Source organism: Onychostruthus taczanowskii, unplaced genomic scaffold, assembly GCF_017590055.1.
Source record: "Onychostruthus taczanowskii isolate IOZ18803 unplaced genomic scaffold, ASM1759005v1 scaffold10, whole genome shotgun sequence".
Taxonomy (NCBI): Eukaryota; Metazoa; Chordata; class Aves; order Passeriformes; family Passeridae; genus Onychostruthus; species Onychostruthus taczanowskii.
This window is the reverse complement of record NW_024496526.1, coordinates 3,876,384-3,939,037: the sequence shown is the minus strand read 5'-3', so window position 1 is coordinate 3,939,037 and position 62,654 is coordinate 3,876,384. Positions and strand designations below refer to the sequence as shown.

Genomic DNA, 62,654 nt, shown 5'->3' with positions numbered 1-62,654 from the left:
CTCCTAATCTCATGTCATTACACGGTAGCTGAAGTCTGTCAGAATGCATTAAAATACAGAGAATGCCTGAGTCAGACCAACAATGCATTTTTCCCTGTGTTAAAAAACATGCCCTTGCTTTTCGTGTGCTAAAACATAAAACCTTATTCCCAGAGTACAGCAGCTAAAATCCATTGTGGTTTGTATCCATGGAAATTAGATATGCCATGGATGAATTTGACCTGGAGCCCCTTAAGATACAAATCTTAGATGTGATCTCCTTGTCTTAGGGCTCCTTTTCCCAGCCGTTTCTTCCATGTGCAAACTTAGCTTTACAAGATAAAAAAGGATAACTACTGATTTTGACAGTATGTTCTGCCTGCAAATAGGATAAACCCCCCACCTCTCAGGCAATATGTTCCCCAGAGCATGGTTTACTACAAGTTCCTCCAGCAGTAATGTATATTAAGACAAATATATTTGAAGGTGCCTTAGACTATCTTCATATATATGCCAAATTCTTTCTGCTCCTACAGTGATAAGGTAAGAGAATAAGATAATCAATTATTTCTACTACAAAATACCAGCAAAAGAGCTCATTAGGATGTAACACAAATATAGCTTAATTTATTCTAGCCTGATTATCTGAATAACCTGAAGTTGTGATCTGAACACCCCAAATATCATAAATAAACAGAATGGCTTTTATAGTGTCGGTGCTGGGCACGAATCCAACAGCTCCTGGTGTAGTCAGCCTAAGGAGAGCATGTATTTTATTCAGTCTTTCTTTCTAAAATACATTCTTGTCCTGAAGTATGGAAGTGTCAGTTTCTGATGATGTACTTAAATGTATTTGTAGTGAGATGCCCTTATAATTACAGGCAAGTACTAGAATATCCTTCCATGACAATGGAGATTTTCCTTAACACTTTATCCATGGAAAAATGGCATGCAGAATTAATAAACACAAACAATTTTAACCTTCATTAATTTATTCAAATGAGCTCCTCTGCGACCTAAGAAAGGGGCAGAAATAATTTGTAGTATCTTCATGTAGTAAAGAAAAAAGTGAAATATTTAATGTAATGAGCAGTATGATCCCAAGGCACACACAGTGTCATTGCTAAATGGTGTCTCAGTTCTCTCTAAATATGTGTTGGTGGAGCTGCCTTCAGTGACTCAGTGATTATAGCACTGGCTTGTCTCTAATGCGATTAAACACCGCTGGGGCGATGGACTCTAATATCGAAACAGGCTCCAAGGCAAAAGTTTCATGCCATGGTGGTGACTTCAGCCAGCCCCATGATTACAGCAGGATTGCTCTGAGGCTCCAGTTCTACCCTAAAACCAAGTCTGTTTTGATGGCTAAATTTGCCATTTATTTCAATAGAAAGTTATAAAAAATTAAATGTCTGCCTTGAATGTGAAGTACAAAAAAACCTGCAGAAATCATTGTCATCTTGATGACTTCCTTCCAAGGAATTTCTGTGAAACAATAAAATAACTGACAGGGAAAACTTGAAATTATTCTTCCTCTGCCTCTACACTGTCACATATCTGCTAGTGTAATGGGTTAGCATCAATTTACACAAATAGAAACCAAACCTAATCCCTTCTTTCCTCTCAAATATAAGCTCCCTCCTTCACATTGCTGCTCCATCCCTCAAAGCTGTACGAACAGGAAACTCACGAGAATTAAAACATGACGTCCCCTCCTCAATGCTGCAATGCTCCTTTTCAAAAGTGCAATTAAAGCAAATATTTTTCAAAAGATCTGAAATTTCATCCTTTCAGTCTGATTTAATCTGCTTCCAGGTGCAGAAAAACGGATAGAAATTTAAAATGGGATCCTCTCAGCTCAGAAAGAGCCTTGTTTGGCAGCTGAAGACTCCTCATCCCTTCCCACAGCTGAATGGATAAGGAAGGAAATCCTGTGCTGCGAGGATTAAATTAGATTATTAGCCAGCGCGTGTGCGTGTGTGCATGCAAACACGCACGATGCTGGTGAGGGCAGGATGAAACCAAAGGGGAGGATACTAAAGGCTTATCCTTGTGCATCTGCTAAGCAAATCCTTCATGCAGAGAGTTATCCCAGCTAGCTTGTCCTGAACAATCCGCTGCATGAAAGCGCTTTCCAGAGACCCTGCAAACACAGCTGCATTGCTAATGGCTGCCAACAAAGGCACTGCACAGGCAGCGGTGTGGTACACACTGCCAAACAAAGGGCACGTGGAGAGCAAGATGGATGAAATTCTGCTTCTGCTACAACCCCATCTGAAACGGCAGCAACCACTGGATACTTGCTACCTCTTAATAAAACACTGGGTTTAACTTTTTTCCAAACACTGATACTCTTTTGCTGGGCTGCTGCTTTCCCCAAAGTACATACACCTGACATGATCTCATTGGTCTTCTCCAGGAACCCAGGTGCTCTGGAGCTCAGTTGAGCCCAACTATTTCTATTTGTTTGAAAGAAAACCAGACCTTACATAGGCAGATAGTTCTATAAAATGTAATAAACAAATAATTTGTTGTAACAAATTTGACAACTAATCCAGAAAAGTCTGCCAGAGTTGTTTCCATTGCAGACACATGTCTGGGGCTTTTCAGTTACTTAGCAGTGGGAAATATTTCGCCTCTCGTGATACCAGGCTGAATGGCCCTTGCATCACTGCCTGCAGAGATCCTTTGGCTAATCCGCGGATTTAGAACTCGTGAAGCAATCCTAAACAGAAACACAGATTTTAGATGCAGGAAGAAATTTTTAAATCTACCTCCCCAGAAGGTGAACTGTAAGAGCATATGGGGTTTCGCGGATGTTATTGCCTATTTTCTGCCAGATTCGTGCAGAAATTCCTCTGCAGTTCTGCAGTCCTTGCTGGGTGACGCTCCCTACTCCTGCGGGCTGCACAGCTGCCTCTGCCGGTGTCTGGGATCACGTTGCCCTCCAGTGGCTGAACTGAAAAATAGGGATAAAAGGCCACTGCAGTACTTCTCTCTGCTTTAGAAATGCATCCAGAAAGGTCCAAACGCCATGAAACTGCAATGGAAATACTAAGAATTTATGTCAAGCTAATTTTTAATATATGAATATAAAACGAATCCTGTCTTCCCGTCCTGTTCCTTGTAGGTATGCAATCTGGAACAATCTTCATCCTCAGGACTTCATGCTGCTCTTTCTCTGGTTTGCTAGGCTTATATAGTGAACCATGGGAGAATGTTTAATGAGAAGCAAATATAGCATTTTGGTTTGTCCGTATATTTGAGTGTGTGGTCAAACTCCATTTTCACAGATTGTGCAAAGAAAGCTCTCAATAATGCATGCCACTCAAAAATACTTTTGTGGTTTTGTGTTTTTTTTTTCCCAGTAACATGTGACATAAATGCTGATAAACTAATATGTGGCAACAAAGGCATAATATTGTAAAAGACATAAAAGTCTAAAAAAGCTCAGTGCCCCTCTGAGCTGCCCCTTGCAGATGATTTTTTGAATATTTAACATAATGAGGCATTTTCTGTTTCGAAAGTGAAAACTTCACTCACAAATGCCTGTGAGTGTTCAACATTTATGCACATCTGACATATCTCAAACTGAGCACTAAGAAAATGCAATTCACACAACCAGTGCTTCCTGGTTCAAGTGATACCTAAATCAAATTACAGGCAACCTGCTAAACAAAACCAGAGTTTAATTTTTTAAGTGCCATTTAGTTACCATAATCATAAGAATTTCCTCCTTCACTCTCTGTCTCCCAATTTTTGTAACAAACGAGGCAAGAGTCTCGTGACTCCTTGAGTGCACAGCCCTAACTTTCTCCCAATATGCATTGAAATAGACTATGACATTGTCAGACAAGAAGTACCTGGTCCTCTCATTGAATCTGTATCACAGTCTAGAGAAATACTGGGTTAAGGGTGGAAAAGAAACTTTAATGTCAGAAATTCCTGTTATTTTGGAGCTGGACTTGCAACTTTAATTTTCTCTTTACTTACAGAAAAACAAATAAATAGAGAAAATGAAATTACATTAACTAGTCTCCTCCTGACAGTTACATGAGATTCAGTTGGGATGAAACCTTTGGACCCACAGCATATGCTTCTGCCTTTTGAGCTAATTAAATAATTGACAGCTGTGGAAGACTGTCCATTTACAGAGGTCATCTGCAATCAGGCAGCAACACAATTAACATCAGCAGCAAAGAGTGATTAGAGATAAAACAGGAACTGTCAGAGCTTTGCAGTGGAGATGCTTTCAAATCAGCTGAGCCAGGTGAATTCCATCCAAGGCAAATATAAAACTGGCCAAAGCAAGCTTTAATGATTTCCCTTGAAAGTCATGTGTGGGATTACAAATATAGCATCTACTTTGAAAAGGGATGAGAGAGTGCAAAGGTGTCAGGGAGTTAGGGGCTCTCTGGGTTCTAGAGAGTGGAAAGTAGTGTAGCAAATAATTAAGCTTTTAGTAGGTACTCAGAACATAATAAGTAAAAGGAAAACCACAGGGATTTAAGGACAAATGTTGTTAAATCATCCTCCCACCATCCTTATTTTCTTTAGTGAGGCTTGGATGCTGTTTGAAATTAAATTCTCCTGAGCAGGCTGGGAAGTGTTGTGCATTTTAGTGCATGACAAAACAGCTGCAAAAGCAGGTAGAGTGATGTACCTTCAGCTGTGCCTAGTGGTTATTCCCAGGACCGGCCACCTTGTGCTGTGCAGTGTCCTTTTGTGACCTGGCTGAAGACAAAATAGTTTGTATAAAATCTGGAAATGTCACCAGAATAAGGGGGATGGCAAGCACCATGGCTGAGAAGATAAGAGCTAAAAAAAAAACTATTGCAGCTTCATAAATGGATTGAAAGAGGAAAGAAACCAGGATTCAACTTGTTAGACATATGTGCAGTTTAGTTCATTGGGAATAAAAACCAGCAGGTGGAAGAACTACTGGATGGGCAGCAATTCTGCAGGACAGAACGTGCAGGCTACAGAAGAGTGTGATTCTCAAGTGTGACTCCATGACAGTGTGGAAAAGGTAAAAAACCACATAGGGGCAAAATGGGTTGAAAACACTGTTGGCCTGTGATTTCATGCTTTCCCTCCCTGTGACATCTCTGGATAAGGCCTCTGCTGGTGTACAACAGGTGTTTTTTCTGCCTGAGAAATGTGTAATCACTTCATAATCTGGAGAAGGGAAAGAGGAAGCTGTAAATTCAGCAGCTGGGGCGGGAGCAGTGCACAAGGAAAAGCAACAGTGACACCCACCCCTGTGAGAGATGAACTGCAAACATTGGAGCCTGGGAGGAAGCTGTAAATTCAGCAGCTGGGGCGGGAGCAGTGCACAAGGAAAAGCAACAGTGACACCCCTGTGAGAGACGAACTGCAAACATGGAGCCTGTGTCTCTCAGCTTCATGCTGAAGAATTTGAAGAGCTGTTTCTCCTCTGCAGTGCTATGGGATTAGGTATTCTGGGTGTGCTGCTTTGAAGTAGTTTATCAACTGTGATCCACCCATTTGCCACCATTCAGGAGCCCCTGAACTGGAATGTGCTGGGCAGAACACACCCCGAGTCAATATACTCTCCTTACTCATAACCTCTCCTTCCTATGTTTTTGTTTTGTGTTTTCAGGCAAGGTTGCATGGTGTGGTGTAATCTTACTATTTTGCTTATTTTCCTACTGCAGTAATGTCTTTGTTTCCTAAGTTCATGCATTGCATGAACTAAACTGAAAATGGACAAAGCAGGTAGACCAAGAGATGAAAACTGTTAAATCTCTCAAAGGATTTTCAGATGTTATTTTCCAGTTTATTAAAGGCACAGTTTTTAATGTGCCAAATGTTGTTGAGACATGGACAGAGAACAAGCCCTGTGGACTTAGAGCTGAACCTCAAAGTCAAAGACCAGTTTTGCTTTAGAGAGTGGATCTTTTGAAACCTTCTCCCTGCAGGTGTAGTCCACAGAAGCAACTAAGCAAACACTGTGAGCTAGGCTTGCATCCCTTGGGAAAGGCCATCAGAAATCACTAAACACATAATAAATACTTGTGTTAGTCTGCACCACAGTTTTGGCATGTGCTTTCAGGCAGGTGTTTGGAAAGACCTCTTGGGAGAAGATAACTATACACCTCACAAAGCCCAACACGGGAGGATGCTATCACATGTGCTTCCAAGCTCTGCTTTGTTTTGGGTGCCAATTTCCCATCTACTTTGTCTTCCAGGCTGCTGCCAAGCTTGCACTCATGGAAATACAAAGCTGATTGGTGACACAGTGTGTTTGCCCTGCTTTGTTTATATGTAGAAAATTCAGTTCATAATTCCTCAGTTTGCAGTTAGCACCCACTTTTATGTATCATCCCAGGCAAAGAATAGGTAATGACTGCAAAGTTAATTCTATTTTTCTGTAGAAAATTCTGCTTCATGTATCCATTTCAATAAAACTATTGGGCTAGATCCCAGATGGCTGTGGTATTCATCTTTCCACCAGGCATTTATCCAAAGTTTTACCCTGTGGGTAAAGAGGGAGAAAGGCCAAGTCATCTTGCTACTTTTACATTTAAGTCATTTACATTTGCTCAGAGATGCCATAAGCAGCTGGGTCTCAGCTATAACTCTCTGGGTAATACATTCCTTCTTGTAAAAAAACAGGGAAGCCATTTTCCTTGCTGCCTTGTAAATGCATTGAGTGAAGTTAAGCACAAAGCAGACCATTCATTGCTGCTTCCCAAGAGTGTGTTTACTAATCCAGGCTCGGTCTGGGGGGAGAATTAACCAAAGAAGGAATGAGCAGAGCAATGAGTGAGACCCTCACTGACACTGAGGTGGGGCACACTTTGGTGTGAATGAGATTACAGCTGATCACCCTGGATCCTGAGTCCTCTGAGATGTCACATATTTATTATTTATACCCAGAGACTGGCATTCTATATAATAGAAATAGACCATTAATCACAGACCTTTTTTTCCATGCTTTTACAAGCAAAGTTCCTCAAATCCTCATCCAGGCTAACAAAGCCCCAGTGTATTAGATGGAGTTGATTAGTCAGATTTGATGATTAGCAATAAGGGAGCTCTGTTCAGACCTGCAAAGGAAAAAGGAAACGTGGATTAAGGTTTGTTTCAGGAATGATTAGTCAGTTTTCCTTTGAATGGTGGAAACAGCTCTGAAGAAATCTGGCAGCATGAAGGTGCGACGTGGAAATGTTTGGGTTTATTGTTTGTGTGTTTTGCCAGAGAGCTAAAAGCCCCCATTTATGTCAGACTGAGAGCTAAAGAACAGAAATATCACAGATGGAGTTTCATGATTATAGGTGTCTTTAGTTTTACTCAGACTTTGTGAGGAAATAGGATGCTGGTACCTGAGCTGGGCACACAAACCTCCTGCAATAAGAGGTTCTCAGTTCTGGATCAAATTGGGTTTCCCTAAGTAATGTTTGTAATTACAGCTCTAGCTGCAAAAGCTTGGACTGAAGCGTGGGATTCAGCTTTCATGTCAAATCTAGGATTCAGAGAGAAGTGCTTTATGTCAATATTCTGTTCCAGCAGTCAGGGCTGAGGTTTTACTTTCCAACCCCAGCATAAAAATAAGATGTACATTGATCATGACACCTTGCAAAATGCTTTTCTGCTGGTGTGTGAAAAGCTATTGCTGATGAAATTGATGAGTTCTTGTTTCTCTATTCTTTCCTCGTGTATGTGCACATCTCCTGTCTTGTGCCTAGAATTCCAGCTATGCTGGAAATCAGCTGGAGTGGGGTTTGCCTGGTTGTGAGCCCAAGGGAGGGCTTTTGGACTAAGACAACATCAGGAATAATAATAATGATAGCAAGCAGCCGGATTTCCTTGGCTGATTAATCTGAAATCTCCTTAGAGACATTCAGGAAGACAATGCAAGATTTTCTCTGGCAGTAGCTGACTGGGGTTTTTTGTCTACCGGTTTCCCCTAAAATGTTTGTCACATTGCCAAGCTGCTCTGTTCCTTTGATATGCAAAGCGCTTTGAAGAGAGAATCCCTCAATTACCTCTATTCCCAAAGCATGACAATGTAGTAAGGAGGGAAAGGGGATTTTTGTCTTCAGACATCAGTCAGTATAAAAAAGAAGCACTTGTGTTTGTAGGGTCGTCTTCAGGTACAAGATTTTTGAAGTGTTCGTGTAAGATTTACTCTTTTGTAGCTATATATCAATCCCCACGTCGAGCTGTGTTTTGAGAATAGTTATAGGTATGTGGGTTTTGAGATATGCCTAGAAGTGCAAGACACTGGTAATGATATCCTCAAAGGATACATGGAAGGTAATGCAGAACACGTACTAAATACATGTGATGAAATACTTGCCATTCTTGTATATCTCTAATGATTTAATAGCCAGTGGCACCAAGATATAGCATACAGCACCAAGATATACCTGATATAGCATCTATTTTACTAGGGCTTCTTAAAATCAGTGGGTTTCAGTTTGATCAAACAGCCTGGATGTAGCGTGGTTCAGAAATTCTCTCTGTTGTTAATGGTGGGAGAAAGCTAGTGTTGTGCCAGTGTTTAATGGAACAATCCTGACCCACTGGCAGTATGCAACTTTTGGGATGCTTCAGACAGCTGAAATCCCTGTCCCAGTGGTGAAGGGGAATGGCTGCTCCCCAGCAGGCTGTGTCCTGTGGGACTCTGGGGTGCCATGAAGAGGAGGCTGGGGAGCCCTGGAGCCAGCCCCTTTGGGGTGATGTGCTGGCTTTGGCTGGGATAGAGCTCATTTTCTTCACACTGTTGGTATGGGGATGTGTTTGGGGTTTGTGCTGAATGGGGTTGATAATACAGAGGTGTTTTTGTTATTGCTGAGCAGAGCTTACAGAGCCAAGGCCTTTTCTGCTTTTTGTATGGCCACGCTGGCAAGAGAATTGGGGTGACACAGTTGGGACAGGTGACTGCAGCTGACCAAAGGGGTATTCTACACCATATAACATGATAGTATATAAAGGGGAGAGGAGGAAGAGGGGCTATTGGGAGTGATGGAGTGTGGATATTTGGAGCCTTCCCAAGCCACCATTACACGTGCTGGGGCCCTGCTCTCCTGGAGATGGCTGAGCACCTGCCTGCCCTGGGGAAGCAGTGAATTCACGCCTTGGTTTGCTTTGCTGGTGTGCATGGCTCTTGCTTTTCTTACTACACTGTCATTACCTCAACCCATGAGTTTTCTAGCTTTAACCCTTCGGATCGTCTCTGCAGTGCTGCTGTGGGGGACAAGTGAGTGCCTGTGGGGCTGGGCTGACAGCCGGGGTTACATCGGGATGGGCGAGGGGTGGGGGGACCGGCAGATGCTCCAGGGCAGGGCAGAAGAGCCCCTGACACCTGCCCTGCCCCCGCCTCTCCTCAGGGACCCCATCCACCTACCTCGGGCTTGTCCTGGGCTGCGCTCCTCTCGAACCACGGCCAAAATGACAGCCACGCCTGCGAGATGCGGCACTTGGACGGAGGGCTGAGGCGAACCCTGAGGAAGAAGATGCGGGGGGCACCCGACATCTCCTTTCCCTCTCCCACAGCCCGGCCGTGCCCACCTCAGCTTCCCCTCAGCCGGCACCGGCAGCGGCCCCGCCCGAGCCCCCGTCCGCCGCTAGGCGGCGCTGCCCGCGCCGCGGAACGCGAGGCGACGCCGCCGTGTTCCCGGGGGGACGCGGAGCAGGCGGTGCGCGGCGGCGGGCGGAGCGCTGAGCGCGGCGCACCGCGTCCCGGCGCGAGCGCGATGGCGGCGAGCGGCAAGGTGAGGGCGGGGGCCGGGGCTCCCCGTGCGGCCTGTGCCGGGACACCCACACGCGCCCGTCCCTGGCACCGGGTGCCTCCTCCCCGTGCTGGCCGCCCAGCCGCTGCCGGTGCAAAGCTGAATAGCTGAGAGGGAGTCAATGTTCCTGCTTTAGAGCAGCAGCAGTGACTGGCATTGCTCTTCCTAGAGTAATGATAGAACTGGTTTTGCTCTGTTGGAAGTGCAGTCTGTGTGCGTGGTGCGTTTAAGGGAACTTAGTGGTGAAAGCTGTGTTCAGGTCTCTTGTGATACCGGGGAGTTGAGTAAAGCTGTTAAACGCAGCTTTATGTGTGCTGCTGTAGCCATCTCTGTCTGTGCTTTATTGTAGCTGCTTCAGCACCGAGAGGTCGGAGATAAAGGCAGGCTTGTTCCGTATCGCCCTTGTCAGTCCTTGAGCAGACAGGCTGGTGTAGCTCAGGTGCTGTCCTGCGGTCGCAGGTCACAGCTTCGGGCCAGTGTCGCTCAGGACCCTGCACCTGCTCCTCTGCTGTCATCCTGCTGTCTGTGAGGAGAATTTTACCCCTTTTGGACATCGGGATGGATTTGGCTGCCAGCCACTGTGTGTTTTCGGGGAGCACATCACCAAGCCAGGGAGGGTGTGCAGCTGCTGCTGTGGGTAGCTACAGTAATTCCTCAGGCTGGAGGTGGGCACTGACAGGGCTCTTGTGAGGGCGCCGTGCAGCCTCTGGAGCTGCCTCTGCTCCTCTGAGCTTCTGCAGACCTGGCTGACTCAGGCACTTATTCCCAGCTCCCAGGCAAGCCTGGTGAAGGCAGGGTGAGGAGTAGAGTGCTGAGACTGAGTGTGACCTGCTGGAGAGCTCGTGGAGCTCTGCTGCTCAGCAGGTATTTGGAGTTGCCTGCAAGTCCTTATTCAGGGCTTAGACCAACATCTTTTCTCACTGTTCATCCGTTTTGCTTTGTAGACTCTACATCTTGTGTCACTTGACAGACTTAGGATCATTGCCCACATCCTTTTGCCAGCTTCATTTCTTCTGGAAGTGGATATATTTTGTGTTTTAAAACAAGTTAGCTGGCTCTAGCCTAGGTAATACCTGTGTTCTGGCAAATAATTTTTTTCAGGCAGTGTAACTTAATGTACTGGCAGCCCATCAAACAAGGTTTTGATGTATATTTAGGGAACTTTGGTTTAATCCATGAGAATAAATTTGAGCTGGCCTTGGACATGCAGGGCCTCATTTTGCTGAATGCCTCTTATAACTACCTTCATCTGGATGATTCATCAAGATAAGGGGAGTTTGTGAAAGAACTTTAGAGGACCTTAGAGTCAAATGAGAAATTGCAAAAAGTGATTTTATTTAATTCTAGTGTATAAAGCAATTCACGGGCAGACTTGGGCATTGTTTTGTATAGATCAGCTAAAGAGGTGATCAGAAATGCAAATGCATAGACTTAATGTGAGGGATTTAAGCCCCTAAATTGAAATTGGAATTCATCCTTCCAATTGTCAACTAAAATATCTGTTTAATTTTCTGGTGCAGAAGAGCCCTTAGATCCCTAATACATTCATTGGACTGTATAGAAATTACATGCCCTTTACAGGTTATTGTGTAACATAGGATTTTTTTTTATTTTCCACTGAAATGTCTGGAACATGGTACAGGATGAAATTGTTTTCTTTTCAGGGCAGTTATACCAGTTCTGTCTTCCACCATTGTCTCTTCTTAACAGTTAGTGTAAAAGAAAACACTTGTAATGGAGTTTGATTTTTAGGTTTTGTATGTACCCTTTTAAGTAATTATGCTTGGATTTTATTTTTTATTCTCACTCATTCTTTGCAGGTGGCAACAGTGCTGTGCCTGGATGTAGGCCCTACAATGAGCAGCTCTTCCCCTGGTGAAGAGTCTTCACTTGAGCAAGCCAAGAAGATTATGACAAAGTTTGTGCAGCGACAGGTGTGTGTGACTTCATAAGTGTTAAAAACATCTGTGAAACATTTTCCTCATTTACTGATAATTGAAATAAATGAGGAATGAGTGAGAATTAGTCTCTGTGTATGCAGGAGTGACAGGGCTCTCTGTTTCAGCTGTATTTTTTGTGCATGAGATGTGCCAGTTGGGTCGGTCACCCTTTTTCTTTAGGGCAGTAGAAACTTTTAGGGAAAAGAATTGCTTTTCTCTTTCTGTAAAATATTTCAACAGTTATTAATTGCCACACAGAAGACTCATTTTGAGGACTGAATCAACCAATTTTATTTGTTTTATCCCAGATAGCCTCTTGTAAATTTGTTAGTTTAATCATGTCTAACTTTGTGATCTCACTGTAAGTTGACATTCTGAGTGGATAGCACCGAATAAATAAAAACCAGTAAATCTGTTGCAATTGAAGCTTCAGAATTAATTCAGCTTGCTCTAATCTGCCTAACATAGTTGTGTGTGAATCTACCTGTGTTTTTATACCTGTTTTGTGTTCTCTGTATCTGCAGGTTTTTGCTGAGAGTAAAGATGAAGTCGCTGTAGTTCTGTTTGGCACTAATGGCACTAGAAATGGCCTTGCCAGTGAGGATCAATACCAAAACATTACTGTGCATAGATCACTAATGCTGCCAGATTTTGATCTGCTGGAAGACATTCAAAGTGTGATTAAAGCAGGCTCTAAACAAGCAGACTGTATCCTTTTACTGAAGAGCACTTCTTGAGCTGATTCAGCTACGTAGGAGACAGGAAGTCAGTGTTGCAAATTTGGGCTCAGCCTCCCAAGTTTTAACTACTATCAGAGTTGAGCTAATTTGTGGTTGTAAGTTTGTCCAAAAGCAGACTGAGCTGCTTTTTGACGTTCTTTTAGGCTAACAGATGTAGCCTTGGCCTTAAAAGGAATCATTGCTTTTATGAAGCGTTCTGTTAATTAGAGAGAACAAAGATAGTAATATAATTTTAGGCTTCAAATAAGGCATGTATTTTTAAAATAGCATTACAGAACTTGGTTTATGCTTTTTAATAAAAATGTTGTTTATGAAGTAAGTCAGCAGAAGTTCCAGAAACCAGGCTGTCGTGGTTTCAACCCAGCTGGCAACTCAGCTTCACACAGCTACTTGCTCATTCCCCCACCAGTTGGATGGGGGGAGAACTGGAATGGTAAAAGGGAGAAAACTCGTGGGTTGAGATAAAGACAAGTTAATAGGGAAGTTAAAAGCTGTGCACACAACCAGAGCAAAACAAAGAATTGTTCAAGGGAAGTTAAAAGCTGTGCACACAAGCAGAGCAAAACAAAGAATTATTCGCTGCTTCCCCAGGGCAGGAAGGTGTTCAGTTATCTCCAGGAAAGCAGGGCTCCATCAGACTGAACAGTTACCTGGGAAGACCAACACAGGAACTCTGAATATCCCCCCTTCCTCCTTCTTCCTGCCAGCTTTACATATTGAATGTGATGCCAGGCTGTGGGATATCCCATAGGTCAGTTGGGACCAGCTGTCACTGCTGTGTCTCCTCCCAACTTCTTGTGCCCCCCCAGCCTCCTCACTGGCAGGGTGGTACAAGAACCAGAAAAAGCCTTGGCTCTTGCAAGCACTGCTCACCAACAACTACAACATCCCTATATTAATATCACTGTTTCCAGCACAATTTCAAGACACAGCCTCATGTCAGTTCCTGTGAAGAAAACTATCTCTACTTCAGAGGAAGCAGAATAGCAGTTTCAGATTGATTTATTTATAAAGTATTTCTAACATTGCCAAATATTACTCCCTGGTTTGAATGCCATTCATGTTTGAATGTGTTCTGCTCTTAGTTACATGTAAGGTGAAGAGTTTTAAAGGGTGATGTATATAGTGTTTGTTTCATTTACACATTTACGTTCAGGTCAATTTCCTATGTTGTCTCTCTCTGGCCATGAAACGATTCCTGTGAGCTCTGTCCAGACAGTCAGAGATGTTTCAGAGAAGTGTGCAGTCACTCAGCTGGCTCACACATTCGCAATGGACATTGTGATGAGGAAGAAATGAAAAGCTTGTCAGATGCAGGTGGTTCAAAGAAAAACTTGCATGAGAAAATGATATGTATTGAAATTTTGTTGGTGGATTCAGAGTAACATTCTAAAAGTTAGATTGCCTCTTCATGGACTTCAGCCTCTCATTGTCAGTTGAGAGGCTGGGATGTGAAGTAGTCTTTTTAGTGTTCCATTGGGTAAGTGGGGCAGAGACAAGATCACAATACACACAAGTTATACAGGAACCTCTTGCACATCAGTTATTTGAAAAGTCTTTTTCTCAAAAGAGTATTTCTTAAATAAAATGCATGTTTGTCAGTCTTTGAGAGGGAGTGAAAATGTAAAATTGTTTTATGCAAGAAACTCTATTCATTATTTGATTCATATTCTGAGATTTTTCTTAATTTTGCCTAGTTTTGGATGCTATTATTGTGTGTATGGACTTGCTTCAGAAGCAAACAATGTGAGTATGTAACCCAAGGGCTTATACAAAAGTCTGACTTTGCACTGGTGTTTTCTTGTCAGTCTTATATTTACTGTATGTACAAACATAGGAAGTGCTTTCTGAAAAAAAAACCCAAGCAAACATTAAAGTTCAACAGGACACTACAGAAGTTAGTCTCCAAAGAATCCTGATGAGACATCTGACTTGTCCAGACAACTGGAGAGCTTTCTGAGGCAACTGGCATCTCTGTAGTGGAGCCATGAGAGTGTTAGTGCCATTATAGAAGGCACAAAGCCTTCCCTTTCTGTCACATTCTTTGTGTTCTGCTTTCAAAAACTGTTAACCTGGATGTTAAAATGCTTAGGAAAGGCTTAATAAATGCTACTGAATTTAAATATGATGGCACATTTTACAAAGAAAAAAAGAAAACAGAACTGGAAAGGTGAATTTGTTAAGCCAAAAATTTAAAGACTGTTGGAGATGAAGTGGCTGTTCGTAAATATGCAGGCTCTGGGAAATAAAGGTGTAATAGGAAAAAAACACTCTTTAAGCTGAGAAAAAATGTTGACATCGGTGTTACAAAGTTATCAGTGAATGTTCTTACGCTGGCAAGGTGTTTCTAACACATTGAACTAGTGGTGCAGGGAAAGGAAGGTAACTGCATTTCCTTTCAAACCAGAGTTTGATCATGTTTCTGAAAAGGTTATATGATCTAACTGTGAGTGCAGAAGACTGGACTTGGTGATGCAATTTATATTTTTATGAATAAACTAATCAATGTGGAAAGCTGTATCCCTTTAATGGTTAAAACTGTGTTGTGGATGAAAATTACTGTATTTATGGCATTGTAGTCCTGAATAGTTGTGGAACACTGGGTTTTGTTGTAGCCTGTATACACCAACCCCTTTGATATGGAGTTTGCCTTATTTGAGAAAATACTATAGGGTAAAAACCTCAAGAAAATCACTCTTATGTTTGATTATCCAGATCAAAACTGTACCAGTTCAACTGAACTTTATTCTGTCATTGGCCAGCCTTCCTGATCTGTACTGTTACTGCTTCTTAGTATATTAAGTAGTCTTGAAAGTCCATCTTCTCCAATGAATCTACTGAATTAGATTACTAAAATGGAACCCCCACCAGCAACAGTAATTTAAAATGCATTTTCACAAGAACAGACGTACAGCTGCAAAGGAAATAACCAGTGTAATCCATAAACAGCCTAACATATTTTATTAGCATTTTATCCACATTGATGAAAATTGGCAGACTTCCATTCATTTAGGTGTAGTTAGTGATTTATACAGTCACAGGGCTAGAATCCTCAATTTTAGGGTAGGAGGGAGAAAGGGGAATCATATAAAGATAAACACTTAGGATGAATAGTATAACCTATGATAGAACAACTTCTACCAAATAGGTTTATTTGCTTTATTTAATTTTACAAGGATATTTCTTTGGTAAAAGTAATTACAAATATATTATTTTTGTTATTATGTTTAAGGAAATAATTTTAAAATGACCTTATAATATTTTTAATATGTGTAAATGTTTTTCTCTATTTTAAGAGGAAAGAAATATGAGAAGAGACACATTGAACTGTTTACAGACCTTAATAGTCCTGTCAGTGAGGATCAGCTGGGAATTATCATTGCTAACTTGAAGAAAACAGGAACTTCACTTCAGTTTTTGTAAGTATGAAAATGGCTGTTATGTACTACGCTATCTTTTAAAGGAAAATTATTCTTTCTTAATAATTATCTTGAAATAGCTGGTGATCTGCTGATGTGTGGTCTCTTCAGAGGTGTACAATGTAATATGATTATTGTAAGTATTTCTGTCTGTTGTATATACTTTGAATTCCACTGATGAGCCAAGTCCCCTTGGTTAAATAATGTGCAAATAAATTAAGATGATAGCTTCTTCTCCACTTAAGCTTATAGCTTAGAGCCAAAGTGTAAAATGGGAGACAAAATAAAAATATAAGCAGAGAATTAGGAAACAATAAGCCAAAAATAGCCTCAGAACAGTGGTTTTGTCACAGCAACAGCCTCGATCCTTTTAGGTAAGGACATTACTGGGAAGAAATAATGAGGTAGTGTTGCAGATATTAATAGCTTGATTCTGGTGTCAATAGAGGAGCAGGTCTGAAGAGAAGGGTTGTATTCATAATGATGGGCTTGGAAGAGTGAAGCAATGGCTTAAGTGTTCAAACAGGAATCCCTTGATTGTCATGCTGTAGATATAGGCAATGATCCAAATATCAATGGTGGTGTTAAGGTCTGTATGTGATGGCCACTGGAAGCTGTTGGCCTTCTAGAGGAGTTTATTTAAAAGCAAACTTTGTGGCTGTCTGTAATAAATACTTTCACAGGAGAAAGTTAAAGCCCTAGTTTTACCTCTGACCATGTACTTTTACCTAGATCCAGCATTCTGTAAGGAACAATGTTGTGAACTTAATAATGAATTCATTTAAGTCATTAGCCAACCCATCTGGAAGATAAAAGAGGGGTTAGGTAGGAAAATATGACTGAAAATCATGGTCTGATCCTTCACAAAACATCTTTGCTTTTGCTTAGGGGAGGCTGGGTGCAAAACTGTCAGGTTCTGTCTACACAGGAAAAACAGGTACACTTCCAATGTGACGTGCCCCTCCTGGCTTATTTGAGCTGTTGTTGGCACTGGAGGCAGTAGAGGTGCATCACCATGAATCTGAGTACCTCTGCCAGTCAGAATGCATCTTTTGGAGCCCTGGTATTCAGCTGCTGCTTCCCTGTCTGTGAAGCTGAAATGAAATGTTGCTGTTACAGCATTGGCTTCAGGTTTGCGCCCTGTCTCCCAGCCACAGGAGCAAAAGATTATTTGATTTTTACTTGCACAAATGTAAAACACTTGTTTAAAAAAAATTTCTTGCTAAACCTTTTGTTATAACCTATGCTTCTATGTCATATGTCCTGATCATAGACTAGGTTGTAACTTGCAGCAGAGAGTTGGTTTTCCTCCCTGTTTGCAGGTGCTGAGCACTGTGTAGTGCTGGGTATTATGTACTTCTCATCACAGTAGTCTCTGGGTATTGTATAGTGAATGTAGCCTAACTTTACCTAGGTTTGAAGCTTTTTGATATTGCCATGTCAGCTTAAAAATACACTTTCTATATTTTGTCAGTGGAATCTGCTTCCTAAAAAGGTACCGAACACTTTGTTGAAGCTTGATCTTTAATTTTACTGTATGTGACACTATTGTGCATAATGTAAACTCTGCTTATTATCAGTTGCTCCATGGATAAGTTTACACTATTGTGCATAATGTAAACTCTGCTTATTATCAGTTGCTCCATGGATAAGTTTAGTGAGGATTAATGAGGTAGAATATGATAGAGATGTGTAGGCTGCTTTTTAAAAAACATAATACAGTGCTAAAGTTATTTCACTTTGTAGAAATGCTGTAAAAGGTATCATGTGGTTCATTCAGAATTGGATCAGATGAAAAATCTGCAGGTGTTTTCTGAGGCAAAGAGTTGAGGATCTTACACATCTTTCTCTACTGTGTTTGTTATACTTGGTTAACATTCCTGTATTTTGAAGAGCAGCAAAATCATTTTATCTATAACCCCTGGCTAAATTTTAAAATCTGAATCATGAAGTGCAGGAAAAATGTGTCATCTTCAGTCAGAAATTCACCCAGTGTTGTAAGCTATTAAAATCTCAAAGAATAACATTTGTTCCAGAAATACCTAATAGCTCCATGCAGAGAATGTCCTGCTTGCTGGCATTTGGAGCTGATAGAGAGTCACAGGCCTGGAACGGCCTTTAACAAGTCATGTGGAGCAATCCTCTGCTTCAGACTGGGTCAGGTGTGTGTCTGTCATTGCTGAGCAGTGTTTGTCTAACCTTCTGATAAAGATTTGCAGTGATGGAGACTCTTCTCTCTCCTCAGGCAGTTGGTTTTAGAGATTATGGTTTGAAATGCCTTTATCAGGTTTTTGACTATCTGACCCAACTCCATTATGTGATTGGAATGCAGGTAGAATACAAAGAACTGATTGTTTCCTTCTTTTCTGCAACAGCTTTTTATATTTAAGGCTGTCTTGCCCTCTAATTCCCTTCTCTACGAGCTTTATTTTGTTCAATCTCTTTTAATGGATCTTGCTTTCTAATCAGCGTTGCCTTTACTGTCTAATCTATTCCTGTATGTAGATGTCTTTATTGATGCACAATACCCAGAACTGGTGCATTGCTCTGGCCAAGATGTTACCAGTGCCAAGTAGACTTGAAATACTGCTTAATTTGTTTTGCAAGTCCTGTGGCTCTTTATACATATGTCTTCAGCTAGATAGAAATCGTTGATCTTAAGAACATTTTTGTTTTGTTTTTCTTGGTTATTTTAATAAGAAAGAAAGTCAAATTAACTGCTTCTTCTTTTGTTCTTAGTCTGCCATTCCCAGTGAGTGTTGATGATGGAAGTGGAGATACAAGTGCCAGTGTATGTGCTCCTATGCACAGAAACTCTTTTCCAGTAAAGGGTTTAACTCAACAACAAAAGCAAGGTGTTGACGTGGTGAAGAAGCTCATGTATACTTTGGATGAAGAAGGAGGCCTGGAAGAAATTTATACTTTCAGGTAAATTTGGCTAATCCTAGTTATTGTACTATAGCTGTACTTCCTGATTTCTTCTCCAAAAGATGAAGTTAAGTAATCAGTTGAAGTCAGTGGGTTTTATGACTTACTGTACCCTCAGTCCCCTTCATACAGCTTCTTCAGTGGCTTTAGAATAAGTAAAAGAGTGTAGAGATTTCAGGGGAAAATTAATTTTCTATATCTATATTTAAATTTTAAAAAAAAACCCAGTTTCCTTCCATCTTTAGTGTTGGAGGATTTTTGAGGGAACATTTCTGTAAATGTAATTTCAAAAACGTTTTACAAAGAGATGTAATTTGTGGCATAGTTCAGCTTGAATATCTGCATTTAATGGTAGCCTTTGTTCCTTGGTTGCAGACTACTTTTAGCTCACTAGTTTGATAAACTCCCACGAATTCTTTGAGTAAATGTTGTTTGTTGAATCCTGCTCCTTAATCACAGTCTACTGTGCCACTGTGACAAACAATACACTTTTTTATTTTTCATTTTTCTTGCATTAGGAATGCAAGAATTTAAAGATGATTTTTCACTTCTTGTTTTCCCTATGAAAGAATAAAAGTTTGTGTATCTCTGAAAAACTGTAGCTAATGATATATCCAAGACTTTTCTACATAGGTGTTGTCTTGGCTGGGAAACAGGCAAAATGCACCTGCGTGCCTTATCATAGACTGAAGTTACTGTCTCAGTAGTTCTGTTCTACAGTCAGGAAAAGTGATCTTTTAGACAATGTGATTTTCAGGAAGTTTAGCAGACTACAGCTGTAATGTTATTATCAAATGTGATTTTTAGATGAGGGTCATCCCTGTAGGTTTGTATGCTGTAATTCATCAGTTTATTTGTGGGATTTCCTTCCTTCCTTCCTTCCCCCAGCTCAGCTGGTCAGCTTTGCACCTCAGCAGCCAGAGGAGCTGCTCCTTGAGCATTACTGTGCATTAGTGAAAAGACATGTGTCACTGTGTCTGTGTTGTGTACTAGTCAGCAGAGCAGTCTGAGTCGCTAGAAAAAAGCAGACTTTGTCCCTGCTTCAAAGACTGCACAGAAAAGCAGAATCTTTCCTGGCCCATTTATCCTTTAGGATAATCCATATGCATGAACCTACCATGTGGCTTGTCCTCTTTATACTTTCTTTATCACAGACTCTTGCTACTTTACAAGCTGTCTTTGTGCCATACTTTCAGGGGAAATCCAAAATCTCTGGATAAATAGGCATTTGGCTAGTAGATTAAAGCTTTAGTTGGGAAAGTTGTTAAAGAGTATGTGAGGTTTTAGATGCAATTAAGTTGCTTATCAAGCTTTAAGAAGTCAGCTTTGCAAATCTGTCATGATAATTGGCCAACGCAGATACACTCTCCATTTTCCTAGATTAATTATTCCTGCTGGTAAAAATATTTCAACTCTTGTAAAAATAAATTAGCCATGCCAGGAAAGTGAGTGAGGAGGTTTTGTTGTGATTTTTTTTGTTATGATACTTGGCCTATTAGACAGGATGTATTTCTGCTGCCTCTGGGTTTTGGGGGAAGGGATTGCAGAGCAGAGGAGAAAGGTTGTGTTCATAAAATACAAGCTGAAATGTATGTTTGCAAGGTTTTATTGACTGGGTCATCTTTAATTAAAGGCAGCATTTTTCTTCTGTAAATATAAGAAATTAAAGGACAGAGATAATAAATTGAGCTTAAATTACATCTTTTGGCATTTGGCACTTATGTGTTTGATTTTTGTACTCATCCCTGAATGTATATGTTGCAGTACTCCTAATGATGTAGTACCATGTTCATTTTTAGAATCCTGTATTGATGTCTTTATTGGTAGCAAAAAAAATCTTCTCCTTTCTCTAAGGAAAAAAAAACAAACCAAAACTAAAAGAGAAATCCAGTGTTTATCTCCTATAAAAATCCCAGTGTGTTTTTGCCTCTCATTGTGCTTTTAGAATTTAAAAAAAACTCAACCCTGTTTGTACTAGGAAAGCTGGAAAGTAGAATACCAAGCTGAATTCTCTACTGATCATTTTAGGAGTTGATCTTGATTTCTGCCAGACAAGTGCTTTAATCAAGAGAATGGTGGATTCCAGGTTTTATTATAATGTGAAAAAGAGGAGTTCAACTTTTTTGTCTTTGCTTTATCATGCAATAAAAGAAAAAAAAAAAATTGAGCTTTCTCTGTGTTGGAATTTTACAGCCAAATTGCCAATACAGTTTATATTAGCTGAAAGCTGTTCTGGGGGGCAAAACTATTTGAATTCACAATTATATATTATAAATTACTGTGAGTTGTTAATTTTGGACTCCATTGCTAAAAGTTGTGCAATTAAGTTTAACACTTTCCAGTATAAATTGATTACGGTTCCTTTTTTTGTGGTTTTTTTTTTTAACTTTATATCTGCTGTTTATGCTAGAAATAGCTGAAGTAACTTCTTTCACTATGCCCTTAAATTAATGAGTTCACTAGAACTGTATAAAAAAAAGTCAAAAGTTAATTTCTACATAAACAAAATCCTGTTAATTGAAACTGGAATCTTTATTTCTTCAGCTTCACTATAGAAAGCATTTTACCACTTAGAGAGCTTTTTCTAATTTGTGTTGTTCAGTTTGCTACATGCCCTAATTGGATGAGCACAGAAAAATGGAAAATGCTTAAGAAGCAATTGTGTGGCTTTATCACTAGACCTAACACAGTGCCTTTAAGTCACACCGTCATAAAGGCTCAAGATGGGGATAATCTTCTGTACCACCTCTTTTTGTCATTCTCTTTTCTGACAGTGGGTAATGGTAAGATTATTGATACAGTTCATTTGTTTTATGCAGTCTTAGCTGAAACAGTTTGGACTCCTGCATTTCCTTAAGGAGAGTGTATTGTCTATAATACTTTATTACAGTTCACCAGAGTTCATTGCTGTTTTCCTGATCCCTTCATTTAGAGAGAGCCTGGAACGTCTTTCAATGTTTAAGAAAATGGAAAGGAAGCCTATGCCTTGGCCCTGCCAGCTCACTATTGGTCCTAATTTGTCTATAAGGATTGTGGCCTACAAATCAGTAAGTGTGTAAGGTCATATGTTCTAGTGTAATTTGGCAGCAAGTTAGGTGCAACTACATGTTATTTTTTTCCCTTAAAGCCAAGAAAATAAAGATAAAACAACATCCAGATAATTATAATAGAGATTTTTGTTTGGTTAGAAGCCAGTACATCTAAAATTCTGGTTCCCACAGCAACTTTAACTTCACCATACATGTTAAATAACTAACATTCATAAGGTACAGAAATAGGAGTAATTGCTGTCTGTGCTGGCACTTGGTGGTATTGAAGTTGATGACACTGATTAAGAATGCTGTGATTGAAGATTTACATTCAGCATCAGTGATATGTGAGACTTTATATATATTTCTTAAACCCTAGGCATGAGAAGAATTTTGGACATGTGGGTGTAAATGTTTTACCAGCCATTGTTTCAAATCACATCTGTTGTTATTTCAGACTTGGAATAAAAGGTCTGATTTTCAGCTTGTTTGTACTGTTTGGCAAAGCTTGGGTCCAGTCTGTTTCTTACAATTTATATGGTTCCTTTAATCAGTGCTAAGAACAAGTAAGTGTGTTTAAAGGCAGAAAAAGTGCAAATTTCTAGTTATAGAATAGTTAATAACTGTGTAGTGTGGCAATGTTGATGGATCTGGTGAGATGGAGTTTAATTGTTTTGTTATTTCAGCATGAGACTGAGCCTGGTATTATGAAGATGAAATATATCTGAATTCTGAGAGCTGGGTATACTAGCCTTGAAAGACATCAACTTTCTATTTATAGTTATTAATAATTTTTTTATTAGGCTATTGTGCCAGACCAGTGCAAATAGCTGGAAAGAAAAAAGTCTCTTCCCAAAGATGTTTACACACAAAATAAACTAAGTTTGGGAGAATAAGCAACATGAACTGAGTGACTGGCCTGAGATCATACAGCAGTCATACTGACATAATCTATTCTGTCTTTACTGTTTTCTGCTCAGCTCTACATTTTTCTTCTCATGTACTAGCTATACCATCAATTTCACTTAAGCAGAGAGAAAAGAAAGCAGTTTTATTTCCCTGTAGTTGGGAAACATTCACTCATTTTAAATACTTATTCCCCTTCCAAGTCCCATAATGCAACTGGGATCTTTTTGCCTTTTGGGGAAGTTGCAGTGATATAAGGTATTTTTATCCTGTAGTGTAGTAAGCCTGATGGAAAACTTGGCCAAGCAAACTGAGTGAACGTTGAGTCTTACTGTATCTTTAACATATTCCTTAATGCTTTGTCAAAAGTATTTGTACAGTTGGAGGTAGTAAATTGCATAGCAAGCAAGTTACATGGTATCCTGTGACTCAAAGACTTCCACGAATGGCTTAACCTACAGGTTTAATGAATAAGCAGGACAGGTGTGCTGTCAATGTGCTACACTCCATGTGTTAGGTCTCATTCAGATGAAGCAATGCTGAAAGCACTATGGTGGCAGCCAAAGATGCATTATTTGGCAGTCTTTATTAGTTCTTTATTGGCAAAACAATGCTGCACTCAGGCTAAGGATTTTTTGTGTGTTCTGGTAGTACTCTGGATCCCATTGAAGTGTTAAACATTCCTTTTCTTTGAATTTTGATACCAAGGTCACAGAAGAGAGGGTGAAAAAACTTTGGGCAATTGTGGATGCTAAAACCCTCAGAAAAGAGGATGTGCAAAAAGAAACTGTTTACTGCTTGAATGATGATGATGAGACAGAGGTTCAGAAAGATGATACTATTCAAGGTACGACATCTTTATGTGCACCCTGATGACAAAGGGAAGATAATGGCTTGGACTCTTAGGTCATCTAAGGGCCCCTTAGTGGTTTTAGAATGTGAGCCCTGTAGGCTGGTGGAACACAGAGACTGTTACATGAGATTCTTTGTTTTCACATATTTTGAAAAATCTTACTTTGCCAGTAGTAGCAATAATAATAGGAATAATAATGACAATGGGAATAATGATAATAGAACTAACAAGAAGAAGAAGAAGAAGAACAGGTGGAGCTTAGAAGGCACTACAGCTCTCTGAACTACGTGCTGTGGCAGGCCATACCTCAGTTCTGTAGTGAGTAGTTCTGCTACCACTCTTCCATTTTTAGATCTTCAGTTGTACTGATAACGTCAATGCTTTCTTAGTGCTGCTTTTTTGTAGATGAGCAACTGCTCTAGTTATTCTGCACTTGGAAAGATGAAGCCATCAAAGGAGGGTTTAGTGTTCAGGAGTACTAGCTTTGCTGTACTCTAACAGGATCAATCTGAAGTAGTGGTATGCAACATACTTTTTATGACCTGCAGCTTCTTTCTGAGCAGATTAATTTTCTTAGAAGACTACAGGCCCCAGAAACAGCAGGAAATAGCCTACTTACTTTTAAAAATTGAATTAAGTAAATGTGTTTCATTTTTTTGTGATTGTATAGATGTATTTTGTTACTGGTTTTTTTCCTTTCCTTTGCTGTTTCAATCCCACACAAGTAGGGCAAGTATATTAACTATAAAGAAGAGAACTATTCAGATAACAGTGTAAAGAGTGCTGTCAGATGAATAACATAAATTGAAAATTAGAATAATCTGTATTTTTAAATTTAATCTATTTCAATTTTACATTCATAGGTGTTTCATAGCAGTATCAGATAAAGTCCCAATGACAATGTAACCTTCTTTAAGAAAAAAAGTGGTTAAAAGATGGTCTAGTTATGTTTTACAACTTCAAAACTGTGTAAAAAAAAAAACAAAACACTTCTTACAGAGAATGCATTTTGAAGGGTTTGTGACTATTCTCAGCTAATCTTCTGACTGCTTAAGTTAGTAAGTAGTTGTGGGATACTAGTAAAAAGAAGTGGTGAGCAGTTCAGTGTGAACAAAAGAGAGAAAAGATTTCCCTGACATTGGTGTGGTATTTCTAATGCTAAAAGAGCTACTGATGTCTCCTGGACTTTTGTGAATCTTTTGAGAAATGTCATAATTAGACAATATTTTGTATTTGCAGAGCCCATACTGAAATTTCTTTCATTCTGTGTGTTTGCTTTTCAGTTTGTAGAAAAATATATCTGCTTATAGGTATTTCATATACAGGGATTTATCTCTGTTACGTTCTGCTTTCTTCACACCTGAGGATATCATCCTTAGTCTGTGGCAACATAATAAAGTGATGACATTACAGGGAGGGTATTGGAAGCTGAGATAAGAGAATAAGCAGTTGGAGCAGATAATGCCTCTTAAGAAGTTACAGCTTCCTATTTTGTGGACATATACTTGTAATGTATGGCATGGGAAGTAAAATACAGAAATATATAAAAAGACCAGTTATGCATACAAGAGTGTTTTGGTTTTCCATTGTAAACCTTGCTTCTACTGTTAGCACATTTTATTTTCTGAATTTCTTCTGGTGTCACCTCGTGTGGTATGATTTGTGGTATGTTTGAGGTTGCTTGTATTATGTTTACAGAGAGTGTTGCAATCTCTTTGCTGAAATCTATTCTGATTTGCTTAAATCTATTCTGTGAGCGTAACTTTGTTAGGCAAGATGTTCCCTTATTTTCTTTCCTGCTCTCTGAGAGTACTTGTGTTACATAAAATGATGTACAAGGAGTGCAACTGCTGTTCGTGAAGTACAAAATGTGTCTATGGGTGCTTGGGTTTTTTTTGCTAACAGGGAAAGTAATTTGATGAGCATGTGTGGAACGTAGCTGTGGGCCATGAATGCATTGTTAAAATATTCAGAGAGCTAATTTCAGTGTTAAAATTGTAGGCCCATATGCTTACCAGATGCTCTTCTCTTGTTCTCCAGGTTTTCGGTATGGGAGTGATATAGTTCCTTTTTCCAAGGAAGATGAAGAACAAATGAAATACAAAACAGAAGGAAAGTGTTTTTCTGTCTTGGGATTCACTAGATCCTCTCAGGTGCGATACTAAATGTCTTCCTATTCAGCTTTCTGGGTTATTCAAGACAATTGATCTTGGTTTGAATTCAGTAAAGTCATGGTGTTGTATTGGGTTTCAGTATTGGGAATGGGGCATCCCTACTCAGGTATGCAGGGGTGACTTATTTGCTGATTGTAGTACATGTAAGCAATATATGGTCTTGTGAAGGAGAGAAGCGCATAAATGTGGCCACTGGTCCCTCAAGTGAAGCCAGAGTCAGTGAAGTCAGATCTCTGCTAAGAGGAGACAGAGGTACTGTGGTCTCATTGCATCTCACAGACTTTAATAGTCTGTCTTCTGTTTAGCTCAGACAGCAGCCTTTCTGGGCTTTGTCCAGCCAAGAGTATGGCTGCTTCTTAAAAGAAGCTTCTGCCTCAACATTAAAGTGATTTTAAAGCAAGCCTGAACTGACTCCGTTCATTCTCAATTCCATAAGGATTAGTTTATGAACCATGACTGGTCTCTTCTTTCTATTGTGACAAAACTTAAATGTAGGGAAGACTTCCTAGACAAAGGTAGCATAATTCAAAAACTCTCCATATTTCCATGAGATGCGCAGTGTTTGTGATGCACTTACTCTACTTGTGGTATTGGCTTTGGTGTTTGTTGTCCCTGACAGTTGTAAGAAACTTACTTTGAGCAAGTACTTTAATAAAAGTTACCCAGCACAAGGTGATTTCCTTCAGAAAATCCAGGACTTAAGCATTAGTAAGGCCTTAGGCGCAGGCTTAACAAAACTGTCCTTGAAGAAGGACACATGAGGAGAGAGTACAGAGATGTGAGTGCCAAGTAATGCTGTGAATGTTAAGCTGTGCCCCGTCTTTTTTCTCTGAAAAAGTTTCTGACTGAAACTTTACTCATCTTGGAGTTACCCACACCCATTCCTCTTCACCAGTCAAAACTGAAATTAAATCATAGGACAGTTCTATACCTTCACTTCTGAGAGCTCCCAGCCCTCCTGCTATTAGAAATCTCTCACTGAACAAAGGACTCTTGATAAAGGCTAAGGCATCATCACCTTTAGAATGAAGGAAATATGCTACTGAAATAGGAAGCATCTGTGGGAGCTTACTCCCAAATGGATGTAACTAAACATCTTCTTACTTTACAGTACAGGTGTCACAGAGACCTCGTGCACATTGTTAGGTGTGTCATTAGACTACCGCAGTGCAGTGTTCCAAAACATAAGCACTGAGGAGCCAGGAAGTTATGTTATTTACTGAAAGGAGAAGCCAGCCCAACTAGAAACTGTAACCTGGTTGCTCCCTGAGGACTTTCACACTTGTTGTTGAGTAATATGGGAGCTTGTGCGCTGCAAGTGATTGATCAAGGAAATATCTCATGCTTGAGCTTATGTGCCCTAAATTGGCCAGGGCCAGAGAGGTGTTAGGGAGTGCTACCTCCTGTGCCAGAAACTGGATCTAATAAGTGAAATGTGTCTGAATCCTGTGTTCCAATGAGACAATTTCTTGGATCTCCCCATACATTATTAGCCTCCAGCTGAGTCTTACTATTGTCATTTAGTTCTGCAAGATGTATTTCACTGTGTGCAGAGTTTTCTTATGCTGGAGGTTGGCCTCCTGTTTCGACTTAGACTGACTTTATTTGAAAATGGAAACTAAGAGGAAAGCAGATGAGGAATGTATTGTTCCTGTGAGCAAAATGTTATTTCACGTGGATTTTTATTTTCCCGTTTTTGGTCAGATAGTGTGGTAATACTTCAAATACATAGTTAATAATTGTAGGGTTACAGTTAATTTTAGGAATATTTTTGAGTCACAAAAATATGCATAAAATAATTAACAACAATAATTTAAAACTGTTCAATGTACCAAATATTGCTTTTAATTAGTTTTTATTATGTACTTCTCATGTCTCTGGATTTCATAACAAACAGAAATTATATCTTAAAGTGTGCTTTGGTCCTGTAGCCAGGAGTGTGAGTAGTTATGCCCAGTAGTAGCTGCACATGCCCTCAGTGGAATAAAATTATTGAGGCATGCTTGCAGGATTAAAATTACAGTGAATAGATAATGATATCAGGAAGTTTTTAACAACAGCTGGAATTTTCAAGACCCATGTGTTATCTTAAGTTTTGCTTCCTAAATTTTATTGTTTGGAATGATAAAACTGACACTATTCAAATGTATGTTTTATATTAAATTGTTTCTTTAAAAAACTTCGATGGAAAGATGATTCATTATTGACTAGAAAAACTGGAACAGCTCCAAATACATAATTAAATGAGGAATAGAACCACCTTATATTCTTTTCCTGAGTTGTTCACATCCCTCAGGAAAGAAGATCAGAGGCCGCTTAGACTTTGATTTTTAATTTATAAGCCATGCCATGTAAATCAAGAAATAATACCTGAAAATAGTAAAAAGGGACAATTCCTTTTGCAAACAAAAAAAGGTGTAGTGATATACACATCTGGTTACGTATACTGTACTGAATGTAAAATTTCCTGAGCATTTAGAGACAGAACAGGAAAGAAGGATTGCAGGTAGAATAATCTGAGCTGAAGAATCGTGCTGTAATACAGTAAAGAGATCTGCTCTGGTGCAGGTTGTCACTGACTTCAACAGCCTTATGGTAATTTGCTAAATAAAGAAGATAAAATAAAAAGGTTAAATGAATGAATGAAAAATCAAAGATATAATGAAGTTAGTTCTGTGACTGTAATTCAAAGAGTTTTTTCTTTAACAAAGAGAGGTTATTTTAATCAGTGTCCATAGTAGTGTGATCTTTGTGACCGGTCTTCTATGATTGCAGGCTTTCTGTGTGTGTGTGAGCTGCTGTAGCTCCAACTATTCCAGTGATACTTCTTGAGGAAAGGAGTAGATTGTTTTTTTTAGATTCAGCCATGTTCATGAATAGAATAAACTCTGCTAACAGAAGTGCTTCTTTGCTGGGTTGGTGTTGCAGTAGCTTTATTAATTAAGGATGCGACTTTTTGCGGCTCCTTTTTGATGTATCTTTGCTAGGAAAATTTAATAGCCTAGATATGGTAATGGTTAGGTTTAGGTCTTGCATTAACTACTGTAGTTTTCCACAATGACTTGAATTACTGAAGTATAATTCAGAGTCGTTACAGCTGCCAGTAGCACTGTTTTTTGTTCCTGCCCATCACTAGGAAGCTATGAGAATATCCTAGCCAATATGACTGAATATTCATTAAGTGATAAATGGAGATATAAGACAAATACAGGGCTTTAACCTTTATGCGCTGTAATTAAATTTGGTGACTTCTGACTTGAGTAATGGTAGTTGTTTTGTAATTTAATTGGTCTAGTTGTATTAGTGACCTTTTCTGTAGGTCAGGCTAACTCTTGACCATTTGAATTTGTAGATCCGGAGGCATTACTACATGGGCAACCAAGCTCTGAAGGTCTTTGCAGCAAAAGGTGATGAGGTAAGGTCAACTGCAGTTTAATGCTAAACATATTTTGCTGCAGAACAAAAAAGAGACTAGTAGTGATGCTTGAGATTGTCCTGTCTTTCTGTGTTAATAAATACTTCTAATGCAGCTTACAGAAATGTCTTATTTCCCAGTAGGTTAAAAAGAGGTTGGATTAATCCCCAAATGAATACAGTATCTCATGAATAATGAAAAACTTGTAGATACTATGTTTGAGCAAGGTTATGAGAAAACTGAAATTGGTGCTGAAGTTGATTCTCATGCAGAGCAACAGTGTGCCCTGTCACTGTGTTATTTAGAACAGACCTTCAAAGCACTGGAGGTAAAAAGCACACTGTGAAACTCTAATATGTTCCTTTAAGGGACTTTCTTCCCTTTCGCTATCTTGTGCAAAATCTCTGAGAGTTCTTCACACCTGGTGAAAAAGGTGGAATGTGCTGAATCTAAAGTTAGCTCAGCATTGAGTGGATCCACTATCATGATGAGATTTGACCTTTCTGCTTCTTTGATTTATGAACATGAAAAAATGCTTAAAGAGAGATGTGTTAAAGTTATAGCTGATATGGAAACTAGTCTTGACTAAATCAATGCTGTTGAATTCCCTGTGAGAGAGGTATTTCATGATTAAGATCTTGCATGATTTTTTAGACTTCTTTTTTCCCTCCAGAATGCAGCAGTTGCTTTTTCTGCACTTGTTCGTGCATTGGATGAGTTGAAAGTGGTGGCTGTAGTGCGCTATGCTTATGATAGAAGATGCTATCCACAAATTGGAGTAGCTTTTCCGTATATCAAGGATGCATATGAGGTAATTCTTCTCCTACCCTTCTGCAGAGAGACCCAGAAGCAACACAGTATGTCAGAACTTTTGCAGCATATGTTTCCCCTGATCTTTCTTACGAGAGACTATTGAAAGAGCTAAATATGTATAGCATGGCTGAGCAGTGATGGAGGTGGGGGCGGACACAACAATCTTCAGACTTTTGAAGGGAATAAACATAAAAGATGGAGAGGAATTATTTAGGGTGGTATGAACTGGAGGAGGTAATTGAATAAAGAAAAAATGAGGCAGAGAAACGTTAAAAAAACCAAATCCAGCTTTTGACTTTGGAATACAGTAAGCTGTGATAAAATCTCCCAAAGCGCCAATATATTGGATATTTAAAGCATGGATAATTGGAACTCTGCACGAGAAAAAGGGATCAGATGGGTGGGGAGGTCTTTATTCCACAAGCAAAAAAATTGAGTGTAGCCATCACTATAAGATATAATGCTGTGTTTTATTCCAATTCAAATTGTGTTGCTCTGTAAATCTTTTAAGTGTTTTGATGTGCACAAACATTATATCTTCAGATTTTTCTTAGGTTTTATATTGCCCTGATATGGCACTCTGGGAATACAGGTTTTTTTTTCCTTCAGGCTCAGTTGTTTTTTCTTTCCTCTTGCACAGTGTCTCATCTATGTGCAGCTACCCTATATGGAAGACCTAAGACAATATGTATTTTCATCCTTGAAAAACAGTAAAAAATGCCTTCCTACAGGTAAGAGATTTGCTGGTCAAGTCATCTGCTTGTTGTCCTCTAAGATGCTCTGAAAGAGTTAGAATATCTGGCTCACCAATGAAAGCATAAGTTCTGTTGTTATTTTGGCTTAGGAAGACACCCAGGTATTTGGGCATCCATCATGGTGATGTCATCTTGAAGTGTAAATGTGTATTAAAGCTTTGGCACTTCAGGTGCAGGCTGAGCAGACCTAAGTTTGCAGGCAGTGTTTCAGCTGTCCTGTTAAATGACTTCTAGCTCAGGTTACGGCACTGTGAGTCTCACAGGATCCTGTGATCGAGAGCTGCGATTAGTCCTCTGTATCCTTTGATCTTTGAACTCATTTGTGTGAGTAAATGGCCAAACCTTGTGGGATCTACAGTGTGTGATTAGCTAGCTAGAATTAGAACAGAGGCAGCTGCTCTGTTGGTGCAAAGCTGGTCCTGTAGCCATTTGCAGTATGGCCTGTTAATATAACGTACAAAGGCAAAGACAGTATTTTCTGTGGAGTCTTACTAAAGCTTGTGCTTATTGGTGTCCAGGCTGAGATGGATGGCATCTTTGGAGAACATGCAGCTACACAAAACTTGACTTGCTGTTCTGAGAGTTTTGCACAGCAATGACTCTTAAGTGGATGTAGTTTAAAATCCACTCCTGCTTCTTTCATTTGTTATGAGATGCATTGAATGGGCACCTGCACATCAGGGTATACTTAGCATGCTGGTTTGTTTCTATAGCAGTTTCTGGTTTTTTGCCTGTAACCATCAGTTTGATAACAAATCTAAAACCTGTCTTACCAAATCAGTAGCTGGCTGTTGTGAACTGTGTTAATTTGCAATCATAAATTGAAAAATTTATATTATGCCATTTAGTTTTGCAAACCAACTGTTCTCCTTATTTTCTAAGTGGCCTATAAACCTTCTGTTGCAAATGAAAACATTTTGAAAAAAGAAGAAAAGCTAAAGCAGAAAGGCAGCAATAATTGAGGTCTTGGGGGAAAAGAAAAAGGCTTTATGATTTTACACCTTAAATAAAGCAGGGATTTATTATTGTGTCCATTATCCATATTCTTTATTGGCACATCCATAGCTGCAGTGTATTCTGTGGCATGTCATGACTTGGTGAAAATCTTGCATTGTGAAGCGAATCTTCATTTATAAATGGTTTCAAGAAATCCATCCATCTGCAAATGTATTTAATCTTCCTTTGTATGTAATTGCTGCCTTAGTGGATCAGTTATCTGCTGTTGACTCACTGATTGATTCTATGAATTTGGTTCATGAAGATGGAGAAACTTTTGAGGACCTATTTAAGCCCAGCAAAATTCCAAACCCTCATTTTCAAAGATTATATCAGGTGAGATGAACTATATGGTATTTTTTAAAAACTTTTTTTCTTAAGCCTTTTCACCTTTCTGTCTTTCTTTGATTCACGTTGGAAAGCTCTACATTGTGCAAATGCAGATATAAATCTCTGTCATTAAAGTACGTGGTAACCAGTGATTTCTGTGTTGTCCCTGACATAGATTTATCTTGAAAATTTCTAGTTTCCAGGAAGCAAGGGAATTATACCTGTGCTGAGGTGTCTACAACAGCATCAGTGATATTCACAGGCACATAGACTAGGCAAGTTAAAACTTGCCTCTGAACACTGTATTGTGGACGTAGATTCAGTCTTCGGCTTTTGGAGAAAGAGAAAAATTGGCTGAAAATTTGGGATATCTTCAGCTTCTCTTTCTGTGTCCCATCACTTTTCTGTGCAGTGTTGCATCTAGCAGTGTTCCAAACCAGGTCAGTCTGAGGTGAACTGGATCAGTAATAAATGGTTATTAACGTTGTTGACATTTAAAATGTTCTGTTGGGGTGTCTAAGCTGATGCACTTCACGAGCCAGCAGAACAGTTCACACTTCCTGCAGTTATTATATCAAGCTGTCTCCATTTTGATTTGCATTCCTTTCATATCACGAAGATTTTCATTGCAACTGTGAGGATGAGAGACTTAATTATGCATTGGAATACAAGTGTTTAAAAAAACGACGCAGCAAATTCAAAAATAAAGAAAATTATGTTGCAATTTAAGCAACTGCAGAATTGTACTGTACACAGATCCATGGAGATATACTGAATTTGTGACTCTGCTCTGAAAATTGACCAAAAATGGTATTATAGCAATCATGTTCATATCTCAGCAATTCCACATGATTTATTTCGGTTTACAAGTAGGAAGATGTTTTTTTAAATTAAGAAAATTTACCCTAGCTTCCCAAAACCTTGCTTCCTTAGTGTTGTTAAAATAACCAAAGGACCTGAAGGTCAATGTGTGTTTCAGGAGCACATGTAAGCCCACTGTCTTCAACCCTACTCTGATTGACATCTGAAGAACTCAGAGGTCTCATCAAATTCTGCCAGTCATATTGACAAGACAGTGTGTAACTGAGTGCAAGATTTGATCACTTGGAGGTTATTGCAGGGCAGGAACTTAAAATGAACTGACCTCTGCACAACTCTTATTTTAGGAAGGGCTGTTAAGCTTGAATATTACAAAACTTGGGCATTGCTTGTAAATGAAGTACTTGGGGGATATAATTTCCTCTGTTATATTGCTAGATAGAGTTTTGCATTCTTTTAGTTTAGTGGATGTCACCTACTGGTGAAAGATTTTTTTTTTTTTAGGTGTGCTATTTGTCTTCTGAAACAGTGTGTGATGGTAGTGTTCCAGCACTTTAGTCAATTGCTGCTGGAAGAGAGTAACTGAGTAACTTGCCAATTTCCATAGAGGATAATAGGATTTTGTAAGGTCCAATGTTACTGGTAGAAAAAGCATTTATTGAGTGAATGTATGGGTAGGATACAATTTGTATGCTGTTCTTGCTGTTCAGAAAGCACTAAACTGTCAGTCCCCTTAGTGCTTTCTTTTGGCCACACACAGCCCCATCTGTTTGTCTGATTACAAAATTGCTATTAATCTGTGTAAGTTGATCTCTCCTTTGCTGCAAAGATGTTCCAGGTTCTCAGTATTTTGCTCTTAGGCAAAATGGCACTGCTGGTTCCTTAAGAACTGTGAAGAAAAATTCTGCATCATTTTTTACTGTAGCCAAGTAAGTGGATTGGGCTGAATAGAACCTATAAATGGTTTTGAAAAATAACTCTGAAGAAAAGGATGAACTCCTACTTAATTTCCTTGCTTTGTTGCCTCATGAAGAATGATAAGTGACAAGAGCCAGAATTTAAACAAAAACATCAAGCTAAATTATATCTCTGGAAGTAGTGGTAGGCATCAGGAAATGACAGAGTGGGTGAGAAGTAGTTGTTAGTGCTTGCTAGAGTGGAAGATCAGGAATATCCTATATCCAGACTTTAAACTTTTATTCCTTGCTTCCAGAAAAAACTAGGTGAACTTCTGCAGCTTTTGTAGTGGTAAACTTCCAACATTATTGTTTAAATTATCCATCTTAAGTTCAGGGATTTGAAGCACCTAAGACATTGACGGAATGCAGTACATTTTATTTGTTAGCCAAATAAATTGCTCAACAATGGTGATTCTGTAGAGAGATGGACCTGTTGGTCTGTTGGTGCATATATGTCACTGCTTATCACAAAATTAATGGTGTGAAGCCCAGTTCATTACATCCGTTGACCAGTATCTTGGTATGGCCCCTGTTCCTGAAAGCTGGCTGTGTCTCTAGAAGTGGAAATGTAAGAAATTGGGGAGAGCAGTGAGGAGCTAGTGCCTTGGTGACAGCATGCATGAATGCAACAGTGACTCTGCAAGGCAGTGGCAGTGTGGGTTTCTTCTAGCTGTGAGGGTAGGAGTGATTCTTGCTGGACACAGAAGGAAGGGGGGAAGCAAGGTTGGTTTAGGGATGTGTTGGTTTAGAGGCTCCAGGTTGTCTGTTTAACTTAGTCTCCATTTAGCACCTGAGTTTTGACAGTACCTGCCATCTCAGGTTTCAGATGTAGTCATCTACTTTAAAAACAGGTACAAGTGGATGCTGTGGCCGCTCAGTCTGCTCAGCTCCTGCAGCTGCACACATTAAGATGTCAGTTACAAAAGCCTGAAACACACAGGCATAACTGGGGACTTAGGATTTTTTGCTTTATGAATTTAATTCAATTTTTTTTTTTTTTATCACAAGAGCCATTACTGCAGCTTCCAGCAACATTTTTACTCTCTTTCAAAATAATTGTGCCTGAAATCATTACAAGTGTTTCCAAATCAGTAGCCTTGCACAACTGCCTCCTTTTGGCAGTATGTTCTAATATGGACTGGAATCTTAATGGCAGCCTGAAAACATATTGGTATTGATGTGTCACATATTGTCTAGATTTTCTGTATTGGCAGATTTCCAGTATGAATAGGAGCTTTTATTTGCTTTGATTTTGTTTTTTAAATTAATGTCATGTCTGACAGTCAAGAGGGGAGCAAATCTCTGCTGTATTTCTAGTTTACTGAGCAGGTACCTTCACATGGGTGTCTAATGCACCCAGTACAATAGGCATGGAAAAAAATTTGTCCCCTTTGTATATCACATGCTTTGATGTGTTTGTGTGCATGCACTGTGTCTGTGTGTGTATTTGTAAATGCACATACCTCTTTACTGCTATCTCCCACTTCACAAAATTGTAAAGATATTTACTTTGTTTTCAAAACCCTCCATGGAATTTCTGTAGCCTGCCTCATTAACCTCATGTCTCCCCGTCTGCTTGACTCTGTGGCTGTGTGCACTGACTCTACACTTGGGTGAGAAATCCTTCTCTGTAGCTCTCACCATCTGTTCCAGCTTTGTGCATCTGTCAGGCCCCCATTCCCTACTCCTTTCAAAGCTAGATTCCAAACATACATATATTCTGTGCCTCACCTGTGCACATTTAATATTCTCTCTTCTGTTTGCATTCTCTTAAGCTTGTGAACAGTCCTCCTGTATCTATACTGAGTTTAATTGACCAAGAAGAAATATTTTCTTTGACTGACATTAAACTGTTACAATAACTGGAATGTGTGGTTGGGATAGATCTCATTAACTTAATTTTGAAGTGTATAGAAATCTCTCCTGTGGGACTGTTTTGTAAGAGAACTGCTTTTTAAAGGTAGAGTGAAGCTAAAAATATGAACAGTTGCAGATGACTGTTTCATTCCTGGGATTTTTCTAATAATTTTCATAGAACTCATTCCAGTGAGTGTGGGAACACTCATCTGCATCAGTATTCTTGTTTAATATCATTAATAATCTCCTTAAACTTTGTTGATCATATACTTTCACTCCATTGTGAGACAGAATATTTTTCAGCAACACAAAGGTAGTATGTTTAACATGGAAGATGTTTTGCAGTTACCATATGGTGTACAGGCATTACATTCAAAGTTTTTAATATAATTGAAAGTTCTACTTTGCTCAGAGTGTTTTTGTTTCTTGCAGTGTTTGCAGCACAAGGCTTTTCACTCTGATAAGCCACTGCCACCAATAGAGCAGCACCTTCTAGAAATGCTGGATATGCCTTGTGTGGTAAGAGAAAGATGTCAGGGTCCCCTGGAAAGAGTAAAAGCACTTTTCCCCCTAAAGGAAGTTGGCAAGAAAAAAGAGGAGAAGACTGCACAAGACATCTTCAAAGACAAGTACGTTAGAGATGTATTATGGATTTTTTTGAAACTTTTTTTTTTTTACACTTCAGGTTGTTTTTGCTGGATGAAGCAGGCTCAGAATCTTTTGAACAGAAAATCAATGAGTTACACACTGGAAAAAATGCTGATGGATAGAGAATATTGTGGTGCCACAGAATGTCTGGAGTGTTTTGTGAATAGTGGTGGTCATACTGTTGCAGTGTAAGATTCACTAGGAACCAGTAAGTTCCTCACGTCTGGGGAGCCTGTACCTACTCATGCAAGCTCCTCATGTCTGTATTTGCTGTCACAGAATCACAAAATCCATCAGATTGGAATGGACCACTGGGGGCTTCTTGGTCAACCTGTTGCTCAAAGACCACCTGTAATTGGGATTCATACAGTCTGGCCTTGAAAACCTTCAGGGTTTGTGCATCCTTTCTGAGCAACCTGTTGCATTGCTTCTTGTCTCCTGGTCAGACAGTTTGTCCTAGAGGTGGTTATAAAATAGTTCAAATAACAGTAACAGGGGTCTAATTTAGTTTAGAAGAAGTGCCATGGTGCTTTAAACTAGCCATAAAGTTGAGCCTTCCTTCTCAGCATGCTTGATTTAGGTAATTGTCTAGCTTTCATTTTGAATATCAAAAGAAAAGCAGTTTCATTATTATCTGCTGTGCAATTAATGTGGTTATCTCCAAAAAAATCAAGCTGGTATAGACTCTTCCTGAAACAGCTATTGTTTGAACAGTTTTAAGTCAGGGTATTTTTGTTGTTAAAGAATATACTGTGTTTAGTTTATTTGTGATGCAGATAGGAAGAATAAATGCTAAATTGATACTGCAGTTGTACTGTCACCCCAGCCAAATCAATTTGCATAAACAAAATCTGCTTCTGAGAAATTAATTTATTGAAATCTACAATATAACTAGTGGGTCACTGAGATGTTGGAGTGTTCTCAGTTGGCTCCTTCTCCCTTCATTTTGTCATTTTTGGTTCAGTCCTTTCAGCACTAGGAATGATGTCTTTGAGATGTTTTGAGCTCTTGCTAAGCTCAGTCCTTTCCTCTGGGTTGGGTAGAGCCTCCTCAGCATCTTGTCTTTGGGAAGACATGGCACAGGACTCCTCACTTTGCTGCTCGAGACTAATGACCACATTCCTCTCTACAGACTGGGAAATACCTGGCTTTTTTGTTGTTGTTGCTCATTTCAGTGTGTTGCTGTTGCCTTGGTGTGTCTGTGAATTCATACTGGTGAAATTCTCTTTTCCTTACTCCATGCCGCAGTTTCTCTGGGTTTATGTACATATGTACATTTATATGTATATCTTAAAATGTAGTAGAGCCATTTTAGAAATAAAAGGCAAAAAATTTGGCTCAAACAAGCTAGAGAGAGAATTTAAACAAAAAGCAGTGACCCATTAGTGTTAGTTGCTTTAAAATATATCTTCCCAAAAGCATCTGACAAGCAAGAAGGAAATCTATTTTGTTTAAAAACTGGTTTCCTTTAGAGGGGTGATAAAAGAAGGTGTAAAAGAAATTTAGATAGAAATTGATGTTGGGCATTAAAATGATTTTTAAAAAAAAAAGCTGTAAAGGAAGTGAAAGGATACAGACTCAACTATGCAAAGAAGAATGAATGATAGTTAAGATTTTCTTTAAAATTGCAGAAAAATAGTGTTGCTGTAGTAATGAATGGGACTGGTAGTATTTTATCATTGCTACAACAGCAGTCTTAACTGTATGTTTTGTGTTTGGGTAAAAGCTGAGATTTATTCACTAGATAAAGAAAAGTGCTTCACTCTGCAACAATGATGAAGGAAAATATTAAATAACAGAGGCACTTGCACAGGTTGCCCAGGGAGGTGTGGGTGTTCCTTCCTGGCAGTGTTCAAGGCCAGGCTGGATGGGCCTTCGGGCAGCCTGGTTCAGTGGGAGGTGTCCCTGCCCATGGCAGGGGTGTAGGAAGTGGGTGATCTTTAAGGTTCCTTCCAACACAAACCATTTTGTGGTTCTAAATGCTATGGTTCTATGAGATTCAACTTATTAATACTAAGATATAGTTTGCACTTAAGTATTTGGAAAAAAAGTTCTTTAAAAGATGTCTTAACCATTATTTTTGTTTTCTAAAACTGATTTGTATCTTCTGGCATCATATTTACCACATTATTCTCTTTTAATTGAGGTCTAATAGGACTAAAGCAGCATAATTGTAGGCATGATATCTTAATAGAGATTTCAGTATTCATTTGTATCACTTTTGCTTAAGATCTGTGTAGTTTTTTAAAAAAATCCAGTAATATAGAAGACATTTTACTTCTTCCTTCTTAGGTTGGCTGTGGAGAGGCTGTTATCTCATCCAGCTTTGTAGGATATGAAAGGCTTCTATATTAATGTAGAAGTGGGTGTTTTAAATTAATCTTGTATTTTATTAATTTTTCTCAAATAGTAATTGCACGTTTTGCAGTTTAAAAATACTGCTAATCAGTGCATATTCTAAATGTCAGCTCCTTGGCTGGTATAAATGGCTATGGATTCATTAGTTTCTGCTGTGCTGCACTGATTAATGACAACTGTAGATTTGGTCCTAGGCTGTTAAATGCAGCATCATCATTTATTTTCTCTTTCCTCCAATCCCAAAGCATTTTGAATCAGTAAAAATAATGCAGGAAGAAAAAGAAGAAAATTGCTTGCCATATACTTCTGGAGGAAAATATTCTAAAAGAGAATTTTTGTTGTTCTTTACACCTTTCATCAAACCATGTTAATATACAAGATTTTTGGTTCCAGTGGAGCTTCTAAACTCTCTGGTGTTGCTAAGTGTCAGTTTCTCCCTTTACAGTGAGACACACTGGTTCTTCAAAACAATCAAGCAACTTGTTCAAGGTTAGTCAGAAAGTCAGCAGAGTTGAGAATGAAGCAGAGGTATCCTATCTTTGTCCTTAGGCATAGCTAAAATCATCATTTCTCCTAGAGTGATAAGTAAGGTTATGCTGAATGACAGGAGTTGCTGAGGAGAAGGGATTTCATTTTGGTAGTGACAAAATTAAGTAAAGGAAAGAGAAGATTGCTGAAACAAAGTGAGATAGACAATGATTGTAAAGTCGGGAAGGGAGTGTGCTATAGAAAGCAAAAAGGAAGACTCCACAAGTTCTTTCTAGTAGTTGATTGCTTCTGTAACGTGCAATGCAGTTTTTGCAATCAGTTCCAATCTTGCAGAATGAAAAGTGGCTCCTAGTCCAGGATCTCTGACATTGTCCCTACATCATCAAGCAGTTTCTTCTTTTCACAGTAGTAGAATTTTTCAGAAAAACTTGGTACTTTGGTTTGGGATTCCTTGAACACAAATCCTTTTCTTTGGGTTGCTGAGTACCTTTCAGTCATTCTTAAATGGAAATCAATTTGTCTGTGTCAGTAGCCTGACAGCATCTGATTTTCTTCCCCTTTTGTGATTATCTGGATTTTACTCTGTTGTTGAGATGTGCTCTAAAGTGTAGCATGTTACATGTTAGAATTAAGTTCCTAGTTTGAATGTACACCTTGCTCTATGTTACCTGTAAGGACAAAGCAAGAAAGTAGCCCAAAATCACAATTAGCTTTTAAAAAGTAAAAATAGTCTTTTGGAAACATTTGGAGATGTAGCTTAAAATGTCCTAAGAGAGTTCTGATCTGCTTAGCTGGCATTTGTCCAGCAGGTTTTAACAAATACAAGGTGGAAGTTTACAGAGGTCTCATGTGCTGATGGAGAATAGTGGTCATTAGACTCAAAAGCCACTGTGTAAACAGGTTTGTATTAGCTATAAATTCCAAGACAGGCTCTAGCAGGTAGTGATTGAAAAGTAAATTAATGTCTTACTAAAATGGTACATTTTCACTGACATTTCATGTTTAGAAAAAAACTCTAGTGAAAATACCAAATGTCATGTTAAATACTGTAAATTATCAAGACTAACTCAACAAAGAGGTTCCAAATAAAGTGCTTGGAGATATTCTGTATTTAGAAAGATGAAGAAGATCTATATAAGGAAATTCACACCTGAAATAAGCAGTAATAATCTCATACCTTCAACAAGTGATGCCTTTGCTGTATGTGAAGATGAAGTTTGATCTGTTTATACTGTCTGGTTTGTGCAGCCCAAGGGAAAAATAAGGCATGGTTAAGTGTTGATTTTTGGAACAGTTATGTAATGAAGTTTAGTTCAGTGTAGATTTCATTAATTTATTGACTCCATAGTTAGTAGGCAGGACAATCATCTTCAAGTGTTTATATTCATTTTTGTCCTTCTCATTTGCAGCGAAGATGAACCCAGCCTTAAAAAACCTAAAATTGAAGATGAGGAAGAGAGCTTTAGCCTTATGAAACTTGCTGAAGGCAATATCACCTCTGTAAGCATATTTTTACAAATCTGATTATCAAAGGGGAAGATTAATTCTCTAAGTCTATTGTAGTGAATATACAGAATTCCTCATAAAAGGAGAGTTTCTAGCTGAAACATGACTGAAATACTGTCTACTTGTACATTTGAGACTCTGCTAGAGATTGTGAAGACAACTTTCTCTGCCCTTAGGCATGTGTTAACACAAGTTTCCATCAGTCGTGGATATTTTAGGACAAAATTCTCTCCTGGTGTTTAGAACTCTAAAAGGAAAGCCTGAGGACCTGAAGAAAAGAGAATTGGAGCTCAGTGGTTGAATTTTGTTCTTGCTGTCTTTCATATCTTCTGCAACATAGAAGTTGCCTCTGTGTATTTAATCAAAAGTATTGCTGTGATTTTAGACATTGTTCTCTGCATTAATTGGGGGTCTAAATCAGAAATTTGGCTTCATCTTGCCACTAGATCTAACTTACAATTTTGTGGCTAGATGAAACCTGTATCGTAACTGTGCACCTTCCTTTATTTGATGTTTTCCTATTATAAAAAATAATTAATATTGAGCTAACTTCTCTTGTTTTCAAATGTGCTCTTCTTTAAGGTTAATTTTGAAAAAAAGCATTATTGATACTTATAAAAATATTTGAAGTCTAAAAAGATTTTGGTGTTCTGCACTTCTAATATAATTTTCTGATATTTCCTGAAATGTGGCATTGCTAGATCTTAGAGAAATACAGTGAGACCAAGCAAACTTATTGCAAAGTCCATGAATTATTTTAACAGCAAAGCATAAAAAAAATAGGAAAATTATGATTGCTGATGGGAAATTTTAAGCAATGTAGTGTTGTTGGTTTTGGTTCCCCTCAGGTTAATGCATCCGTTTTTCAGTGTTTATTTATATTTGACCTGGTTTTAGTTCCTTTGGAAGGTTTCTGCATTTGCATGCCCATTTGGAGCTTTGTCTTTAAGATGCCAGACTCTGCTGGAAAGCCTAGATGATTCAAGTGCAAGCTTTTAATTTTTAGATCCTGTTAGAGTGGCAAAGCACTGATTCTGTACCCATGTTCCTGGGAGCTCACACTCCTCACTAAGCGTCTGGTGAGATTAGGGGGGGTCTAAGAGATCTGTGCTACAGAAGATCTCAAAGCTGAACTAGCAGATAACCCGAATTATTGTGCTTCTGTCCCTCCCAGTACCAGAGAAGTAGCCAACTTGTAACAGTGCAGCAGAGTTCATCTTGCTCATGTCATAACCTACCTTTGCCAGGAGTACTGTGCGTTAGCACACTTTATAAGACTTGCATTTTTGATTCTAAATGAAGAGAAGTACACAGTTTCTGTTTTCATATTGAAATAACAAGAATCTTTAAACTTCTTTTTATCTGACAAGAAGAAAAAGGTGGATATTGGAAGACAATTGAATTGGTTTTGTACTTTTTGTAGGTAGGCAGTGTTAACCCAGCAGAAGATTTCCGAATTCTGGTGAGGAAGAAAAATGCTGACTTCAAAGATGGTAAATGACTTTTGTCTGTCTTAATTATATCAGTAGCACATTCAGAGTTCAGTAAATGCAATTAATTTGTCTAAACATAAGTTTTAGTGCAATGTGAGTTGCTCTGGAATTTACAGGTTAGCTTGTAGTGCCACTTAGCCAAGGAAGGTGTCATTTGTAATTCCCATGTTAATACTTGCCTTCCCCAATTAAAAGTCTCAGGTAGCTGTGTTTGGGTAAGAAGGCACTAGACAGCTACACTGAGGACCTGAGCAACCCCTCAGGTGTTTCTAACAGAAGACCCCTTGGTCTGCCTCATTCAGAGTGAACCTCAGCTTCTCATCCCGAGATCTTTGTGGCCTGAAGTAGAGAGCTGTTGGGTGTGCAGAGTGTGAGACACTTGTCTCATGTTGCATGAACAAAAAAGAGATTCTCATGCCTAGGACTTAAATCTTGACATGCAAAGGTCATTTCTTACTGCTTGTGAGAAAGAAAGCACAGATGAATTCAGAGTGGAATAAGCAGGTAGTATTTGTAATCTGAAAGTTGAGAGAAGGCTCTGTGTGCACTGACTCTCCTCAGAGATGAAAAAGAACTGAAGGCACAGGTCTTGCATGCCTAAGTCTGAAAATGCAATGAAATTCTCATTGGTTTGTATGGTATTTCTCTCCTGGAGTAGCTATGCAGAGATATATGTAATCCAAAGGTGTCTTAAAAAGAATGCATAAGACAGGGCCCTTTATCTCCTAAAGGGTGATTTGAAGGTTATGGCAAGGTAAACGTGATCTGCCAAATAGCCACTAAATGTCACATTCCTTTTCAAAGAAAGATTTGCCAGAGGTGCTTAAGTGAGGTACTGGGTATTTCAACAAGACCTTTGGTCCTTTTGGATGTAGTTTCAGGAGTGTGTTTAGTAGCATACAGAGTTGTGATATGCCTGTTAAAGCCTACTTAGCTATTTTTCTCCAGAATTTCCAGACCTCTAAGCCAGCTAGCTATTTTTTTACATGGATTTTTCATTAGACCCATAAGAAATTATTTATTGAAAAAAAAATTTGAGTTGTGTTCTTAAATCTCAGCTATATTAAGATGCAGTAAAAAAATTGTACGATTGTACAATACGTTAGAATACAGAAACTGTGAAACATTTGACTACTTTGTTATGGTGTTAAATTTTACCATGTAGGAAAGCGTTAAGGCAAAAATAAGTATAGTGATTACCCTTGAAGATGGTTTAAATAGAAAAAGCGCTTAAATATGTCCACGTGGTAGCTGTGCTGGAGATAACTGCAGTACATGGTTGGAAGGTTCTGAAATTTTGAGCACTTTCCTTTTATTCTTTGTGATCTCCTCTGTACTGATCTGCTCTGTAGTTAAACAGAATGTAGTGCAGGCACCCATTTAAAGGAGAGATAGAAGCCGCTATAAATAAAAACATACTTTGCATATTATCTTTTTCTTCTGGATAATCCTTTTTGTGCTTCAGAGCCTTTTAGATAGTTTAATACATTGAACATTGCAGGCATGTTTTTAATGGCTTGCTGTATTGCACTTTGGTTATATAAATAGTAAATTCTGCCTTAAAACTATTCAGTGGTTCTAAGGGTTTTTTTGGTATAATTTTGTCATTTTATGATGAATTTTTTTCCCTCTGCTAGAACATAAGTAATATAAAATTTCATTGCAGAAAAGGATAATCTGTGGCATTCAAATACTTATTTGTAAAAGGAATAGCATTTTATGTGTCAGGATGCAGACAGGAGAACTGCTAAGTTGCATTCTGTTTTTCTTTCTTGTATTAAAAAAAAATCTACTACAGTCTTCCTAACTGAATAGAGCTTACATTCACCTTTTAAAATAACAGCAGTCCTTTCATTGGGAGGAAAAAGACCTTTCAACTATTTGATTGAAGGTGGGTTGTTTTTTAGTAGATAGAGAAGTTGTAGCAGTTGGAAGAGTTGTACTTAAAATACTGACACTACAGTTGCTTTTTAATTCAGCTGCAGGTTAATGGCACACCCACACCAAAATTATGAAGTTAGAAGTACCAGAGGATGTCAAGGTGCTTATTTTTCTTTTTCTTCTGAAACAGCTTGTAGGAAGTCCTGATGGTGTATTTATCACTGAAAATAGGTACCAGTATATTTCCTGCAGTGCCCTCGCTGGGATGCATTAATCAGGGTTTGTACCTTTCATGGCAGAAGTCTTAAGTGAAAGCTAGTATGTGTCTGATGCTGTGTGAGAACTTTGCCACTAATGCCTAAATACCTATCTGCAGAAAATCAAAGATTTCAGATTGGTGAGGGTCTTAGAGATAGGTTTTCTGGACTGGCAGCTCAATTCCTGAAACAATAATCGACTTTGGTATTACCTGAAAACTGTGTCCTTTATTACAGCAGGGAGCTGCTTAAGGGGTATGTGGTGAGATGTTTGATTGTTTCAGCTTACTGGTTAACGCTGATGCTCATGTAACTGGAATTGTGTTCCCTTCTAGACATCCTTTCTTATTTGCATTCGTGGCCAGAGAGATGTCATGTTATACAGGTCTTATTTTGAGCAAGTCACAAGTGTAGAGTCATCACAAAGAGATGTCTCCTGATAACAGCTTCTGACTTTTTTGTCAATGACTGCACATAAAATAGATTAGTGTACCTGAGTAGAATTAATTGTTGCTCCCAAGGGTGTACAATGAGTTTCTTCATTGCTGTGGCTTCAGAAAATGCAGTCAGGGCTTGCCATCTTTGTAATGCCAAGGGAGTAGCCACATACTTCCAGTTCATCCTCCTGTTTGAAGGTTCCCATCCATGATCTGCATCTCTGGAGAGCAGATTCTGTCTGATGTGATGTGTTGTGTTGTGTTTTCTTAGGCTTCTGTATGAGAATCAGGGGAGTAGAAAAAGGTATTGACACATGCATAGTATTTTCTTTGATTTGTAAATTTTATGTGTGAGTTTATAGGCCCCATTTCACTGCATCTTACAGTAGTCCTGTCTGAGAACATGATGTTGAAAAAGCTTTTTTTATTTACTGATTTTCAGTTGGGAGAGAAATCTGCATGTCCAGAGACAAATTGCACTAAGCTCTCATTTCTATATTTAAATTAGTTATTTTTTTTCCTAGGCATTTCTAGAAAAATATAGCTGAAAGAATCAGTAACTGCATGTGAACAAGGATGAGATTTTATTGCAAGAGTTTCTTTAGAAATAAGTATAGGTAATTACCTTTCTGGAGCTAATATAGTTTTTTTTTTAAGCTAATACTTAATTTCATTCTTTGTTGGCGTGTTTTTGCAGTTCGCCTGCATTTTTATCTTGCTGGATGTTTTTGTATATTTCAGAGACTATTCATGCTCAAGTGCTACACAGGCCAAATGCAATGACTGGTTTGATGAAAATGATTCACTCATTAGAAGGGTTTTTGCAAACCAAATACTTGAGTGTATAGAATCACTTTGAAGTTTTCTGTATATCTGCTTCACAGAGAAGATGAAGCCAGGTTTGTCTTTGAAGGGCATAGTGATTTGGTGAGACTCAAAGCTCTGAGTTTCAGCAAACAGAATTTGAATTAGATGTTATGGGGAAAAAGATAATAAAGATCACAATGATGGAGCTCACACATTAAAAGGGACCCACAAGAACTTGGAGACTCTCCATCTTTGGAGCTACATGGAACTCAAATCTGTGGAGCACTGAGGCACCTGTTCCATAGTGAACCCTTTTTTTAGCAGGGATTTGGGTCATGTGTCCATCAGACATCCAGCCTCAATCATTCTGATCCATACTCACAGGGCATTTAGAGACACCATTTCAAAACTGAACAGACCCTAGGGTACTGGATTAGTTCAACAGCCAACAGCTCTTGGTTTTAAAATTCTTATTTCTTGGCTTAAACGTGAAGAAGGTCCTTAAAAATCAGTACAGCTTTCAGTTCAGAATTTCTTTCTTCTTTTCAATTCTAGAAAGATGATACAGAGCAGTATTTTAAAATGAATTATTAGGTGATTTAACTGATTTGTCAGTGAATCACACTTTAAGCACTGCCCATGAATACAAGTCATTACCACCAGCAGCATGAAAATCAGATTAACAATGAGAGTCTTTTGTCTAAAGAAAGAAATTTTTTTTTTTAACATGATTAATTTTTTTAGGGGGGGAAAATCCCCAAGGAGTCAAGCTTGGACTGTAATAATAGACAATTTTGGCTCTTATTATTGTGTAATCTGATTGGTATAGTAATCAAGACCAAGAACTGAACTGAACAAACATGAAAGTATAACTGCACTTCTGTACTGTAGCTGTTCAGAGATAACAAGTGAATATAATTGTTCATGGCATATTTCACAAAAAATGACAGCACTAGTGAATGTATTTTGGAGTAGCAAATGTATCTGAATGCCAGAGGGGAAGGGATTAAATTCTGCTAGAACTAAAAGATCTTCTATTCTGGATATTTTTTTTCTCTGCAGTTCTCCAACCCTTAATAACTATATTTGTTATCTAACCAGTCAGGTACAGTAGAAAGAGTAAAGAGGAGATTAAAATTTCTTGGGATGTTTTGCAGAATGTGGTGGTTATTAGGAGTGCTGGAAATTCCAGTTAATGTAAAATGTAGAAGTCTGTTGTTAGCTCTCTTCCTTAAATGTGTGGAGTGGGGGAAGTTGGGAGGGAAGAAAAAAGTTACTATTACGCAGGAGTGGCCTGAATAGGCTGTCAGTTTGTAACTCAAGAGCCTACTCCTCAAAACCTCAGTGCCTGAGATTTGTCTGGGACACATCAGTTAATGCTTATCACAGCTTAGTTAAAAAGACATCTTTATGCAGAACATGCCTTGCTGCAAAAACAGGGACATCTATTTTTTGCAGCATCCAGACCCAAGGATTCAGACTAATGAAAAGGCAGCAGGAAATCAACAAAGTTCTCAGATTAGAAGTGTAAAGGAACAGCAACCACTTCAAGAATTTCCTGTTATAATCCTTATCTACTGTCTTTAATATTACTTTTGGCCCCCTGAAGTAATTTGGTAGTCTAATCAGAAAATAGGAGTTTTTGTCTATTTTAGATTCACCCATCATTGCCCTATCATTTAAGGGAAACCCAATGGACAGAACCAACTTTTTAGCCAAGCTACTTCAGGATGTTAGAATGTGACTTTAAATGCTGTTGCCATGTAACCTGTTTGCTGCCTGTACTATGGACTCTCAGTTCCTGGTAAAACATTGCAGGTTTCCTTTGGTTCCTTACAACAGATTTCAAAAGGAGGTATCTCACAGTCAGTAGCAAGAATGTCTTTCCTTCTGATGGCTGCCAGGGCAATCAAATGGAAAGGGATTTTAAAAAAATTAAATGCAAAAGAAGTACTAGAGTGTCTGATAATTTCAAACAGTATGCTGGAATCTTTCTGACAGTAAAGACTTTTATTGCACCCTTATAGTGCCTGGGGTTTTAATTTAACACATCAATGAGATGGCAGTGTTTAAAAAAACCACCACCACCACTGAAAACACCAGCAGGACTTGCTTTTATTAGTGCAATTCATAAGAAATTAGAACTTGTAATGAGAAAATCATTAACCATGAAAAAAATGGACTGACTTAACTTGGGAAGCTTAAGTAGTTAGACTTCAATTTAGTTTGTCAGCTACTGGTGAAATAAATAGAGAGTGAGCTGATTACCTCTGGCACAGTAGGCACTTTAGCACACTTTCTTGTGCTGTAGCTGCTGTTGGGCTGAACCATTGTCTGCCTCCTTTTCTAGAAACTGTCAAAACCTAGTGGGAGAATATCAAACATGCCTCGTTTCACGCTATGCAGAGAGATTGTCCTTCAGATTCAGTTCAATTAGGCATTTTATAGAAAATGATATAACAGCTGGTGCTGTGCATACTCACAAGAGCAGAGAGGAGCCCCGTACTTAAACAATATTTCCTTCTTGGTGTGTTCACTTCTTGTTTTTTCCACCACTCTGGCAGGTGCTTTTCTTTGTTGATGCTTCCATAGCTGAGATTCTTGAAGTGATGTCTATACCCATAACATCTGGAGCTGGGAAGGGCTATAGATCAGGGAAAAGGTTCTGCTAATCCACTGACTGGTCTTTAACAGTGCAAGAACCAGGCAGGCAGATGCTGTGACTTGGTCAGAAAGCTTTCCTGAATCTTTTTCCTCCATGGCAACAACACTGTTAATCTCCCTTGACAGATATCCTCTTTTAACAATTTTAAGTATTTCTTCAAACATTTAAGTTGTTTAAACTTAAATCAGCCTTTGGTAAAGGGGTTAGCTGCTGATACATGTTTCAAAAGATCCAGTTTTATTGTTTGTTCTTAACCCAAGTCTTGGCTCTTGTTTTGAGAGAGACAGGGTGCTATCAACTCCCTATTCATTCTTTTCACAATATTTCTGAGTTTATAGATACTCTTGTATCCTCCTCACACTTGTTTTTTCCCTGACTGATGTGTTTGCCAGAGGGTAAAATTGGACAGTTCCTTGACTGTAAGTAAACATGAAGAGAAAGTAAATTACTAAAATCTAGCAGAAATTAGTTGGGATTTGCAGAGCTCTTAGGTGACGTTTTCTCTTGTCTGTTTGCAGTGGTTTACAGCTACCTACCTTTTAGGAGCTCAACAGTAAGGGTAAAACTTGTTCCCCTTCTTGAGGTAAACAGGTCTCACTGTTTACCTCTGCTTCTTTCTGTCAGGCACTCACAGTTCATAATCTCTATAATTATAAACCTTCTTGCTCTGATGAAAAATTATCAAACTACCTGTACAAGAGACAAGACATACTCTGATGTCAATAACAGCAAGGTCTTTTAACCCCACACATGTTGGTTTGACATTATTACACCTTTCTCATAAATTTGATGCTTTTATGGAAATATACATCAATTGCAAAGGATGTTTAGGGGATACAATTGTGTTGTAGAACATTAACCTCCCTAAGCTTTAGGATTCCAAATTTTTATCAAACAAGTTAGGCCACTGCTTTTTTTTCTTGGCTTTCAGGGAAGAGTATGCCTTGGACATGCCTGAGGTTCTTCCTAGTGTATCTGGCTTTTCCAGACATGCTGAAATTATTGTCACTAGCTTATATAAAAATTATCAACTTGCGTAGCTTGAGGCAGTGTGGGTGTGATTAACTACTTATATGCCTGTGGAGTAGAAAAAGAGAGATATAAAAGAAAAGTTGGGTTTTTTTCCTTGAAAGTGTGCATTCTTTTATTTATCAGTTTATTTCTCCTTGTCTTCCAGTGAGTCAGCAGTTGATAAACCGCATTGATCAGTTCTTGGAAAATAAAGGTTCCCAGTACTACATGAAAGGTATCGACTGTGTCAGAGTTTTTAGAGAGGAGGCCATGAAGGTATGTTAATGTGTGAATACTCTTACCTCTTTCAAATTAAAACCATGATGGCCTATTTGCTTGATAGTTTATTGCTGCAGCAAAAATACTTGAAATATCTTTCAAATTTTAGAAATAGAGTTGCATTTTATGGGGTTTTTTATTGTTACTGGAATTGGACTGGCCTCTCTGGTATTACTTGCTGTTGTTTGTTTTTGTTTAAACATGAAACAGAAGGCCTATGACCTGATGCTTGTGCTTGTTAAAACTGCAATCCTACAATTTTCTTCAACAAAGCTAGTTACAAGAAAGTCTTTCTAGCATTCTGAGAGGCACTTTTTGTGGCTCACCTTTCCTTAGAACTCACCGTTTTAATAGAAATAAAACCCAAATTCTGTAGAGACTTTTGTGTTCACCATGTTAAATATCTTCATGAAGAATTAAGCTTGCAGTGCTCTTTAGTAGTTTCAAGATTTCTTGCTTACAGTTGCTGTTACATTTTTTTCAGCTGTCCAAGGTGCAGTGCTTTAATGACTTTCTGCAAGCACTGAAATCAAAGTTGGAAGATAAAGCCTTATCTGATTTCTGGGAGGTCATGGTACAAGGTAGGATGGCATTTAAAAAAAACTAGACAATTTCTAGATGCATTGCATTTATCCATTAAGTAAGAAAACTTCATTAGCAGTGGGACACTTAGACTAACCCCACTGCAGCATTTTGATATGCTTCATTCCTGCAGCTGTTTAAAAAAAAAAACTTTCATGTTGCAGCTTCCTTTCCTTTTCTGCACTACTAGTTTCTTATCAGCATTATGCATAACGCATTACAAGTCTTGTTGAAATGGTAAATTAATTGTGGAAGAACAGAAAAATTAAATGTTATGGGGTAAGAAAAGAAGACACAATTTCAGCTGAATTTCAGAATAAATGGAAAAAACTCATGCAGTAGAACTATAAAAAGATTCTTGCAGTTTAAGCTTCCAAAAAAGTCATAGATAGCGTTGAAATGTTACTGATCATTTTGTATTTAAGTAACCTGAAGGACAGAATATGTGGTAATATGACAGCTACCTATGATTAAACTGGGAGATACAAGGCAGTGCCATCCTAAAAGACATTCAGAGACTACAGAAGTGATAAATAAAGGAACATTTTCACAAATAGAAAATGTACTAAAAAAAAAATCTTTTACATCATACTCTTGTTTTTAATTGGAACCAATGCTAAGAAAATCTGTTAAATGCCCAGCTGTATCTCTTAAGGGTGCATGCTATAAAATACAGTCATGTGATTTTGTGTAGTACCATTCAAAGTGATGAACTCCAGACATGTTGTAATGTCTACTTTGTCCAACTTTGAATTACAGGATGGGAATTTGCTTAGCAATGTGAAAAAACAGCACAGGACAACACTGACAAGAACATTGTATTCAGTAGTGCTGTAGGGGACCTTTTCTGTATAAATTTGGAAAAAGAAACTAATAAACTTTGAAAGTAGCGAACTTGGGTCTTTCAAAGCCATGAATAATTTTTAGTTAGTATAAATCAGAGTTTTTGACAAACTGAATTACAGTTTTTGAGGAAATAATCAACCAAACAAATACAGAGAGAAATTATATTTTCATACAGCATAGATTATCTTCCTTGGAGAACATGGTGAAATGAAATCTTGATGCTTAATGCATAATCTGTCTGCTCTCAGTAGGCAGTTGAAATTGCCTTTTTACTTGCTGCTAGCAAGAGCAAAAGTTATGTTTTCTCTCATTCTTGCCACATGACCCATCCCCTCTTTTCTACCAAATGTGAGGTGCATTGGGTCTTGTCATGAGTAACTGCCATCCCCAAAAGAAGATGGATGTAAGTTAATGAGCTGGTCGTTCAGAAGAAAGGCAGATCTGTTTGACAAATTCCTTTGTTTCATGAAACCCTGCCATGTGGTTCTGTGGGCTCATGAAGGTGATGCTACTCTTACACTGCTGCTGAAATTTTTATCAGTCTCCTGTTCTTTGCTCTCATACCCACAGCTGCTGGTTCAGGCACAAGTATTTCTATGGCCAAGTGATGAACTAGACTGAAAAAAATATTGGGGTCAAAATAAATGGAGATTTTATTTTTTGAAGTTTTTTTTAGGGGGGTGGGACATCACTACACAGGGTGGTGCTGCTGGCACAACCAAGGAGCAAAGTGGGGCAAGACCAGCACTTTGGTAGTCAGACTAGGTAATCACAGCACAATCGTCTGAATGCTAGGAGTTAATTTTTTCTGAGGACTTAAGAGCATGCTGTGAATGACTAATAGTGCAGTTTCTAATAGATTTTCAGCATTTCATCTGTGATCTATGATTTCAGTGTCTCATTAGTTTGATTGTCACAATATTAGCAGTTTCCTAAATGGATACTTCCACAAGCTTATGAATATGCTCATTAATTTATTTTTATGTTGTATTTTATATCATAGCTGACTCATTTATGCAAGTCACATTTTCCTTTGAGTGATACTCTTTTTTTTGCTGGTGATGATGACACATCCAGAAGTTGCAATGTGGAACATTTCTTTCACTTCTAACATTAGGTGAATTTTTAGGAAGCCTTCTAATGATATTTTTATGTAATTTTTTTTTCAGAAAGAATTTCTCTGATCACTAAAGATGAAGCGGAAGGAAGTTTGGTGACAGGTGAAGAGGCTGAGAAGGTATCGTTTTTTTAATGAGCATCTGCTTGTATAGAGCCCTTGCTGTGGAACTGAAGACTTTCTCACGTGGATAAATCTTCAGCTGAAAGATTTAATAAGAAATAAGATCCATATGAAGAAATAAGAATGTTCATTTGCCACGCAATTGAAACTTCTGCATTTCAGAGCAAAAATGCCTTAGCATGTAGTACAAGTTGTACTGTAATTGGTCTTTAAAAAGTAGCATGTATTGAAATGATCTGAAAATATCCTCTACAAAGAATAGGAACTTCAGCAACTCAGTGCAGTGCAACAGCAGAGTGCTCTTTACATATGTAAGATAACAGCAGAGTACTATTTACATACTTGAACTTCACAGAAAGAAATATGTTCTTACTGGTAGCACGAGTTCAAAATTCTAATACTTTTTTTGAAAGGTTTTGTGAACTCCAGCAGTTCAAGTTGTTGAGGCTAGTTTTCATCATACATGCAGTGATACCAATATTTTAACTTTGTGCAGCTCTTGTGGATTGGTGAACTTCATAGGTGATTAGTGGTGACCATATTAGATCCTTTTGGAAATGGGAGTTTTGGACTATTTACAGGTATAATTTCTATAGATATGTAGCATTTTAGTAACTACAGAGATGAATGAAGGATGTCCCATTTACAAAGGACTGAATTGTAACAGGCAGAATGGTGCCTTCTCTTTGGAAGGAAGCAGAATTCAGAGCTGCTGTCAAAAATTATATTTGTGTGGAGAGGAGAAGATGGATATTTTTGTACCAGGCTGCTAGTTTAGGAAAAAGGTCCTTGTATCACATACCCCCTCCGAAATTAAGACTGTGTCGAAAATCACCATTTTGCAGAGAAGTAGCTTTTATAAAAGATGCCACATTGATTTTTGCAGCTTCCAGGCCTTCTGTAAGCAATAGCCAGAAGTGGGTAGAAGTAGGTTCTCTATGATTTAGTTAATGAGTAGAAAAAGGTTGTATTTTAGAAACTGCTTTTTTCATCTGTAACAATTTACCTCAAGGTGAAGAAGGCACAGAAATTTCATGAAAATGAAAAGCTAACAAACTAGGAGTCCAGAAAGCTGAGCACACATTCAGGATACAAATGACAGAGTATGATGATACTTTTGTAGACATGAAGGACCTACTGGCTATTTATCATTACACATAAAGGTATAGAGCAACTTTTCCCCCAGTGGTGGTTTTAAAGAGTATCAGTCTTTTTATCTACTTCAAGTGCTATGAATTTATTTGGAAACTTCCTAAGACAATATTGCTCTTGAGAACTGTACTTTCTAGTCTGAAACTACCACTAATGCTCAAAAAATGTGCTAATGCTGTGAAATAGCCACTGTTCCTTAAGAAAATCTCTGCTAACCACAAAGACCTTGCAGCATACCATTGTCTTCACTGTGAGCTTGTGGTGGCTAAAAAATACTGTGCCTTCATAGGAATGCAGCACAAATAATAGAGTATCAAGGACTGGATTCACACCTGCCAGGCTAAGCTGGAGAAGGCATTTATAGGCTGACTGCAAATTTACATTTCTGTTTACCATCATCCTGCAATCACCATTTATTGCAATACAGGAAACTATTTTGTGACTGAAGGTCATTTTGTGACTGATTGAAGGTCATACAATAGCTATATCTTCCCATTAAACTGGAGAAATATGAGACATTGCATGAAATCAGTTTAGCACCACAGTTCTCTAATATGGCAGTTACCTGAACTTCCAGAGTAATTGGATTGCATCTCTTTGCTAACTAAGCAGTTGGCAATTCCAGATATTGACTAGATAAGCATCTCCCCACACACTGTCCAAATCCAAACCCAGAACTGTAATTCCCATTGGCTGTTAAGGGCTCATATGACTTTTTCATTAAGAAACTGCAAGACTGTGTATTCTTGGAGTGAGATCTGCAGGGATAGAATATTTTATCTTGGTATTGTGGGACTGCTATAAAATCTCATCCTCTTTGGTCCAATTAAACCCTGCCACAGTTTTCCTGTGTGATACAAAGCCAGCATTTTCCTAGGTCTACAGCAGATTGCAAAAGTGGTTCATTTATTTTCTGTACTGAAGGTGATACCCTTCGCTTAAGGGTTATATTAGATTTTTTCAAATATCTCCCAACAGAGTAAGATGCAAGTTTTCTTCACCTCTGTAGAGGTTATGTGCAAGCCTGTAGGTCATGGGGCTGTCTGTCAGTGTTGTTCTTTGTGACACAAAAGCCCTTTCTCTTATGTGCTGTTTACTAGCTGCTAGTAGTTGCAAGACTGTTTTGTCTGTAAGATTACAGGTTTTATAGGGTTGCTGTCTGCAGGAAAAAGGAAGACTTACCAGGCTGCTTATTAGACAGGTCAGACTTTCCTTTCTCTTTTTGCCTGTGGTAGGTTATGCATGCATATTTTCCTATCACTGAGAAATTTTTTTTTCCCTGTAATAGTGGAGATACTCTTTTTAGAGCATGAGGATGGTAGGTTAAAAGAGCAGGAATGTCAAGTGCTTTTTCTGGTTGCTTTGGGGAAGATAATGGATTTCAGCACAGCTATTATATGTAATTTGCTTTTGCATAAATGTAAAACAGGTTTTCAGAAAAAAAACCCAACTTCAGATATTCAGCATTTGATGGAAACTTCAGGTTTCAATTTACTGCAAATCTTCATTGTACATTTCTCTAGCTTTTAGCTTTCTTTGCATAATTTAGTATGAGAAAGCTGCTTGTAAATGTTTTGAAAAATGTGCTACTTCCAGAAATACCAATTGACTCTTAATTAAATGTGAAAAAAAGGAAATTGATCTGGCACAAAAAGCCTTTCAGAGCTGACAAATGTCATGAGCTTTTAGTTTCATAGTATGTGCTTTATATTACTACTCGATTAAGAACTCTTCCAACAAAAAAGATAAACAGACGTACAGCATCCTGAAATTCTAATTCCTTCTGTCATATTCCCTGCCTTTTCTTTTTCATCAGCTACAGAATCTCTACAATAAGTTAAACTCAGCATGTTAGAACATGAATGTTGTCTGTACAGTGAGATTTCTGTATTTCTCTTGGATAATGCTGGTTAGCATGTAAGAAAGGTCTGACCTTTGGTCACTGGGACAATGAGGCAGAGGTTGCCCATCCTCTGTCTTTGGTGTTACCCAAACATGATGTATTGGCTTTGCATCCTAGAGGATGAAACAGGAAAGTTAGAGTTCTACCCCACGCCTAAAGCTGTCACTGGGGTTCTAGAGAAAGATCAGAATATTTTATTTATTAAAAATAATGCTTAAGCTTTTCACACTACAAATGCATGGTCTCAGAGATTGTTGAGATGTTAATCCCATGGCCTCTTACAACCTCTCTGGCTGATACAATTGAAGTTCCCACCTGAACAGCAGCTCCCTTTTAGGAGCACAAAAGAGTTATCTAAGCAGGTATTTATAACCTGTTTAATGTGGCTATTTTCTGCTTAGCTGTTCTCTTTCATCATCTGGAGTAATAGTGAAGTTGTTTCTGACTTAAGGATGACAGGACTCCAAGTCTAAAAATGTGGCTTTTCCTCCTTAGCTTCATACCTGTGTTTTCTCGGGGGACAGGGTTGTTTCTGGCTCTGTATACTTGTTCTAGTGCATTTTAATAAGAAGAAAAAAAAGTTTTATATTAAGGATATTGGTAAAAATGTAGTAACTATGATTTTTAGACAACTGGATGCTTTTTTAAGTAAGAGTTAAGTATTGCATTTTTTCCTACCATTTTAGTGTTTTGGGTTTTTTTAGGCTAAGAGAAAATCTGTGAAATAATTTGGAGGTGGTTGTACTCCAGATATTGCCTATGTTTGTTTTCAGTTTTTATAGTATCTGAGCAACTTACCTTTCTCTTCTGTTTATGAATGTCATGCTTTAAGTGAAGGGCATATGGTAAGTTGTATCAGCAGCTATGGCAATGTAATTTTACATAATGAATTTTCCATTTTTGAGACTGGCATTCCAACCATCTTGCATGTTATAGGGTTTTTTTTAAATTCATATCATTGTTCATTTGGTAAATGTTAATTAAATTAAATGGGGAAGCTTATAAGTTCAACACAGAACTAGAATGCTGTATGTAGGAAATGTCTCAAAGAAGCCCTTGGTCACTCTCATGTATGTACTCATATCATTGGGGGCATTTTGTTATCTGTCCCTGAGCATTTTGTAGCTACACACAATATTTTTGAAGAACATAAACCTGGTCAAACTGAAATGAATAAAATTTCCATCTAATCCAGAATCCAATTTGACACTGGACAAAAAGGGATGGGTAGAGAAAAATGCATAGTCCCAGGCTGCAGCTACTGATGCCTCAAAAACTTCTCATGCCTGAGGTTGTTTCTGTGGGCTTAGTAGACTGCAAATGATTTCTCTTCTTTATCTTTATCTCCCCCCAAGTCTAGGGAATAATATTTGCAGCATCCTTGTCACAGGGTGTTCTACAGCCTAACAATGTGTTGTCTCAAGAACTGTATACTTATGTCTGGTTTTTCACACTTCACCATAAAATCCTTTAAAAGCAAGTCTTACAAAGTTTTGTGTAGTTTAATATGGTTTTGGATGGTGGAAACCAGAAAACACTTCCTTCCTGGTTTTTAATTTCAGGTGGCTTTGTTTTGATATACAGAAGAGACATTCTGTTAATTTAACATTAAAGGCTCTCAGTTTTGTCAGTATTACATAAATACTTTTTTTTTTTTTTTTTTGTTTTGTTTTGTTTTGTTTTGTTTTGTTTTGTTTTTTTTTTTTGTAGTTCTTGGCTCCAAAAGAACAGAAAAATGAAACTCTGCCTCCTACAGATGAAGGTGGTGATGTTGATGATCTGGTGAGTACCATAAAGATGTCGTGTGTAACTAGTACAGTTACTTTAGAATTAAGCTCTAAGTGAAAGGTGCAACAAGAGAGCCAAATGCTTCTTAAAGCAGTAGATATTAGGGTGCATGACTTAGCCCACACTCAGGGAATTGAATCAGAAGGGCCATATGAAATTGCTATTGTAAAACTTAGCCAGGTGTGTAATTTCATGATGGCAAATACTGTGTGATGTACTAACATAGGTGTTTACAGGGGTGAAATGTGTCCTCTGTTATGCATCAAAAGAGCCAGTGAGCCATTCATTTAACAGTGGATTGGTATAATTTACTATAATAGCATTTTAAAGGTTTATAGATCTTGAACAGCTAGTTATGTGGGTTAAAGACTAAAAAACATTTTTAAAAAGATGTTTTGATTTTTTGAATTAAACTTCTCTATATAGGCTTGCTGAAATTCAAGGATAGCAGGCTTTTTAATAAATATTTTAGCCATCTTTTACAGGCTGACTCATTACAAATCTGTCTCCAAGGCTCAAGCTGGTGGTGTAGATGGTTTTAAAGAAGCTTCGATAACAGACAGATTTCTACATTTGGACTGTACTTTAAAAAATCTAGAAATTGCACAGATGATTGTGTGAAGATGAGGTTTGTTTTTGGACCTTACGGAAGATTAGTTGCAATCTATTCTTTGCAATCTATTTATGTTACATGATAAGGATTCCCAAATTTGCTTGGTTTTCTCAGCACTAAACATGTGTAAGAAATAACTTCAACTCTGCTTCTTTCAAATCTGTTTCTTCTGTTTGCAGCTGGACATGATGTGACCAGTGATACATGGTGACTATAGAAGCAAAGTTTTGGAAGAGATGTCTCTGTGAGATGGGACCAAAAAAGATGCTAATGAGAAGACAGTACATCCATCTTTATTTTCTCAAATGAGAACAGAAATCCCAGGAACGTTTCCAGCTGGTATAAATGGCATCTGACTTTCAAAACTAGAACACAAGATTGAAATTGTGTGAAGTATTTGGGAAGTAATGATACCTTTAAGGCATCTTTTTTTTTTCTTTAGAACTTGTCCTTTGCATTGCTTTAAGCTGAACACTACTAAATTTAATGAGAATCTGTTCTGATGCCTGAAATTCTTGTTATATTGCCTGGGAAGGAAAACAGAAATATCACAGCAAGGTTACCAGGTAATACTGAATATTTAGTGGAGGTAACCCTATAGGTTTATTGTTACAGAAGGGGAAAAGTCTGTTATTTTCATGCTTTAAAGAAACCAACCAACCAACTCAAATAAACAAAAAACAAGATAGAGCAAAAAAAGCCCAACAAAGCACCATGAAAACCACCACAGAGGCTTGTGGGAAAAAATTCTAGGCCAGGGACTCAGAAGTTAATAGTTTGAAATACAAACTATTAATACAACAGATTCTAAAGCACATAGCAGAGCCAGGTGCGTTGATTTTGCCACACTGACCCCAGATCTGTAATTACAGTCATCTCTGTGCTACAGGTTCTCTATCTGTCAGCTCAGCAGCAGCCCAAGCTCTCTGTCCCTTTCTGTTACACATTTTCCTGTTTCATATGATGGGATTTTTGATTTTTTTTAGACTTCTAACTAGTGCCATTACTGTAGATGCTCCTGGTGCTAAAAGGAGAATTAATCAGTTCTGTGTCTATTCCATACACTGCTGAGAGCTGCTAACCCAGAGCAGAATCCCTCAAAGCTGTGCACTGACAGCTGTGATAGGTAAGTGCTAATAGTTAATGCTGGTAACCAGGATGGAGTAATGTCTACACAGAGCAATCCAAACTGGTCAAATACTGCTTAGAAAGAGACGTTCAAGTCTGATTACAGAGCTGAAGAGACAGTAAGGACACCTTCACACATGTTTGTCTGTTAGAACCAGATTCATTCCTTTAAAAGCTGTTGTTTCATTATTATAAATGTATAAACATACTGTGCAAAATGGTATTAAGATCACAAAAAAGGAAAAATCATGATCTGTAGTTGCAAAATGTTGTGGAATATTTGCACTTTATACTGGCCAGCAGCTCCTGTCTGGGAAATAGCAATTGCTTTTTGTCCCTACTTCCTTACACAGCAACCTACTCTCTCCTGTTTTACATCCTGTCCTGACTGAGTTGAAAGCATTTTTCAAATGCAGATGGCAGGGGGCATCTGCAAATGCAGACCTTTATAGATTTTGTATCACCAGAAGTTATTTTTTTCAACTGTAAATAAGGATTATTTGATCAGTGTTTTAAAGGCCAATATATGGAGTATACTGGCTGGGGGTTTCTTTTACACTTTATTTTTTTTGTTTAATAAAAACATTTTAAAGGTCGGGTTTTGTCTTCAGAGCCATGTTTGTTAAAATCAGGTGACTACTTATGCAGTACCTAAAGGAAACTATCAAAAGCCCCTTTTCTGGGCCTACAATGCAAACATTGAATATCAAAATTCCCTTTGCAGAAGCAGAGTATACTTATTCTATTCGTTATGAACTCTAAACTTTGCAACACCCCAGTACAGTAGTTTTTACTATATTGCAGTGATGATGAGAAAATCTTGGGTCAAGACCACACAGAATATAGAACCTGGTGACCAGAATATGGAGTTACTTTGTTTATTTTTATTTAGTTGACCACATTTCTAGAGTGTATTGCTTCTGTCAAGGAATATACATTTCGTTCATGGAGAATTGCTGCATGGATCTTCTTGCTACCTGTACAGCACAATATGTACAGGTAGGCTCAGTGTGGTGATTGAGTTGCTAGTACTGAGAAGAGGAATGAGAATTTATGACTCAAAATAAATAAAAGTGAATTATTGGAAGGCAAGAAAAGCATCTTTCATTCTGCCCAGGCTTCTGAGTTCAGTCTTCAGAAGTTTCTGATCTTGGTGAGGGTCTGTCACACCAGCAGCCTGATTTTACATTTGTTCTTTAGCAAAGGGCCAGCTTTCATGTTCTCATTCAATGACTGGAAGAGATCTTACATTTAGTTTAAGCTCACATTTTCAGTTACAAAGTCTGACTTACTGTTTAGTGGGCTGACTCAGTGTTTACACTGAGAATTCTCATTTTCAATTGCCACACTGACCAGTCCTCAGAAGCACTGGAGCAGTTAGTTGTTCACTTCAAAAGCAGCTATAAAGGAAGCATAAAGTGCATTTGCTTTCCTGCAAGCAGCAGAACATAATGTACTTTATAGGCAGAGAAATTATCAGAGGATCTACAAAAAAGAAGACTGTGAAGACTTCCTTAATTAGAAGGGGGGTGTGGACTAAAAAAAATATTTTGTAGTGTGGACTTGGTGAGGTGAAGAATATCCAAAAGTATTATACCAGAAAGGGTAAGTAATATGTGAGGGAGCTGGGACCATAGCATGGAACTGAGAGTACTCCACAGAAAAGGACAAATACTGGGTTTGGGAGTCATAGAGGAAGAGTAAAACACTTCTGGTTACAATATACTGTGAATCTGTAATTATCTAGGCTATATCAATTCTGCACAAAGCATTTTGCTCTGTCACTGGGTAATGAGGTCTGCTACCTATTATGCAGTTCTCAAGTTTGGTCTCATTCCTTTTGTACTCAGAAACCACATTTGTCCTCATGGACAGTTGTCAATATGCCACAGTAATAAAAAATAACTTCTAGAATACTACATAGTTGAAGACTTGAGAGTTGTGTGATATTAATCAGGTTGAAATGAATGTCAGGTCAACAGTATGATGTCAACATGTGTGGAGAATTCTGAAAGCAAGGCTTCATCTCTACCCTTAGAATGTGGCACAGAAGTATTACACATGCCGTCAAAACACTTCTAATGTGAAGAGACCTGTTCTGCTGCACTGTGGTCTCTTAGTGGCAGAGTGAATTTGCATCTTGCTAACTTTCCTGGTATTTGGGTTTTGACAGAATTGTCTGTTTGATGTTGGAGCAGGATCTTTGGAATTAGAAAATGAGGAAGGAGAATCAGTTATCTCAGTTGTGAATTCTAAAGACACAGGCCATTTTTGTAGTCTGCGTTTGCACACGATAAAAGGCAAGGGAGGAATTCCCTTGTGATCTCAGTAGGGTTGGGGATAATCTGGAAAGAAGAGTTTTGACTTGGCATGTTGCTAAGCTGGCAAATACACTGTTAGATGTTGCTGCTGTTCTTGTAAGGGTGGGTTTGGATTTGTTCAGCCTCACCACTGTCAGTGTGAAATAAGCAGTTAAATTTAGCTGTTGTTTTTTGACAGTGGAAAACTCACTTCCACTACATTTTCGCTCTGCTTCCTTTCCCCTTCCATCTTCATTCTTCTCTTGGTACCATTACAGTAGTGGAGCACAGTGCTGGGAGTACTTGTGAATGTCTGATGTAGGAAACCTCCAAGTTTTCTTGTGTCTCTTTTGAGATGTAGGGTTATAAAGATTTTTTAAAAACTCAAAATGTTCCCAGTACTAGCAGGGGACTGGAGGCCCACCCAGGCTTTTGTTTCTTAATTCTTTGAAGAACTACCACATAGAAAAAGCAGTTCTTTTAGCAAACCCTCACCACTTAAAGGTGCTGGTAAAGTAAGGCAGCACTGACTTCTGCAAGAGGTGACTTGTCTTTCTGGGGGTGGAGTTTGTGTATAGCATTTCTCTGCACTCTTTTGAGGGCAGCTCTAGAAGAAGTTCTGTACCAGTTTGGACTCTTCTTTTCTTGCATGAAAATTTTAGAGGAATAGATTACCACACATTAAAGAAAATAAAGGAAACCAGAACAGGTGAACTTTTCTTTTGTAATACTATTATATTCTGATTTGAAGGTCTGAAATAGATACATTTAAAAAGGCAAGGCTGTGATTTTTAGCCTTTCATACCTTTCCCAAAGGATCAAAACCCACATTGAACTCTGCATAAAAAATTGGCATAGAGATACTCTTTACAAGAAAATTACTTGGAAAACATTTGAACAAAGTTTAGCTTGAAGTTTGATCGTATCTTCCCATGCAGCAAGTTCTGGTAAGTGGAAAGATTATGTCCCTCTCTACCTTCCCTCTTCTACTGTTCTGGAATAATGCTTGCTTTTATGAAAATATCTAAACAGGATCTAGAAAACCTCTCAATTTTGTCTTTACAAACAGGCATAACTTTAGTGCATCTGTGAGATGAGTACCTTAAAATAGACTCTTTCCTCATCTGACTCTGCACATACTGTACTTTAGTGACTTAAGCTGGATAGAAATTAATCTGCTGCTTCCCAATAAACTTTGTGAAGACAGCATGACTAAGACATAGTAAAATTAATTCTGTTCCTTCTGATGCTTCCCCAGTACAAGTCTCAACAGCTGACCATCAAAACACCTCTTTTGCCAGCAACCTAAAATACTTACAGTACTTTTTACTGTTACCAAATAATGAATTATTCCACAGCACTAAAAAGTATTCAGGTTTGGTCGCATATATATTTACTGGTGTATTAATTCTTAGGACCTCTCCCTATGCACCAAGTCAGCTGTATGGACTACTGTGAAAGTTTGGGGACTCTATAATGGAGTTATTAGGTTGACCATGGAAATACATTCACTGTTGCTTTAAATATATCAAACCAAAGGATTGTTTTTCTTCATGGTCTTACTGAGTTCCAACTCTGTCTCATCCTTTCTTCCTATT

General features: G+C 38.4%; 1 protein-coding gene across 1 annotated transcript; it reads left to right on the top strand.

Annotated features, from left to right (window-relative positions):
• Positions 1-9,669: 9,669 nt before the first annotated feature.
• XRCC5 (X-ray repair cross complementing 5) lies at positions 9,670-59,835 on the top strand. Its single transcript, XM_041409221.1, has 21 exons — positions 9,670-9,722; positions 11,561-11,674; positions 12,205-12,388; positions 14,118-14,166; positions 15,717-15,839; positions 18,579-18,767; positions 21,700-21,814; positions 23,411-23,549; positions 25,596-25,708; positions 29,082-29,144; positions 29,818-29,955; positions 30,598-30,688; positions 31,917-32,044; positions 36,106-36,302; positions 40,578-40,668; positions 42,098-42,167; positions 49,392-49,501; positions 49,989-50,085; positions 52,102-52,169; positions 56,938-57,009; positions 57,808-59,835. Exons 1-21 carry the CDS (start codon positions 9,705-9,707, stop codon positions 57,820-57,822), a joined length of 2,184 nt encoding a protein of 727 aa, XP_041265155.1. The 5' UTR covers positions 9,670-9,704; the 3' UTR covers positions 57,823-59,835.
• The last annotated feature ends 2,819 nt before the right edge of the window (positions 59,836-62,654 follow it).

Bases quoted from the DNA above. Each gene is read 5' to 3' on its own strand.
- XRCC5 (XM_041409221.1), top strand. The intron at 23,550-25,595 runs GTACGACATCTT...CTTGTTCTCCAG, and splicing joins GAAAGATGATACTATTCAAG to GTTTTCGGTATGGGAGTGAT. The intron at 50,086-52,101 runs GTAGGATGGCAT...TTTTTTTTTCAG, and splicing joins CTGGGAGGTCATGGTACAAG to AAAGAATTTCTCTGATCACT.